The sequence below is a fragment of the Camellia sinensis genome, chromosome 11, assembly GCF_055761805.1.
Source record: "Camellia sinensis isolate YWXY chromosome 11, ASM5576180v1, whole genome shotgun sequence".
In the NCBI taxonomy this organism is placed as follows: domain Eukaryota; kingdom Viridiplantae; phylum Streptophyta; class Magnoliopsida; order Ericales; family Theaceae; genus Camellia; species Camellia sinensis.
The window spans coordinates 1,533,086-1,605,174 of record NC_138971.1 but is presented as its reverse complement, the minus strand read 5'-3'; positions in this window follow the sequence as shown (position 1 = coordinate 1,605,174).

The following is a 72,089-nucleotide window of genomic DNA, read 5'->3' as shown; positions in this document are numbered from 1 at the left end:
TGCAATACGGTTCAAGCACTCGAACACCTGTGCGGATTCTCCTGCACAGTGGCAGATATGTAAATACGGGGTTTCGGTACCATTTCTTGCGCATTACGGTTCGAACACTCGAACACCTATACGGATTCTCCTGCACAGTGGCAGATATGTAAATACGGGGTTTCTGTACCATTTCTTGCGCATTACGGTTCGAACACTCGAACACCTATACGGATTCTCCTGTACAGTGGCAGATATGTAAATACGGGGTTTACGAACCATTTCTTGCGCATTACGGTTCTAACACTCGAACACCTATACGGATTCTCCTGCACAGTGGCAGATATGTAAATACGGGGTTTCGGTACCATTTCTTGCGCATTACGGTTCGAACACTCGAACACCTATACGGATTCTCCTGCACTGTGCCAGATATGTAAATACGGGGTTTACATACCATTTCTTGCGCATTACGGTTCGAACACTCGAACACCTATGCGGATTCTCCCGCACAGTGGCAGATATGTAAATACGGGGTTTCTGTACCATTTCTTGCGCATTACGGTTCGAACACTCGAACACCTATACGGATTCTCCTGTACAGTGGCAGATATGTAAATACGGGGTTTACGAACCATTTCTTGCGCATTACGGTTCGAACACTCGAACACCTATGCGGATTCTCCTGCACAGTGGCAGATATGTAAATACGGGGTTTCGGTACCATTTTCTTCGCATTACGGTTCGAACACTCGAACACCTATACGGATTCTCCTGCACTGTGCCAGATATGTAAATACGGGGTTTACATACCATTTCTTGCGCGTTACGGTTCGAACACTCGAACAACTATGCGGATTCTCCTGCACAGTGGCAGATATGTAAATACGGGGTTTCGGTACCATTTCTTGCGCATTACGGTTCGAACACTCGAACACCTATACGGATTCTCCTGCACAGTGGCAGATATGTCAATACGGGGTTTCCGTACCATTTCTTGCGCATTACGGTTCGAACACTCGAACACCTATACGGATTCTCCTGCACAGTGGCAGATATGTAAATACGGGGTTTCCATACCATTTCTTGCGCATTACGGTTCGAACACTCGAACACCTATACGGATTCTCCTGCACAGTGGCAGATATGTAAATACGGCGTTTACATAGCATTTCTTGCGCAATACGGTTCGAGCACTCGAACACCTGTGCGGATTCTCCTGCACAGTGGCAGATATGTAAATACGGGGTTTCGGTACCATTTCTTGCGCATTACGGTTCGAACACTCGAACACCTATACGGATTCTCCTGCACTGTGCCAGATATGTCAATACGGGGTTTCCGTACCATTTCTTGCGCATTACGGTTCGAACACTCGAACACCTATACGGATTCTCCTGCACAGTGGCAGATATGTAAATACGGGGTTTCGGTACCATTTCTTGCGCATTACGGTTCGAACACTCGAACACCTATACGGATTCTCCTGCACAGCGGCAGATATGTAAATACGTCGTTTACATACCATTTCTTGCGCAATACGGTTCGAACACTCGAACACCTGTGCGGATTCTCCTGCACAGTGGCAGATATGTAAATACGGGGTTTCCATACCATTTCTTGCGCATTACGGTTCGAACACTCGAACACCTATACGGATTCTCCTGCACTGTGCCAGATATGTAAATACGGGGTTTACATACCATTTCTTGCGCGTTACGGTTCGAACACTCGAACAACTATGCGGATTCTCCTCCACAGTGGCAGATATGTAAATACGGGGTTTCGGTACCATTTCTTGCGCATTACGGTTCGAACACTCGAACACCTATACGGATTCTCCTGCACAGTGGCAGATATGTCAATACGGGGTTTCCGTACCATTTCTTGCGCATTACGGTTCGAACACTCGAACACCTATACGGATTCTCCTACACAGTGGCAGATATGTAAATACGGGGTTTCCATACCATTTCTTGCGCATTACGGTTCGAACACTCGAACACCTATACGGATTCTCCTGCACAGTGGCAGATATGTAAATACGGCGTTTACATACCATTTCTTGCGCAATACGGTTCGAGCACTCGAACACCTGTGCGGATTCTCCTGCACAGTGGCAGATATGTAAATACGGGGTTTCGGTACCATTTCTTGCGCATTACGGTTCGAACACTCGAACACCTATACGGATTCTCCTGCACAGTGGCAGATATGTAAATACGGGGTTTCGGTACCATTTCTTGCGCATTACGGTTCGAACACTCGAACACCTATACGGATTCTCCTGCACAGTGGCAGATTTGTAAATACGGGGTTTCGGTACCATTTCTTGCGCATTACGGTTCGAACACTCGAACACCTATACGGATTCTCCCGCCCAGTGGCAGATATGTAAATACGGGGTTTACATACCATTTCTTGCGCAATACGGTTCGAACACTCGAACACCTGTGCGGATTCTCCTGCACAGTGGCAGATTTGTAAATACGAGGTTTCGGTACCATTTCTTGCGCATTACGGTTCGAACACTCGAACACCTATACGGATTCTCCTGCACAGTGGCAGATATGTAAATACGGGGTTTCCATACCATTTCTTGCGCATTACGGTTCGAACACTCGAACACCTATACGGATTCTCCTGCACAGTGACAGATATGTAAATACGGCGTTTACATACCATTTCTTGCGCAATACGGTTCGAGCACTCGAACACCTGTGCGGATTCTCCTGCACAGTGGCAGATATGTAAATACGTGGTTTCGGTACCATTTCTTGCGCATTACGGTTCGAACACTCGAACACCTATACGGATTCTCCTGCACTGTGCCAGATATGTCAATACGGGGTTTCCGTACCATTTCTTGCGCATTACGGTTCGAACACTCGAACACCTATACGGATTCTCCTGCACAGTGGCAGATATGTAAATACGGGGTTTCGGTACCATTTCTTGCGCATTACGGTTCGAACACTCGAACACCTATACGGATTCTCCTGCACAGTGGCAGATATGTAAATACGGCGTTTACATACCATTTCTTGCGCAATACGGTTCGAACACTCGAACACCTGTGCGGATTCTCCTGCACAGTGGCAGATATGTAAATACGGGGTTTCCGTACCATTTCTTGCGCATTACGGTTCGAACACTCGAACACCTATACGGATTCTCCTGCACTGTGCCAGATATGTAAATACGGGGTTTACATACCATTTCTTGCGCGTTACGGTTCGAACACTCGAACAACTATGCGGATTCTCCTCCACAGTGGCAGATATGTAAATACGGGGTTTCGGTACCATTTCTTGCGCATTACGGTTCGAACACTCGAACACCTATACGGATTCTCCTGCACAGTGGCAGATATGTCAATACGGGGTTTCCGTACCATTTCTTGCGCATTACGGTTCGAACACTCGAACACCTATACGGATTCTCCTGCACAGTGGCAGATATGTAAATACGGGGTTTCCATACCATTTCTTGCGCATTACGGTTCGAACACTCGAACACCTATACGGATTCTCCTGCACAGTGGCAGATATGTAAATACGGCGTTTACATACCATTTCTTGCGCAATACGGTTCGAGCACTCGAACACCTGTGCGGATTCTCCTGCACAGTGGCAGATATGTAAATACGGGGTTTCGGTACCATTTCTTGCGCATTACGGTTCGAACACTCGAACACCTATACGGATTCTCCTGCAGAGTGGCAGATATGTAAATACGGGATTTCGGTACCATTTCCTGCGCATTACGGTTCGAACACTCGAACACCTATACGGATTCTCCTGCACAGTGGCAGATTTGTAAATACGGGGTTTCGGTACCATTTCTTGCGCATTACGGTTCGAACACTCGAACACCTATACGGGTTCTCCCGCCCAGTGGCAGATATGTAAATACGGGGTTTACATACCATTTCTTGCGCAATACGGTTCGAACACTCGAACACCTGTGCGGATTCTCCTGCACAGTGGCAGATTTGTAAATACGAGGTTTCGGTACCATTTCTTGCGCATTACGGTTCGAACACTCGAACACCTATACGGATTCTCCTGCACAGTGGCAGATTTGTAAATACGGGGTTTACATACCATTTCTTGCGCAATACGGTTCGAACACTCGAACACCTATGCGGATTCTCCTGCACAGTGGCAGATATGTAAATACGGGGTTTCGGTACCATTTTCTTGCGCATTACGGTTCGAACACTCGAACACCTATACGGATTCTCCTGTACAGTGGCAGATAAGTAAATACGGGGTTTCGGTACCATTTCTTGCGCATTACGGTTCGAACACTCGCACACCTATACGGATTCTCCTGCACAGTGGCAGATATGTAAATACGGGGTTTCGGTACCATTTCTTGCGCATTACGGTTCGAACACTCGAACACCTATACGGATTCTCCTGCACAGTGGCAGATATGTAAATACGGGGTTTACATACCATTTCTTGCGCATTACGGTTCGAACACTCGAACACCTATGCGGATTCTCCTGCACAGTGGCAGATATGTAAATACGGGGTTTCTGTACCATTTCTTGCGCATTACGGTTCGAACACTCGAACACCTATACGGATTCTCCTGTACAGTGGCAGATATGTAAATACGGGGTTTACGAACCATTTCTTGCGCATTACGGTTCGAACACTCGAACACCTATACGGATTCTCCTGCACAGTGGCAGATATGTAAATACGGGGTTTCGGTACCATTTCTTGCGCATTACGGTTCGAACACTCGAACACCTATACGGATTCTCCTGCACAGTGGCAGATATGTAAATACGGGGTTTCGGTACCATTTCTTGCGCATTACGGTTCGAACACTCGAACACCTATACGGATTCTCCTGCACAGTGGCAGATTTGTAAATACGGGGTTTCGGTACCATTTCTTGCGCATTACGGTTCGAACACTCGAACACCTATACGGATTCTGCCGCCCAGTGGCAGATATGTAAATACGGGGTTTACATACCATTTCTTGCGCAATACGGTTCGAACACTCGAACACCTGTGCGGATTCTCCTGCACAGTGGCAGATTTGTAAATACGAGGTTTCGGTACCATTTCTTGCGCATTACGGTTCGAACACTCGAACACCTATACGGATTCTCCTGCACAGTGGCAGATATGTAAATACGGGGTTTCCATACCATTTCTTGCGCATTACGGTTCGAACACTCGAACACCTATACGGATTCTCCTGCACAGTGACAGATATGTAAATACGGCGTTTACATACCATTTCTTGCGCAATACGGTTCGAGCACTCGAACACCTGTGCGGATTCTCCTGCACAGTGGCAGATATGTAAATACGTGGTTTCGGTACCATTTCTTGCGCATTACGGTTCGAACACTCGAACACCTATACGGATTCTCCTGCACTGTGCCAGATATGTCAATACGGGGTTTCCGTACCATTTCTTGCGCATTACGGTTCGAACACTCGAACACCTATACGGATTCTCCTGCACAGTGGCAGATATGTAAATACGGGGTTTCGGTACCATTTCTTGCGCATTACGGTTCGAACACTCGAACACCTATACGGATTCTCCTGCACAGTGGCAGATATGTAAATACGGCGTTTACATACCATTTCTTGCGCAATACGGTTCGAACACTCGAACACCTGTGCGGATTCTCCTGCACAGTGGCAGATATGTAAATACGGGGTTTCCGTACCATTTCTTGCGCATTACGGTTCGAACACTCGAACACCTATACGGATTCTCCTGCACTGTGCCAGATATGTAAATACGGGGTTTACATACCATTTCTTGCGCGTTACGGTTCGAACACTCGAACAACTATGCGGATTCTCCTCCACAGTGGCAGATATGTAAATACGGGGTTTCGGTACCATTTCTTGCGCATTACGGTTCGAACACTCGAACACCTATACGGATTCTCCTGCACAGTGGCAGATATGTCAATACGGGGTTTCCGTACCATTTCTTGCGCATTACGGTTCGAACACTCGAACACCTATACGGATTCTCCTGCACAGTGGCAGATATGTAAATACGGGGTTTCCATACCATTTCTTGCGCATTACGGTTCGAACACTCGAACACCTATACGGATTCTCCTGCACAGTGGCAGATATGTAAATACGGCGTTTACATACCATTTCTTGCGCAATACGGTTCGAGCACTCGAACACCTGTGCGGATTCTCCTGCACAGTGGCAGATATGTAAATACGGGGTTTCGGTACCATTTCTTGCGCATTACGGTTCGAACACTCGAACACCTATACGGATTCTCCTGCAGAGTGGCAGATATGTAAATACGGGATTTCGGTACCATTTCCTGCGCATTACGGTTCGAACACTCGAACACCTATACGGATTCTCCTGCACAGTGGCAGATTTGTAAATACGGGGTTTCGGTACCATTTCTTGCGCATTACGGTTCGAACACTCGAACACCTATACGGGTTCTCCCGCCCAGTGGCAGATATGTAAATACGGGGTTTACATACCATTTCTTGCGCAATACGGTTCGAACACTCGAACACCTGTGCGGATTCTCCTGCACAGTGGCAGATTTGTAAATACGAGGTTTCGGTACCATTTCTTGCGCATTACGGTTCGAACACTCGAACACCTATACGGATTCTCCTGCACAGTGGCAGATTTGTAAATACGGGGTTTACATACCATTTCTTGCGCAATACGGTTCGAACACTCGAACACCTATGCGGATTCTCCTGCACAGTGGCAGATATGTAAATACGGGGTTTCGGTACCATTTTCTTGCGCATTACGGTTCGAACACTCGAACACCTATACGGATTCTCCTGTACAGTGGCAGATAAGTAAATACGGGGTTTCGGTACCATTTCTTGCGCATTACGGTTCGAACACTCGCACACCTATACGGATTCTCCTGCACAGTGGCAGATATGTAAATACGGGGTTTCGGTACCATTTCTTGCGCATTACGGTTCGAACACTCGAACACCTATACGGATTCTCCTGCACAGTGGCAGATATGTAAATACGGGGTTTACATACCATTTCTTGCGCATTACGGTTCGAACACTCGAACACCTATGCGGATTCTCCTGCACAGTGGCAGATATGTAAATACGGGGTTTCTGTACCATTTCTTGCGCATTACGGTTCGAACACTCGAACACCTATACGGATTCTCCTGTACAGTGGCAGATATGTAAATACGGGGTTTACGAACCATTTCTTGCGCATTACGGTTCGAACACTCGAACACCTATACGGATTCTCCTGCACAGTGGCAGATATGTAAATACGGGGTTTCGGTACCATTTCTTGCGCATTACGGTTCGAACACTCGAACACCTATACGGATTCTCCGGCACTGTGCCAGATATGTAAATACGGGGTTTACATACCATTTCTTGCGCATTACGGTTCGAACACTCGAACACCTATGCGGATTCTCCCGCACAATGGCAGATATGTAAATACGGGGTTTCTGTACCATTTCTTGCGCATTACGGTTCGAACACTCGAACACCTATACGGATTCTCCTGTACAGTGGCAGATATGTAAATACGGGGTTTACGAACCATTTCTTGCACATTACGGTTCGAACACTCGAACACCTATACGGATTCTCCTGCACAGTGGCAGATATGTAAATACGGCGTTTACATACCATTTCTTGCGCAATACGGTTCGAACACTCGAACACCTGTGCGGATTCTCCTGCACAGTGGCAGATATGTAAATACGGGGCTTCCATACCATTTCTTGCGCATTACGGTTCGAACACTCGAACACCTATACGGATTCTCCTGCACTGTGCCAGATATGTAAATACGGGGTTTACATACCATTTCTTGCGCGTTACGGTTCGAACACTCGAACAACTATGCGGATTCTCCTCCACAGTGGCAGATATGTAAATACGGGGTTTCGGTACCATTTCTTGCGCATTACGGTTCGAACACTCGAACACCTATACGGATTCTCCTGCACAGTGGCAGATATGTCAATACGGGGTTTCCGTACCATTTCTTGCGCATTACGGTTCGAACACTCGAACACCTATACGGATTCTCCTGCACAGTGGCAGATATGTAAATACGGGGTTTCCATACCATTTCTTGCGCATTACGGTTCGAACACTCGAACACCTATACGGATTCTCCTGCACAGTGGCAGATATGTAAATACGGCGTTTACATACCATTTCTTGCGCAATACGGTTCGAGCACTCGAACACCTGTGCGGATTCTCCTGCACAGTGGCAGATATGTAAATACGGGGTTTCGGTACCATTTCTTGCGCATTACGGTTCGAACACTCGAACACCTATACGGATTCTCCTGCACAGTGGCAGATATGTAAATACGGGGTTTCGGTACCATTTCCTGCGCATTACGGTTCGAACACTCGAACACCTATACGGATTCTCCTGCACAGTGGCAGATTTGTAAATACGGGGTTTCGGTACCATTTCTTGCGCATTACGGTTCGAACACTCGAACACCTATACGTATTCTCCCGCCCAGTGGCAGATATGTAAATACGGGGTTTACATACCATTTCTTGCGCAATACGGTTCGAACACTTGAACACCTGTGCGGATTCTCCTGCACAGTGGCAGATTTGTAAATACGAGGTTTCGGTACCATTTCTTGCGCTTTACGGTTCGAACACTCGAACACCTATACGGATTCTCCTGCACAGTGGCAGATTTGTAAATACGGGGTTTACATACCATTTCTTGCGCAATACGGTTCGAACACTCGAACACCTATGCGGATTCTCCTGCACAGTGGCAGATATGTAAATACGGGGTTTCGGTACCATTTTCTTGCGCATTACGGTTCGAACACTCGAACACCTATACGGATTCTCCTGTACAGTGGCAGATAAGTAAATACGGGGTTTCGGTACCATTTCTTGCGCATTACGGTTCGAACACTCGCACACCTATACGGATTCTCCTGCACAGTGGCAGATATGTAAATACGGGGTTTCGGTACCATTTCTTGCGCATTACGGTTCGAACACTCGAACACCTATACGGATTCTCCTGCACAGTGGCAGATATGTAAATACGGGGTTTACATACCATTTCTTGCGCATTACGGTTCGAACACTCGAACACCTATGCGGATTCTCCTGCACAGTGGCAGATATGTAAATACGGGGTTTCTGTACCATTTCTTGCGCATTACGGTTCGAACACTCGAACACCTATACGGATTCTCCTGTACAGTGGCAGATATGTAAATACGGGGTTTACGAACCATTTCTTGCGCATTACGGTTCGAACACTCGAACACCTATACGGATTCTCCTGCACAGTGGCAGATATGTAAATACGGGGTTTCGGTACCATTTCTTGCGCATTACGGTTCGAACACTCGAACACCTATACGGATTCTCCGGCACTGTGCCAGATATGTAAATACGGGGTTTACATACCATTTCTTGCGCATTACGGTTCGAACACTCGAACACCTATGCGGATTCTCCCGCACAGTGGCAGATATGTAAATACGGGGTTTCTGTACCATTTCTTGCGCATTACGGTTCGAACACTCGAACACCTATACGGATTCTCCTGTACAGTGGCAGATATGTAAATACGGGGTTTACGAACCATTTCTTGCACATTACGGTTCGAACACTCGAACACCTATACGGATTCTCCTGCACAGTGGCAGATATGTAAATACGGCGTTTACATACCATTTCTTGCGCAATACGGTTCGAACACTCGAACACCTGTGCGGATTCTCCTGCACAGTGGCAGATATGTAAATACGGGGCTTCCATACCATTTCTTGCGCATTACGGTTCGAACACTCGAACACCTATACGGATTCTCCTGCACTGTGCCAGATATGTAAATACGGGGTTTACATACCATTTCTTGCGCGTTACGGTTCGAACACTCGAACAACTATGCGGATTCTCCTCCACAGTGGCAGATATGTAAATACGGGGTTTCGGTACCATTTCTTGCGCATTACGGTTCGAACACTCGAACACCTATACGGATTCTCCTGCACAGTGGCAGATATGTCAATACGGGGTTTTCGTACCATTTCTTGCGCATTACGGTTCGAACACTCGAACACCTATACGGATTCTCCTACACAGTGGCAGATATGTAAATACGGGGTTTCCATACCATTTCTTGCGCATTACGGTTCGAACACTCGAACACCTATACGGATTCTCCTGCACAGTGGCAGATATGTAAATACGGCGTTTACATACCATTTCTTGCGCAATACGGTTCGAGCACTCGAACACCTGTGCGGATTCTCCTGCACAGTGGCAGATATGTAAATACGGGGTTTCGGTACCATTTCTTGCGCATTACGGTTCGAACACTCGAACACCTATACGGATTCTCCTGCACAGTGGCAGATATGTAAATACGGGGTTTCGGTACCATTTCTTGCGCATTACGGTTCGAACACTCGAACACCTATACGGATTCTCCTGCACAGTGGCAGATTTGTAAATACGGGGTTTCGGTACCATTTCTTGCGCATTACGGTTCGAACACTCGAACACCTATACGGATTCTCCCGCCCAGTGGCAGATATGTAAATACGGGGTTTACATACCATTTCTTGCGCAATACGGTTCGAACACTCGAACACCTGTGCGGATTCTCCTGCACAGTGGCAGATTTGTAAATACGAGGTTTCGGTACCATTTCTTGCGCATTACGGTTCGAACACTCGAACACCTATACGGATTCTCCTGCACAGTGGCAGATTTGTAAATACGGGGTTTACATACCATTTCTTGCGCAATACGGTTCGAACACTCGAACACCTATGCGGATTCTCCTGCACAGTGGCAGATATGTAAATACGGGGTTTCGGTACCATTTTCTTGCGCATTACGGTTCGAACACTCGAACACCTATACGGATTCTCCTGTACAGTGGCAGATAAGTAAATACGGGGTTTCGGTACCATTTCTTGCGCATTACGGTTCGAACACTCGCACACCTATACGGATTCTCCTGCACAGTGGCAGATATGTAAATACGGGGTTTCGGTACCATTTCTTGCGCATTACGGTTCGAACACTCGAACACCTATACGGATTCTCCTGCACAGTGGCAGATATGTAAATACGGGGTTTACATACCATTTCTTGCGCATTACGGTTCGAACACTCGAACACCTATACGGATTCTCCTGCACTGTGCCAGATATGTAAATACGGGGTTTACATACCATTTCTTGCGCATTACGGTTCGAACACTCGAACACCTATGCGGATTCTCCCGCACAGCGGCAGATATGTAAATACGGGGTTTCTGTACCATTTCTTGCGCATTACGGTTCGAACACTCGAACACCTATACGGATTCTCCTGTACAGTGGCAGATATGTAAATACGGGGTTTACGAACCATTTCTTGCGCATTACGGTTCGAACACTCGAACACCTATGCGGATTCTCCTGCACAGTGGCAGATATGTAAATACGGGGTTTCGGTACCATTTTCTTCGCATTACGGTTCGAACACTCGAACACCTATACGGATTCTCCTGCACTGTGCCAGATATGTAAATACGGGGTTTACATACCATTTCTTGCGCGTTACGGTTCGTACACTCGAACAACTATGCGGATTCTCCTGCACAGTGGCAGATATGTAAATACGGGGTTTCGGTACCATTTCTTGCGCATTACGGTTCGAACACTCGAACACCTATACGGATTCTCCTGTACAGTGGCAGATAAGTAAATACGGGGTTTCGGTACCATTTCTTGCGCATTACGGTTCGAACACTCGCACACCTATACGGATTCTCCTGCACAGTGGCAGATATGTAAATACGGGGTTTCGGTACCATTTCTTGCGCATTACGGTTCGAACGCTCGAACACCTATACGGATTCTCCTGCACAGTGGCAGATATGTAAATACGGGGTTTACATACCATTTCTTGCGCATTACGGTTCGAACACTCGAACACCTATACGGATTCTCCTGCACTGTGCCAGATATGTAAATACGGGGTTTACATACCATTTCTTGCGCATTACGGTTCGAACACTCGAACACCTATGCGGATTCTCCCGCACAGTGGCAGATATGTAAATACGGGGTTTCTGTACCATTTCTTGCGCATTACGGTTCGAACACTCGAACACCTATACGGATTCTCCTGTACAGTGGCAGATATGTAAATACGGGGTTTACGAACCATTTCTTGCGCATTACGGTTCGAACACTCGAACACCTATGCGGATTCTCCTGCACAGTGGCAGATATGTAAATACGGGGTTTCGGTACCATTTTCTTCGCATTACGGTTCGAACACTCGAACACCTATACGGATTCTCCTGCACTGTGCCAGATATGTAAATACGGGGTTTACATACCATTTCTTGCGCGTTACGGTTCGTACACTCGAACAACTATGCGGATTCTCCTGCACAGTGGCAGATATGTAAATACGGGGTTTCGGTACCATTTCTTGCGCATTACGGTTCGAACACTCGAACACCTATACGGATTCTCCTGCACAGTGGCAGATATGTCAATACGGGTTTTCCGTACCATTTCTTGCGCATTACGGTTCGAACACTCGAACACCTATACGGATTCTCCTGCACAGTGGCAGATATGTAAATACGGGGTTTCCATACCATTTCTTGCGCATTACGGTTCGAACACTCGAACACCTATACGGATTCTCCTGCACAGTGGCAGATATGTAAATACGGCGTTTACATACCATTTCTTGCGCAATACGGTTCGAGCACTCGAACACCTGTGCGGATTCTCCTGCACAGTGGCAGATATGTAAATACGGGGTTTCGGTACCATTTCTTGCGCATTACGGTTCGAACACTCGAACACCTATACGGATTCTCCTGCACAGTGGCAGATATGTAAATACGGGGTTTCGGTACCATTTCCTGCGCATTACGGTTCGAACACTCGAACACCTATACGGATTCTCCTGCACAGTGGCAGATTTGTAAATACGGGGTTTCGGTACCATTTCTTGCGCATTACGGTTCGAACACTCGAACACCTATACGGATTCTCCTGCACAGTGGCAGATATGTAAATACGGCGTTTACATACCATTTCTTGCGCAATACGGTTCGAGCACTCGAACACCTGTGCGGATTCTCCTGCACAGTGGCAGATATGTAAATACGGGGTTTCGGTACCATTTCTTGCGCATTACGGTTCGAACACTCGAACACCTATACGGATTCTCCTGCACAGTGGCAGATATGTAAATACGGGGTTTCGGTACCATTTCTTGCGCATTACGGTTCGAACACTCGAACACCTATACGGATTCTCCTGCACAGTGGCAGATTTGTAAATACGGGGTTTCGGTACCATTTCTTGCGCATTACGGTTCGAACACTCGAACACCTATACGGATTCTCCCGCCCAGTGGCAGATATGTAAATACGGGGTTTACATACCATTTCTTGCGCAATACGGTTCGAACACTCGAACACCTGTGCGGATTCTCCTGCACAGTGGCAGATTTGTAAATACGAGGTTTCGGTACCATTTCTTGCGCATTACGGTTCGAACACTCGAACACCTATACGGATTCTCCTGCACAGTGGCAGATTTGTAAATACGGGGTTTACATACCATTTCTTGCGCAATACGGTTCGAACACTCGAACACCTATGCGGATTCTCCTGCACAGTGGCAGATATGTAAATACGGGGTTTCGGTACCATTTTCTTGCGCATTACGGTTCGAACACTCGAACACCTATACGGATTCTCCTGTACAGTGGCAGATAAGTAAATACGGGGTTTCGGTACCATTTCTTGCGCATTACGGTTCGAACACTCGCACACCTATACGGATTCTCCTGCACAGTGGCAGATATGTAAATACGGGGTTTCGGTACCATTTCTTGCGCATTACGGTTCGAACACTCGAACACCTATACGGATTCTCCTGCACAGTGGCAGATATGTAAATACGGGGTTTACATACCATTTCTTGCGCATTACGGTTCGAACACTCGAACACCTATACGGATTCTCCTGCACTGTGCCAGATATGTAAATACGGGGTTTACATACCATTTCTTGCGCATTACGGTTCGAACACTCGAACACCTATGCGGATTCTCCCGCACAGTGGCAGATATGTAAATACGGGGTTTCTGTACCATTTCTTGCGCATTACGGTTCGAACACTCGAACACCTATACGGATTCTCCTGTACAGTGGCAGATATGTAAATACGGGGTTTACGAACCATTTCTTGCGCATTACGGTTCGAACACTCGAACACCTATGCGGATTCTCCTGCACAGTGGCAGATATGTAAATACGGGGTTTCGGTACCATTTTCTTCGCATTACGGTTCGAACACTCGAACACCTATACGGATTCTCCTGCACTGTGCCAGATATGTAAATACGGGGTTTACATACCATTTCTTGCGCGTTACGGTTCGTACACTCGAACAACTATGCGGATTCTCCTGCACAGTGGCAGATATGTAAATACGGGGTTTCGGTACCATTTCTTGCGCATTACGGTTCGAACACTCGAACACCTATACGGATTCTCCTGCACAGTGGCAGATATGTCAATACGGGGTTTCCGTACCATTTCTTGCGCATTACGGTTCGAACACTCGAACACCTATACGGATTCTCCTGCACAGTGGCAGATATGTAAATACGGGGTTTCCATACCATTTCTTGCGCATTACGGTTCGAACACTCGAACACCTATACGGATTCTCCTGCACAGTGGCAGATATGTAAATACGGCGTTTACATACCATTTCTTGCGCAATACGGTTCGAGCACTCGAACACCTGTGCGGATTCTCCTGAACAGTGGCAGATATGTAAATACGGGGTTTCGGTACCATTTCTTGCGCATTACGGTTCGAACACTCGAACACCTATACGGATTCTCCTGCACAGTGGCAGATATGTCAATACGGGGTTTCCGTACCATTTCTTGCGCATTACGGTTCGAACACTCGAACACCTATACGGATTCTCCTACACAGTGGCAGATATGTAAATACGGGGTTTCCATACCATTTCTTGCGCATTACGGTTCGAACACTCGAACACCTATACGGATTCTCCTGCACAGTGGCAGATATGTAAATACGGCGTTTACATATCATTTCTTGCGCAATACGGTTCGAGCACTCGAACACCTGTGCGGATTCTCCTGCACAGTGGCAGATATGCAAATACGGGGTTTCGGTACCATTTCTTGCGCATTACGGTTCGAACACTCGAACACCTATACGGATTCTCCAGCACAGTGGCAGATATGTCAATACGGGGTTTCCGTACCATTTCTTGCGCATTACGGTTCGAACACTCGAACACCTATACGGATTCTCCTGCACAGTGGCAGATATGTAAATACGGGGTTTCCATACCATTTCTTGCGCATTACGGTTCGAACACTCGAACACCTATACGGATTCTCCTGCACAGTGGCAGATATGTAAATACGGCGTTTACATACCATTTCTTGGGCAATACGGTTCGAGCACTCGAACACCTGTGCGGATTCTCCTGCACAGTGGCAGATATGTAAATACGGGGTTTCGGTACCATTTCTTGCGCATTACGGTTCGAACACTCGAACACCTATACGGATTCTCCTGCACAGTGGCAGATATGTAAATACGGGGTTTCGGTACCATTTCTTGCGCATTACGGTTCGAACACTCGAACACCTATACGGATTCTCCTGCACAGTGGCAGATTTGTAAATACGGGGTTTCGGTACCATTTCTTGCGCAATACGGTTCGAACACTCGAACACCTATACGGATTCTCCCGCCCAGTGGCAGATATGTAAATACGGGGTTTACATACCATTTCTTGCGCAATACGGTTCGAACACTCGAACACCTATGCGGATTCTCCTGCACAGTGGCAGATTTGTAAATACGAGGTTTCGGTACCATTTCTTGCGCATTACGGTTCGAACACTCGAACACCTATACGGATTCTCCTGCACAGTGGCAGATTTGTAAATACGGGGTTTACATACCATTTCTTGCGCAATACGGTTCGAACACTCGAACACCTATGCGGATTCTCCTGCACAGTGGCAGATATGTAAATACGGGGTTTCGGTACCATTTCTTGCGCATTACGGTTCGAACACTCGAACACCTATACGGATTCTCCTGTACAGTGGAAGATATGTAAATACGGGGTTTACGAACCATTTCTTGCGCATTACGGTTCGAACACTCGAACACCTATGCGGATTCTCCTGCACAGTGGCAGATATGTAAATACGGGATTTCGGTACCATTTTCTTGCGCATTACGGTTCGAACACTCGAACACCTATACGGATTCTCCTGCACTGTGGCAGATATGTAAATACGGGGTTTACATACCATTTCTTGCGCGTTACGGTTCGAACAATCGAACAACTATGCGGATTCTCTTGCACAGTGGCAGATATGTAAATACGGGGTTTCGGTACCATTTCTTGCGCATTACGGTTCGAACACTCGAACACCTATACGGATTCTCCTGCACAGTGGCAGATATGTAAATACGGGGTTTCCGTACCATTTCTTGCGCATTACGGTTCGAACACTCGAACACCTATACGGATTCTCCTGCACAGTGGCAGATATGTAAATACGGGGTTTCCATACCATTTCTTGCGCATTACGGTACGAACACTCGAAGACCTATACGGATTCTCCTGCCCAGTGGCAGATATGTAAATACGGGGTTTACATACCATTTCTTGCGCAATACGGTTCGAACACTCGAACACCTATGCGGATTCTCCTGCAAAGTGGCAGATTTGTAAATACGAGGTTTCGGTACCATTTCTTGCGCATTACGGTTCGAACACTCGAACACCTATACGGATTCTCCTGCACAGTGGCAGATTTGTAAATACGGGGTTTACATATCATTTCTTGCGCAATACGGTTCGAACACTCGAACACCTATGCGGATTCTCCTGCACAGTGGCAGATATGTAAATACGGGGTTTCGGTACCATTTTCTTGCGCATTACGGTTCGAACACTCGAACACCTATACGGATTCTCCTGCACAGTGGCAGATAAGTAAATACGGGGTTTCGGTACCATTTCTTGCGCATTACGGTTCGAACACTCGAACACCTATACGGAATCTCCTGCACAGTGGCAGATATGTAAATACGGGGTTTCGGTACCATTTCTTGCGTATTACGGTTCGAACACTCGAACACCTATACGGATTCTCCTGCACAGTGGCAGATATTTAAATACGGGGTTTACAAACCATTTCTTGCGCATTACGGTTCGAACACTCGAACACCTATGCGGATTCTCCTGCACAGTGGCAGATATGTAAATACGGGGTTTCTGTACCATTTCTTGCGCATTACGGTTCGAACACTCGAACACCTATACGGATTCTCCTGTACAGTGCCAGATATGTAAATACGGGGTTTACGAACCATTTCTTGCGCATTACGGTTCGAACACTCGAACACCTATGCGGATTCTCCTGCACAGTGGCAGATATGTAAATACGGGGTTTCGGTACCATTTTCTTGCGCATTACGGTTCGAACACTCGAACACCTATACGGATTCTCCTGCACTGTGGCAGATATGTAAATACGGGGCTTACATACCATTTCTTGCGCGTTACGGTTCGAACACTCGAACAACTATGCGGATTCTCCTGCACAGTGGCAGATATGTAAATACGGGGTTTCGGTACCATTTCTTGTGCATTACGGTTTGAACACTCGAACACCTATACGGATTCTCCTGCACAGTGGCAGATATGTAAATACGGGGTTTCCGTACCATTTCTTGCGCATTACGGTTCGAACACTCGAACACCTATACGGATTCTTCTGCACAGTGGCAGATATGTAAATACGGGGTTTCCATACCATTTCTTGCGCATTACGGTTCGAACACTCGAACACCTATACGGATTCTCCTGCACAGTGGCAGATATGTAAATACGGGGTTTACATACCATTTCTTGCGCAATACGGTTCGAGCACTCGAACACCTGTGCGGATTCTCCTGCACAGTGGCAGATATGTAAATACGGGGTTTCGGTACCATTTCTTGCGCATTACGGTTCGAACACTCGAACACCTATACGGATTCTCCTGCACAGTGGCAGATATGTAAATACGGGGTTTACATACCATTTCTTGCGCAATACGGTTCGAACACTCGAACCCCTATGCGGATTCTCCTGCACAGTGGCAGATATGTAAATCCGGGGTTTCGGTACCATTTTCTTGCGCATTACGGTTCGAACACTCGAACACCTATACGGATTCTCCTGCACAGTGGCAGATAAGTAAATACGGGGTTTCGGTACCATTTCTTGCGCATTACGGTTCGAACACTCGAACACCTATACGGATTCTCCTGCACAGTGGCAGATGTGTAAATACGGGGTTTCGGTACCATTTCTTGCGCATTACGGTTCGAACACACGAACACCTATACGGATTCTCCTGCACAGTGGCAGATATGTAAATACGGGGTTTACAAACCATTTCTTGCGCATTACGGTTCGAACACTCGAACACCTATGCGGATTCTACTGCACAGTGGCAGATATGTAAATACGGGGTTTCTGTACCATTTCTTGCGCATAACGGTTCGAACACTCGAACACCTATACGGATTCTCCTGTACAGTGGCAGATATGTAAATACGGGGTTTACGAACCATTTCTTGCGCATTACGGTTCGAACACTCGAACACCTATGCGGATTCTCCTGCACAGTGGCAGATATGTAAATACGGGGTTTCGGTACCATTTCTTGCGTATTACGGTTCGAACACTCGAACACCTATACGGATTCTCCTGTACAGTGGCAGATATGTAAATACGGGGTTTACGAACCATTTCTTGCGCATTACGGTTCGAACACTCGAACACCTATGCGGATTCTCCTGCACAGTGGTAGATATGTAAATACGGGATTTCGGTACCATTTTCTTGCGCATTACGGTTCGAGCACTCGAACACCTATACGGATTCTCCTGCACTGTGGCAGATATGTAAATACGGGGTTTACATACCATTTCTTGCGCGTTACGGTTCGAACACTCGAACAACTATGCGGATTCTCTTGCACAGTGGCAGATATGGAAATACGGGGTTTCGGTACCATTTCTTGCGCATTACGGTTCGAACACTCGAACACCTATACGGATTCTCCTGCACAGTGGCAGATATGTAAATACGGGGTTTCGGTACCATTTCTTGCGCATTACGGTTCGAACACTCGAACACCTATACGGATTCTCCTGCACAGTGGCAGATATGTAAATACGGGGTTTCCATACCATTTCTTGCGCATTACGGTACGAACACTCGAAGACCTATACGGATTCTCCTGCCCAGTGGCAGATATGTAAATACGGGGTTTACATACCATTTCTTGCGCAATACGGTTCGAACACTCGAACACCTATGCGGATTCTCCTGCACAGTGGCAGATTTGTAAATACGAGGTTTCGGTACCATTTCTTGCGCATTACGGTTCGAACACTCGAACACCTATACGGATTCTCCTGCACAGTGGCAGATTTGTAAATACGGGGTTTACATACCATTTCTTGCGCAATACGGTTCGAACACTCGAACACCTATGCGGATTCTCCTGCACAGTGGCAGATATGTAAATACGGGTTTCGGTACCATTTTCTTGCGCATTACGGTTCGAACACTCGAACACCTATACGGATTCTCCTGCACAGTGGCAGATAAGTAAATACGGGGTTTCGGTACCATTTCTTGCGCATTACGGTTCGAACACTCGAACACCTATACGGAATCTCCTGCACAGTGGCAGATATGTAAATACGGGGTTTCGGTACCATTTCTTGCGCATTACGGTTCGAACACTCGAACACCTATACGGATTCTCCTGCACAGTGGCAGATATGTAAATACGGGGTTTACAAACCATTTCTTGCGCATTACGGTTCGAACACTCGAACACCTATGCGGATTCTCCTGCACAGTGGCAGATATGTAAATACGGGGTTTCTGTACCATTTCTTGCGCATTACGGTTCGAACACTCGAACACCTATACGGATTCTCCTGTACAGTGCCAGATATGTAAATACGGGGTTTACGAACCATTTCTTGCGCATTACGGTTCGAACACTCGAACACCTATGCGGATTCTCCTGCACAGTGGCAGATATGTAAATACGGGGTTTCGGTACCATTTTCTTGCGCATTACGGTTCGAACACTCGAACACCTATACGGATTCTCCTGCACTGTGGCAGATATGTAAATACGGGGCTTACATACCATTTCTTGCGCGTTACGGTTCGAACACTCGAACAACTATGCGGATTCTCCTGCACAGTGGCAGATATGTAAATACGGGGTTTCGGTACCATTTCTTGTGCATTACGGTTTGAACACTCGAACACCTATACGGATTCTCCTGCACAGTGGCAGATATGTAAATACGGGGTTTCCGTACCATTTCTTGCGCATTACGGTTCGAACACTCGAACACCTATACGGATTCTCCTGCACAGTGGCAGATATGTAAATACGGGGTTTCCATACCATTTCTTGCGCATTACGGTTCGAACACTCGAACACCTATACGGATTCTCCTGCACAGTGGCAGATATGTAAATACGGGGTTTACATACCATTTCTTGCGCAATACGGTTCGAGCACTCGAACACCTGTGCGGATTCTCCTGCACAGTGGCAGATATGTAAATACGGGGTTTCGGTACCATTTCTTGCGCATTACGGTTCGAACACTCGAACACCTATACGGATTCTCCTGCACAGTGGCAGATATGTAAATACGGGGTTTACATACCATTTCTTGCGCAATACGGTTCGAACACTCGAACCCCTATGCGGATTCTCCTGCACAGTGGCAGATATGTAAATACGGGGTTTCGGTACCATTTTCTTGCGCATTACGGTTCGAACACTCGAACACCTATACGGATTCTCCTGCACAGTGGCAGATAAGTAAATACGGGGTTTCGGTACCATTTCTTGCGCATTACGGTTCGAACACTCGAACACCTATACGGATTCTCCTGCACAGTGGCAGATGTGTAAATACGGGGTTTCGGTACCATTTCTTGCGCATTACGGTTCGAACACACGAACACCTATACGGATTCTCCTGCACAGTGGCAGATATGTAAATACGGGGTTTACAAACCATTTCTTGCGCATTACGGTTCGAACACTCGAACACCTATGCGGATTCTACTGCACAGTGGCAGATATGTAAATACGGGGTTTCTGTACCATTTCTTGCGCATTACGGTTCGAACACTCGAACACCTATACGGATTCTCCTGTACAGTGGCAGATATGTAAATACGGGGTTTACGAACCATTTCTTGCGCATTACGGTTCGAACACTCGAACACCTATGCGGATTCTCCTGCACAGTGGTAGATATGTAAATACGGGGTTTCGGTACCATTTTCTTGCGCATTACGGTTCGAACACTCGAACACCTATACGGATTCTCCTGCACTGTGGCAGATATGTAAATACGGGGTTTACATACCATTTCTTGCGCGTTACGGTTCGAACACTCGAACAACTATGCGGATTCTCCTGCACAGTGGCAGATATGTAAATACGGGGTTTCGGTACCATTTCTTGCGCATTACGGTTCGAACACTCGAACACCTATACGGATTCTCCTGCACAGTGGCAGATATGTAAATACGGGGTTTACAAACCATTTCTTGCGCATTACGGTTCGAACACTCGAACACCTATGCGGATTCTCCTGCACAGTGGCAGATATGTAAATACGGGGTTTCTGTACCATTTCTTGCGCATTACGGTTCGAACACTCGAACACCTATACGGATTCTCCTGTACAGTGCCAGATATGTAAATACGGGGTTTACGAACCATTTCTTGCGCATTACGGTTCGAACACTCGAACACCTATGCGGATTCTCCTGCACAGTGGCAGATATGTAAATACGGGGTTTCGGTACCATTTTCTTGCGCATTACGGTTCGAACACTCGAACACCTATACGGATTCTCCTGCACTGTGGCAGATATGTAAATACGGGGCTTACATACCATTTCTTGCGCGTTACGGTTCGAACACTCGAACAACTATGCGGATTCTCCTGCACAGTGGCAGATATGTAAATACGGGGTTTCGGTACCATTTCTTGTGCATTACGGTTTGAACACTCGAACACCTATACGGATTCTCCTGCACAGTGGCAGATATGTAAATACGGGGTTTCCGTACCATTTCTTGCGCATTACGGTTCGAACACTCGAACACCTATACGGATTCTCCTGCACAGTGGCAGATATGTAAATACGGGGTTTCCATACCATTTCTTGCGCATTACGGTTCGAACACTCGAACACCTATACGGATTCTCCTGCACAGTGGCAGATATGTAAATACGGGGTTTACATACCATTTCTTGCGCAATACGGTTCGAGCACTCGAACACCTGTGCGGATTCTCCTGCACAGTGGCAGATATGTAAATACGGGGTTTCGGTACCATTTCTTGCGCATTACGGTTCGAACACTCGAACACCTATACGGATTCTCCTGCACAGTGGCAGATATGTAAATACGGGGTTTACATACCATTTCTTGCGCAATACGGTTCGAACACTCGAACCCCTATGCGGATTCTCCTGCACAGTGGCAGATATGTAAATACGGGGTTTCGGTACCATTTTCTTGCGCATTACGGTTCGAACACTCGAACACCTATACGGATTCTCCTGCACAGTGGCAGATAAGTAAATACGGGGTTTCGGCACCATTTCTTGCGCATTACGGTTCGAACACTCGAACACCTATACGGATTCTCCTGCACAGTGGCAGATGTGTAAATACGGGGTTTCGGTACCATTTCTTGCGCATTACGGTTCGAACACACGAACACCTATACGGATTCTCCTGCACAGTGGCAGATATGTAAATACGGGGTTTACAAACCATTTCTTGCGCATTACGGTTCGAACACTCGAACACCTATGCGGATTCTACTGCACAGTGGCAGATATGTAAATACGGGGTTTCTGTACCATTTCTTGCGCATTACGGTTCGAACACTCGAACACCTATACGGATTCTCCTGTACAGTGGCAGATATGTAAATACGGGGTTTACGAACCATTTCTTGCGCATTACGGTTCGAACACTCGAACACCTATGCGGATTCTCCTGCACAGTGGCAGATATGTAAATACGGGGTTTCGGTACCATTTTCTTGCGCATTACGGTTCGAACACTCGAACACCTATACGGATTCTCCTGCACTGTGGCAGATATGTAAATACGGGGTTTACATACCATTTCTTGCGCGTTACGGTTCGAACACTCGAACAACTATGCGGATTCTCCTGCACAGTGGCAGATATGTAAATACGGGGTTTCGGTACCATTTCTTGCGCATTACGGTTCGAACACTCGAACACCTATACGGATTCTCCTGCACAGTGGCAGATATGTAAATACGGGGTTTACAAACCATTTCTTGCGCATTACGGTTCGAACACTCGAACACCTATGCGGATTCTCCTGCACAGTGGCAGATATGTAAATACGGGGTTTCTGTACCATTTCTTGCGCATTACGGTTCGAACACTCGAACACCTATACGGATTCTCCTGTACAGTGCCAGATATGTAAATACGGGGTTTACGAACCATTTCTTGCGCATTACAGTTCGAACACTCGAACACCTATGCGGATTCTCCTGCACAGTGGCAGATATGTAAATACGGGGTTTCGGTACCATTTTCTTGCGCATTACGGTTCGAACACTCGAACACCTATACGGATTCTCCTGCACTGTGGCAGATATGTAAATACGGGGCTTACATACCATTTCTTGCGCGTTACGGTTCGAACACTCGAACAACTATGCGGATTCTGCTGCACAGTGGCAGATATGTAAATACGGGGTTTCGGTACCATTTCTTGTGCATTACGGTTTGAACACTCGAACACCTATACGGATTCTCCTGCACAGTGACAGATATGTAAATACGGGGTTTCCGTACCATTTCTTGCGCATTACGGTTCGAACACTCGAACACCTATACGGATTCTCCTGCACAGTGGCAGATATGTAAATACGGGGTTTCCATACCATTTCTTGCGCATTACGGTTCGAACACTCGAACACCTATACGGATTCTCCTGCACAGTGGCAGATATGTAAATACGGGGTTTACATACCATTTCTTGCGCAATACGGTTCGAGCACTCGAACACCTGTGCGGATTCTCCTGCACAGTGGCAGATATGTAAATACGGGGTTTCGGTACCATTTCTTGCGCATTACGGTTCGAACACTCGAACACCTATACGGATTCTCCTGCACAGTGGCAGATATGTAAATACGGGGTTTACATACCATTTCTTGCGCAATACGGTTCGAACACTCGAACCCCTATGCGGATTCTCCTGCACAGTGGCAGATATGTAAATACGGGGTTTCGGTACCATTTTCTTGCGCATTACGGTTCGAACACTCGAACACCTATACGGATTCTCCTGCACAGTGGCAGATAAGTAAATACGGGGTTTCGGTACCATTTCTTGCGCATTACGGTTCGAACACTCGAACACCTATACGGATTCTCCTGCACAGTGGCAGATGTGTAAATACGGGGTTTCGGTACCATTTCTTGCGCATTACGGTTCGAACACACGAACACCTATACGGATTCTCCTGCACAGTGGCAGATATGTAAATACGGGGTTTACAAACCATTTCTTGCGCATTACGGTTCGAACACTCGAACACCTATGCGGATTCTACTGCACAGTGGCAGATATGTAAATACGGGGTTTCTGTACCATTTCTTGCGCATTACGGTTCGAACACTCGAACACCTATACGGATTCTCCTGTACAGTGGCAGATATGTAAATACGGGGTTTACGAACCATTTCTTGCGCATTACGGTTCGAACACTCGAACACCTATGCGGATTCTCCTGCACAGTGGCAGATATGTAAATACGGGGTTTCGGTACCATTTTCTTGCGCATTACGGTTCGAACACTCGAACACCTATACGGATTCTCCTGCACTGTGGCAGATATGTAAATACGGGGTTTACATACCATTTCTTGCGCGTTACGGTTCGAACACTCGAACAACTATGCGGATTCTACTGCACAGTGGCAGATATGTAAATACGGGGTTTCGGTACCATTTCTTGCGCATTACGGTTCGAACACTCGAACACCTATACGGATTCTCCAGCACAGTGGCAGATATATAAATACGGGGTTTCCGTACCATTTCTTGCGCATTACGGTTCGAACACTCGAACACCTATACGGATTCTCCTGCACAGTGGCAGATATGTAAATACGGGGTTTCCATACCATTACTTGCGCATTACGGTTCGAACACTCGAAGACCTATACGGATTCTCCTGCCCAGTGGCAGATATGTAAATACGGGGTTTACATACCATTTCTTGCGCAATACGGTTCGAACACTCGAACACCTATGCGGATTCTCCTGCACAGTGGCAGATTTGTAAATACGATGTTTCGGTACCATTTCTTGCGCATTACGGTTCGAACACTCGAACACCTATACGGATTCTCCTGCACAGTGGCAGATTTGCAAATACGGGGTTTACATACCATTTCTTGCGCAATACGGTTCGAACACTCGAACACCTATGCGGATTCTCCTGCACAGTGGCAGATATGTAAATACGGGGTTTCGGTACCATTTTCTTGCGCATTACGGTTCGAACACTCGAACACCTATACGGATTCTCCTGCACAGTGGCAGATAAGTAAATACGGGGTTTCGGTACCATTTCTTGCGCATTACGGTTCGAACACTCGAACACCTATACGGATTCTCCTGCACAGTGGCAGATATGTAAATACGGGGTTTCGGTACCATTTCTTGCGCATTACGGTTCGAACACTCGAACACCTATACGGATTCTCCTGCACAGTGGCAGATATGTAAATACGGGGTTTACAAACCATTTCTTGCGCATTACGGTTCGAACACTCGAACACCTATGCGGATTCTCCTGCACAGTGGCAGATATGTAAATACGGGGTTTCTGTACCATTTCTTGCGCATTACGGTTCGAACACTCGAACACCTATACGGATTCTCCTGTACAGTGCCAGATATGTAAATACGGGGTTTACGAACCATTTCTTGCGCATTACGGTTCGAACACTCGAACACCTATGCGGATTCTCCTGCACAGTGGCAGATATGTAAATACGGGATTTCGGTACCATTTTCTTGCGCATTACGGTTCGAACACTCGAACACCTATACGGATTCTCCTGCACTGTGGCAGATATGTAAATACGGGGTTTACATACCATTTCTTGCGCGTTACGGTTCGAGCACTCGAACAACTATGCGGATTCTCCTGCACAGTGGCAGATATGTAAATACGGGGTTTCGGTACCATTTCTTGCGCATTACGGTTCGAACACTCGAACACCTATACGGATTCTCCTGCACAGTGGCAGATATGTAAATACGGGGTTTCCGTACCATTTCTTGCGCATTACGGTTCGAACACTCGAACACCTATACGGATTCTCCTGCACAGTGGCAGATATGTAAATACGGGGTTTCCATACCATTTCTTGCGCATTACGGTTCGAACACTCGAAGACCTATACGGATTCTCCTGCCCAGTGGCAGATATGTAAATACGGGGTTTACATACCATTTCTTGCGCAATACGGTTCGAACACTCGAACACCTATGCGGATTATCCTGCACAGTGGCAGATTTGTAAATACGAGGTTTCGGTACCATTTCTTGCGCATTACGGTTCGAACACTCGAACACCTATACGGATTCTCCTGCACAGTGGCAGATTTGTAAATACGGGGTTTACATACCATTTCTTGCGCAATACGGTTCGAACACTCGAACACCTATGCGGATTCTCCTGCACAGTGGCAGATATGTAAATACGGGGTTTCGGTACCATTTTCTTGCGCATTACGGTTCGAACACTCGAACACCTATACGGATTCTCCTGCACAGTGGCAGATAAGTAAATACGGGGTTTCGGTACCATTTCTTGCGCATTACGGTTCGAACACTCGAACACCTATACGGATTCTCCTGCACAGTGGCAGATATGTAAATACGGGGTTTCGGTACCATTTCTTGCGCATTACGGTTCGAACACTCGAACACCTATACGGATTCTCCTGCACAGTGGCAGATATGTAAATACGGGGTTTACAAACCATTTCTTGCGCATTACGGTTCGAACACTCGAACACCTATGCGGATTCTCCTGCACAGTGGCAGATATGTAAATACGGGGTTTCTGTACCATTTCTTGCGCATTACGGTTCGAACACTCGAACACCTATACGGATTCTCCTGTACAGTGCCAGATATGTAAATACGGGGTTTACGAACCATTTCTTGTGCATTACGGTTCGAACACTCGAACACCTATGCGGATTCTCCTGCACAGTGGCAGATATGTAAATACGGGGTTTCGGTACCACTTTCTTGCGCATTACGGTTCGAACACTCGAACACCTATACGGATTCTCCTGTACAGTGGCAGATATGTAAATACGGGGTTTACGAACCATTTCTTGCGCATTACGGTTCGAACACTCGAACACCTATGCGGATTCTCCTGCACAGTGGCAGATATGTAAATACGGGGTTTCGGTACCATTTTCTTGCGCATTACGGTTCAAACACTCGAACACCTATACGGATTCTCCTGCACTGTGGCAGATATGTAAATACGGGGTTTACATACCATTTCTTGCGCGTTACGGTTCGAACACTCGAACAACTATGCGGATTCTCCTGCACAGTGGCAGATATGTAAATACGGGGTTTCGGTACCATTTCTTGCGCATTACGGTTCGAACACTCGAACACCTATACGGATTCTCCTGCACAGTGGCAGATATGTAAATACGGGGTTTCCGTACCATTTCTTGCGCATTACGGTTCGAACACTCGAACACCTATACGGATTCTCCTGCACAGTGGCAGATATGTAAATACGGGGTTTCCATACCATTTCTTGCGCATTACGGTTCGAACACTCGAAGACCTATACGGATTCTCCTGCCCAGTGGCAGATATGTAAATACGGGGTTTACATACCATTTCTTGCGCAATACGGTTCGAACACTCGAACACCTATGGGGATTCTCCTGCACAGTGGCAGATTTGTAAATACGAGGTTTCGGTACCATTTCTTGCGCATTACGGTTCGAACACTCGAACACCTATACGGATTCTCCTGCACAGTGGCAGATTTGTAAATACGGGGTTTACATACCATTTCTTGCGCAATACGGTTCGAACACTCGAACACCTATGCGCATTCTCCTGCACAGTGGCAGATATGTAAATACGGGGTTTCGATACCATTTTCTTGCGCATTACGGTTCGAACACTCGAACACCTATACGGATTCTCCTGCACAGTGGCAGATAAGTAAATACGGGTTTCGGTACCATTTCTTGCGCATTACGGTTCAAACACTCGAACACCTATACGGATTCTCCTGCACAGTGGCAGATATGTAAATACGGGGTTTCGGTACCATTTCTTGCGCATTACGGTTCGAACACTCGAACACCTATACGGATTCTCCTGCACAGTGGCAGATATGTAAATACGGGGTTTACAAACCATTTCTTGCGCATTACGGTTCGAACACTCGAACACCTATGCGGATTCTCCTGCACAGTGGCAGATATGTAAATACGGGGTTTCTGTACCATTTCTTGCGCATTACGGTTCGAACACTCGAACACCTATACGGATTCTCCTGTACAGTGGCAGATATGTAAATACGGGGTTTACGAACCATTTCTTGCGCATTACGGTTCGAACACTCGAACACCTATGCGGATTCTCCTGCACAGTGGCAGATATGTAAATACGGGGTTTCGGTACCATTTTCTTGCGCATTACGGTTCGAACACTCGAACACCTATACGGATTCTCCTGCACTGTGGCAGATATGTAAATACGGGGTTTACATACCATTTCTTGCGCGTTACGGTTCGAACACTCGAACAACTATGCGGATTCTCCTGCAAAGTGGCAGATATGTAAATACGGGGTTTCGGTACCATTTCTTGTGCATTACGGTTCGAACACTCGAACACCTATACGGATTCTCCTGCACAGTGGCAGATATGTAAATACGGGGTTTCCGTACCATTTCTTGCGCATCACGGTTCGAACACTCGAACACCTATACGGATTCTCCTGCACAGTGGCAGATATGTAAATACGGGGTTTCCATACCATTTCTTGCGCATTACGGTTCGAACACTCGAACACCTATACGGATTCTCCTGCACAGTGGCAGATATGTAAATACGGGGTTTACATACCATTTCTTGCGCAATACGGTTCGAGCACTCGAACACCTGTGCGGATTCTCCTGCACAGTGGCAGATATGTAAATACGGGGTTTCGGTACCATTTCTTGCGCATTACGGTTCGAACACTCGAACACCTATACGGATTCTCCTGCACAGTGGCAGATATGTAAATACGGGGTTTCGGTACCATTTCTTGCGCATTACGGTTCGAACACTCGAACACCTATACGGATTCTCCTGCATAGTGGCAGATTTGTAAATACGGGGTTTCGGTACCATTTCTTGCGCATTACGGTTCGAACACTCGAACACCTATACGGATTCTCCTGCCCAGTGGCAGATATGTAAATACGGGGTTTACATACCATTTCTTGCGCAATACGGTTCGAACACTCGAACACCTATGCGGATTCTCCTCCACAGTGGCAGATATGTAAATACGGGGTTTCGGTACCATTTCTTGCGCATTACGATTCGAACACTCGAACACCTATACGGATTATCCTGCACAGTGGCAGATATGTAAATACGGGGTTTCGGTACCATTTCTTGCGCATTACGGTTCGAACACTCGAACACCTATACGGATTCTCCTAAACAGTGGCAGATATGTAAATACGGGGTTTCGATACCATTTCTTGCGCATTACGGTTCGAACACTCGAACACCTATATGGATTCTCCTGCACAGTGGCAGATATGTAAATACGGGGTTTACATACCATTTCTTGCGCATTACGGTTCGAACACTCGAACACCTATGCGGATTCTCCTGCACAGTGGCAGATATGTAAATACGGGATTTACAAACCATTTCTTGCGCATTACGGTTCGAACACTCGAACACCTATGCGGATTCTCCTGCACAGTGGCAGATATGTAAATACGGGGTTTCTGTACCATTTCTTGCGCATTACGGTTCGAACACTCGAACACCTATACGGATTCTCCTGTACAGTGGCAGATATGTAAATACGGGGTTTACGAACCATTTCTTGCGCATTACGGTTCGAACACTCGAACACCTATGCGGATTCTCCTGCACAGTGGCAGATATGTAAATACGGGGTTTCGGTACCATTTTCTTGCACATTACGGTTCAAACACTCGAACACCTATACGGATTCTCCTGCACTGTGGCAGATATGTAAATACGGGGTTTACCTACCATTTCTTGCGCGTTACGGTTCGAACACTCGAACAACTATGCGGATTCTCCTGCACAGTGGCAGATATGTAAATACGGGGTTTCGGTACCATTTCTTGCGCATTACGGTTCGAACACTCGAACACCTATACGGATTCTCCTGCACAGTGGCAGATATGTAAATACGGGGTTTCCGTACCATTTCTTGCGCATTACGGTTCGAACACTCGAACACCTATACGGATTCTCCTGCACAGTGGCAGATATGTAAATACGGGGTTTCCATACCATTTCTTGCGCATTACGGTTCGAACACTCGAAGACCTATACGGATTCTCCTGCCCAGTGGCAGATATGTAAATACGGGGTTTACATACCATTTCTTGCGCAATACGGTTCGAACACTCGAACACCTATGGGGATTCTCCTGCACAGTGGCAGATTTGTAAATACGAGGTTTCGGTACCATTTCTTGCGCATTACGGTTCGAACACTCGAACACCTATACGGATTCTCCTGCACAGTGGCAGATTTGTAAATACGGGGTTTACATACCATTTCTTGCGCAATACGGTTCGAACACTCGAACACCTATGCGCATTCTCCTGCACAGTGGCAGATATGTAAATACGGGGTTTCGATACCATTTTCTTGCGCTTTACGGTTCGAACACTCGAACACCTATACGGATTCTCCTGCACAGTGGCAGATAAGTAAATACGGGTTTCGGTACCATTTCTTGCGCATTACGGTTCAAACACTCGAACACCTATACGGATTCTCCTGCACAGTGGCAGATATGTAAATACGGGGTTTCGGTACCATTTCTTGCGCATTACGGTTCGAACACTCGAACACCTATACGGATTCTCCTGCACAGTGGCAGATATGTAAATACGGGGTTTACAAACCATTTCTTGCGCATTACGGTTCGAACACTCGAACACCTATGCGGATTCTCCTGCACAGTGGCAGATATGTAAATACGGGGTTTCTGTACCATTTCTTGCGCATTACGGTTCGAACACTCGAACACCTATACGGATTCTCCTGTACAGTGGCAGATATGTAAATACGGGGTTTACGAACCATTTCTTGCGCATTACGGTTCGAACACTCGAACACCTATGCGGATTCTCCTGCACAGTGGCAGATATGTAAATACGGGGTTTCGGTACCATTTTCTTGCGCATTACGGTTCGAACACTCGAACACCTATACGGATTCTCCTGCACTGTGGCAGATATGTAAATACGGGGTTTACATACCATTTCTTGCGCGTTACGGTTCGAACACTCGAACAACTATGCGGATTCTCCTGCAAAGTGGCAGATATGTAAATACGGGGTTTCGGTACCATTTCTTGTGCATTACGGTTCGAACACTCGAACACCTATACGGATTCTCCTGCACAGTGGCAGATATGTAAATACGGGGTTTCCGTACCATTTCTTGCGCATCACGGTTCGAACACTCGAACACCTGTACGGATTCTCCTGCACAGTGGCAGATATGTAAATACGGGGTTTCCATACCATTTCTTGCGCATTACGGTTCGAACACTCGAACACCTATACGGATTCTCCTGCACAGTGGCAGATATGTAAATACGGGGTTTACATACCATTTCTTGCGCAATACGGTTCGAGCACTCGAACACCTGTGCGGATTCTCCTGCACAGTGGCAGATATGTAAATACGGGGTTTCGGTACCATTTCTTGCGCATTACGGTTCGAACACTCGAACACCTATACGGATTCTCTTGCACAGTGGCAGATATGTAAATACGGGGTTTCGGTACCATTTCTTGCGCATTACGGTTCGAACACTCGAACACCTATACGGATTCTCCTGCATAGTGGCAGATTTGTAAATACGGGGTTTCGGTACCATTTCTTGCGCATTACGGTTCGAACACTCGAACACCTATACGGATTATCCTGCACAGTGGCAGATATGTAAATACGGGGTTTCGGTACCATTTCTTGCGCATTACGGTTCGAACACTCGAACACCTATACGGATTCTCCTAAACAGTGGCAGATATGTAAATACGGGGTTTCGATACCATTTCTTGCGCATTACGGTTCGAACACTCGAACACCTATATGGATTCTCCTGCACAGTGGCAGATATGTAAATACGGGGTTTACATACCATTTCTTGCGCATTACGGTTCGAACACTCGAACACCTATGCGGATTCTCCAGCACAGTGGCAGATATGTAAATACGGGGTTTACATACCATTTCTTGCGCATTACGGTTCGAACACTCGAACACCTATACGGATTCTCCTGCACAGTGGCAGATATGTAAATACGGGGTTTCGGTACCATTTCTTGCGCATTACGGTTCGAACACTCGAACACCTATACGGATTCTCCTGCACAGTGGCAGATATGTAAATACGGGGTTTACAAACCATTTCTTGCGCATTACGGTTCGAACACTCGAACACCTATGCGGATTCTCCTGCACAGTGGCAGATATGTAAATACGGGGTTTCTGTACCATTTCTTGCGCATTACGGTTCGAACACTCGAACACCTATACGGATTCTCCTGTACAGTGGCAGATATGTAAATACGGGGTTTACGAACCATTTCTTGCGCGTTACGGTTCGAACACTCGAACACCTATGCGGATTCTCCTGCACAGTGGCAGATATGTAAATACGGGGTTTCGGTACCATTTTCTTGCGCATTACGGTTCGAACACTCGAACACCTATACGGATTCTCCTGCACTGTGGCAGATATGTAAATACGGGGTTTACATACCATTTCTTGCGCGTTACGGTTCGAACACTCGAACAACTATGCGGATTCTCCTGCACAGTGGCAGATATGTAAATACGGGGTTTCGGTACCATTTCTTGCGCATTACGGTTCGAACACTCGAACACCTATACGGATTCTCCTGCACAGTGGCAGATATGTAAATACGGGGTTTCCGTACCATTTCTTGCGCATTACGGTTCGAACACTCGAACACCTATACGGATTCTCCTGCACAGTGGCAGATATGTAAATACGGGGTTTCCATACCATTTCTTGCGCATTACGGTTCGAACACTCGAAGACCTATACGGATTCTCCTGCCCAGTGGCAGATATGTAAATACGGGGTTTACATACCATTTCTTGCGCAATACGGTTCGAACACTCGAACACCTATGCGGATTCTCCTGCACAGTGGCAGATTTGTAGATACGAGGTTTCGGTACCATTTCTTGCGCATTACGGTTCGAACACTCGAACACCTATAGGGATTCTCCTGCACAGTGGCAGATTTGTAAATACGGGGTTTACATACCATTTCTTGCGCAATACGGTTCGAACACTCGAACACCTATGCGGATTCTCCTGCACAGTGGCAGATATTTAAATACGGGGTTTCGGTACCATTTTCTTGCGCATTACGGTTCGAACACTCGAACACCTATACGGATTCTCCTGCACAGTGGCAGATAAGTAAATACGGGGTTTCGGTACCATTTCTTGCGCATTACGGTTCGAACACTCGAACACCTATACGGATTCTCCTGCACAGTGGCAGATATGTAAATACGGGGTTTCGGTACCATTTCTTGCGCATTACGGTTCGAACACTCGAACACCTATACGGATTCTCCTGCACAGTGGCAGATATGTAAATACGGGGTTTACAAACCATTTCTTGCGCATTACGGTTCGAACACTCGAACACCTATGCGGATTCTCCTGCACAGTGGCAGATATGTAAATACGGTGTTTCTGTACCATTTCTTGCGCATTACGGTTCGAACACTCGAACACCTATACGGATTCTCCTGTACAGTGGCAGATATGTAAATACGAGGTTCACGAACCATTTCTTGCGCATTACGGTTCGAACACTCGAACACCTATGCGGATTCTCCTGCACAGTGGCAGATATGTAAATACGGGGTTTCGGTACCATTTTCTTGCGCATTACGGTTCGAACACTCGAACACCTATACGGATTCTCCTGCACTGTGGCAGATATGTAAATACGGGGTTTACATACCTTTTCTTGCGCGTTACGGTTCGAACACTCGAACAACTATGCGGATTCTCCTGCACAGTGGCAGATATGTAAATACGGGGTTTCGGTACCATTTCTTGCGCATTACGGTTCGAACACTCGAACACCTATACGGATTCTCCTGCACAGTGGCAGATATGTAAATACGGGGTTTCCGTACCATTTCTTGCGCATTACGGTTCGAACACTCGAACACCTATACGGATTCTCCTGCACAGTGGCAGATATGTAAATACAGGGTTTCCATACCATTTCTTGCGCATTACGGTTCGAACACTCGAACACTTATACGGATTCTCCTGCACAGTGGCAGATATGTAAATACGGGGTTTACATACCATTTCTTGCGCAATACGGTTCGAGCACTCGAACACCTGTGCGGATTCTCCTGCATAGTGGCAGATATGTAAATACGGGGTTTCGGTACCATTTCTTGCGCATTACGGTTCGAACACTCGAACACCTATACGGATTCTCCTGCACAGTGGCAGATATATAAATACGGGGTTTCGGTACCATTTCTTGCGCATGACAGTTCGAACACTCGAACACCTATACGGATTCTCCTGCACAGTGGCAGATATGTAAATACGGGGTTTACATACCATTTCTTGCGCAATACGGTTCGAGCACTCGAACACCTGTGCGGATTCTCCTGCACAGTGGCAGATATGTAAATACGGGGTTTCGGTACCATTTCTTGCGCATTACGATTCGAACACTCGAACACCTATACGGATTATCCTGCACAGTGGCAGATATGTAAATACGGGGTTTCGGTACCATTTCTTGCGCATTACGGTTCGAACACTCGAACACCTATACGGATTCTCCTAAACAGTGGCAGATATGTAAATACGGGGTTTCGGTACCATTTCTTGCGCATTACGGTTTGAACACTCGAACACATATATGGATTCTCCTGCACAGTGGCAGATATGTAAATACGGGGTTTACATACCATTTCTTGCGCATTACGGTTCGAACACTCGAACACCTATGCGGATTCTCCTGCACAGTGGCAGATATGTAAATACGGGGTTTACATACCATTTCTTGCGCATTACGGTTCGAACACTCGAACACCTATGCGGATTCTCCTGCACAGTGGCAGATATGTAAATACGGGGTTTACATACCATTTCTTGCGCATTACGGTTCGAACACTCGAACACCTTTGCCGATTCTCCTGCACAGTGGCAGATATGTAAATACGGGGTTTCGGTACCATTTCTTGCGCATTACGGTTCGAACACTCGAACACCTATACGGATTCTCCTGCACAGTGGCAGATATGTAAATACGGGGTTTACATACCATTTCTTGCGCATTACGGTTCGAACACTCGAACACCTATACGGATTCTCCTGCACAGTGGAAGATATGTAAATACGGGGTTTACATACCATTTCTTGCGCATTACGGTTCGAACACTCGAACACCTTTGCGGATTCTCCTGCACAGTGGCAGATATGTAAATACGGGGTTTCGGTACCATTTCTTGCGCATTACGGTTCGAACACTCGAACACCTATACGGATTCTCCTGCACAGTGGCAGATATGTAAATACGGGGTTTACATACCATTTCTTGCGCATTACGGTTCGAACACTCGAACACCTATGCGAATTCTCCTGCACAGTGGCAGATATGTAAATACGGGGTTTCGGTACCATTTCTTGCGCATTACGGTTCGAACAGTCGAACACCTATACGGATTCTCCTGCACAGTGGCAGATAAGTAAATACGGGGTTTCGGTACCATTTCTTGCGCATTACGATTCGAACACTCGAACACCTATACGGATTCTCCTGCACAGTGGCAGATATGTAAATACGGGGTTTCGGTACCATTTCTTGCGCATTACGGTTCGAACACTCGAACACCTATACGGATTCTCCTGCACAGTGGCAGATATGTAAATACGGGGTTTACAAACCATTTCTTGCGCATTACGGTTCGAACACTCGAACACCTATGTGGATTCTCCTGCACAGTGGCAGATATGTAAATACGGGGTTTCTGTACCATTTCTTGCGCATTACGGTTCGAACACTCGAACACCTATACGGATTCTCCTGTATAGTGGCAGATATGTAAATACGGGGTTTACGAACCATTTCTTGCGCATTACGGTTCGAACACTCGAACACCTATGCGGATTCTCCTGCACAGTGGCAGATATGTAAATACGGGGTTTCGGTACCATTTTCTTGCGCATTACGGTTCGAACACTCGAACACCTATATGGATTCTCCTGCACTGTGGCAGATATGTAAATACGGGGTTTACATACCATTTCTTGCGCGTTACGGTTCGAACACTCGAACACCTTTGCCGATTCTCCTGCACAGTGGCAGATATGTAAATACGGGGTTTCCGTACCATTTCTTGCGCATTACGGTTCGAACACTCGAACACCTATGCGGATTCTCCTGCACAGTGGCAGATATGTAAATACGGGGTTTACATACCATTTCTTGCGCATTACGGTTCGAACATTCGAACACCTATGCGGATTCTCCTGCACAGTGGCAGATATGTAAATACGGGGTTTCCGTACCATTTCTTGCGCATTACGGTTCGAACACTCGAACACCTATGCGGATTCTCCTGCACAGTGGCAGATATGTAAATACGGGGTTTACATACCATTTCTTGCGCATTACGGTTCGAACACTCGAACACCATTGCCGATTCTCCTGCACAGTGGCAGATATGTAAATACGGGGTTTCGGTACCATTTCTTGCGCATTACGGTTCGAACACTCGAACACCTATACGGATTCTCCTGCACAGTGGCAGATATGTAAATACGGGGTTTACATACCATTTCTTGCGCATTACGGTTCGAACACTCGAACACCTATACGGATTCTCCTGCACAGTGGAAGATATGTAAATACGGGGTTTACATACCATTTCTTGCGCATTACGGTTCGAACACTCGAACACCTTTGCGGATTCTCCTGCACAGTGGCAGATATGTAAATACGGGGTTTCGGTACCATTTCTTGCGCATTACGGTTCGAACACTCGAACACCTATACGTATTCTCCTGCACAGTGGCAGATATGTAAATACGGGGTTTCCGTACCATTTCTTGCGCATTACGGTTCGAACACTCGAACACCTATGCGGATTCTCCTGCACAGTGGCAGATATGTAAATACGGGGTTTACATACCATTTCTTGCGCATTACGGTTCGAACACTCGAACACCTATGCGGATTCTCCTGCACAGTGGCAGATATGTAAATACGGGGTTTACATACCTTTTCTTGCGCATTACGGTTCGAACACTCGAACACCTATGCGGATTCTCCTGCACAGTGGCAGATATGTAAATACGGGGTTTCGGTACCATTTCTTGCGCATTACGGTTCGAACACTCGAACACCTATACGGATTCTCCTGCACAGTGGCAGATAAGTAAATACGGGGTTTCGGTACCATTTCTTGCGCATTACGATTCGAACACTCGAACACCTATACGGATTCTCCTGCACAGTGGCAGATATGTAAATACGGGGTTTCGGTACCATTTCTTGCGCATTACGGTTCGAACACTCGAACACCTATACGGATTCTCCTGCACAGTGGCAGATATGTAAATACGGGGTTTACAAACCATTTCTTGCGCATTACGGTTCGAACACTCGAACACCTATGCGGATTCTCCTGCACAGTGGCAGATATGTAAATACGGGGTTTCTGTACCATTTCTTGCGCATTACGGTTCGAACACTCGAACACCTATACGGATTCTCCTGTACAGTGGCAGATATGTAAATACGGGGTTTACGAACCATTTCTTGCGCACTACGGTTTGAACACTCGAACACCTATGCGGATTCTCCTGCACAGTGGCAGATATGTAAATACGGGGTTTCGGTACCATTTTCTTGCGCATTACGGTTCGAACACTCGAACACCTATACGGATTCTCCTGCACTGTGGCAGATATGTAAATACGGGGTTTACATACCATTTCTTGCGCGTTACGGTTCGAACACTCGAACAACTATGCGGATTCTCCTGCACAGTGGCAGATATGTAAATACGGGGTTTCGGTACCATTTCTTGCGCATTACGGTTCGAACACTCGAACACCTATACGTATTCTCCTGCACAGTGGCAGATATGTAAATACGGGGTTTCCGTACCATTTCTTGCGCATTACGGTTCGAACACTCGAACACCTATACGGATTCTCCTGCACAGTGGCAGATATGTAAATACGGGGTTTACATACCATTTCATGCGCATTACGGTTCGAACACTCGAACACCTATGCGGATTCTCCTGCACAGTGGCAGATATGTAAATACGGGGTTTCGGTACCATTTCTTGCGCATTACGGTTCGAACACTCGAACACCTATACGGATTCTCCTGCACAGTGGCAGATAAGTAAATACGGGGTTTCGGTACCATTTCTTGCGCATTACGATTCGAACACTCGAACACCTATACGGATTCTCCTGCACAGTGGCAGATATGTAAATACGGGGTTTCGGTACCATTTCTTGCGCATTACGGTTCGAACACTCGAACACCTATACGGATTCTCCTGCACAGTGGCAGATATGTAAATACGGGGTTTACAAACCATTTCTTGCGCATTACGGTTCGAACACTCGAACACCTATGCGGATTCTCCTGCACAGTGGCAGATATGTAAATACGGGGTTTCTGTACCATTTCTTGCGCATTACGGTTCGAACACTCGAACACCTATACGGATTCTCCTGTACAGTGGCAGATATGTAAATACGGGGTTTACGAACCATTTCTTGCGCATTACGGTTCGAACACTCGAACACCTATGCGGATTCTCCTGCACAGTGGCAGATATGTAAATACGGGGTTTCGGTACCATTTTCTTGCGCATTACGGTTCGAACACTCGAACACCTATACGGATTCTCCTGCACTGTGGCAGATATGTAAATACGGGGTTTACATACCATTTCTTGCGCGTTACGGTTCGAACACTCGAACAACTATGCGGATTCTCCTGCACAGTGGCAGATATGTAAATACGGGGTTTCGGTACCATTTCTTGCGCATTACGGTTCGAACACTCGAACACCTATACGTATTCTCCTGCACAGTGGCAGATATGTAAATACGGGGTTTCCGTACCATTTCTTGCGCATTACGGTTCGAACACTCGAACACCTATGCGGATTCTCCTGCACAGTGGCAGATATGTAAATACGGGGTTTACATACCATTTCTTGCGCATTACGGTTCGAACACTCGAACACCTATGCGGATTCTCCTGCACAGTGGCAGATATGTAAATACGGGGTTTCCGTACCATTTCTTGCGCATTACGGTTCGAACACTCGAACACCTATGCGGATTCTCCTGCACAGTGGCAGATATGTAAATACGGGGTTTACATACCATTTCTTGCGCATTACGGTTCGAACACTCGAACACCTATACGGATTCTCCTGCACAGTGGAAGATATGTAAATACGGGGTTTACATACCATTTCTTGCGCATTACGGTTCGAACACTCGAACACCTTTGCGGATTCTCCTGCATAGTGGCAGATATGTAAATACGGGGTTTCGGTACCATTTCTTGCGCATTACGGTTCGAACACTCGAACACCTATACGGATTCTCCTGCACAGTGGCAGATATGTAAATACGGGGTTTACATACCATTTCTTGCGCATTACGGTTCGAACACTCGAACACCTATGCGGATTCTCCTGCACAGTGGCAGATATGTAAATACGGGGTTTCGGTACCATTTCTTGCGCATTACGGTTCGAACACTCGAACACCTATACGGATTCTCCTGCACAGTGGCAGATAAGTAAATACGGGGTTTCGGTACCATTTCTTGCGCATTACGATTCGAACACTCGAACACCTATACGGATTCTCCTGCACAGTGGCAGATATGTAAATACGGGGTTTCGGTACCATTCCTTGCGCATTACGGTTCGAACACTCGAACACCTATACGGATTCTCCTGCACAGTGGCAGATATGTAAATACGGGGTTTACAAACCATTTCTTGCGCATTACGGTTCGAACACTCGAACACCTATGCGGATTCTCCTGCACAGTGGCAGATATGTAAATACGGGGTTTCTGTACCATTTCTTGCGCATTACGGTTCGAACACTCGAACACCTATACGGATTCTCCTGTACAGTGGCAGATATGTAAATACGGGGTTTACGAACCATTTCTTGCGCATTACGGTTCGAACACTCGAACACCTATGCGGATTCTCCTGCACAGTGGCAGATATGTAAATACGGGGTTTCGGTACCATTTTCTTGCGCATTACGGTTCGAACACTCGAACACCTATACGGATTCTCCTGCACTGTGGCAGATATGTAAATACGGGGTTTACATACCATTTCTTGCGCGTTACGGTTCGAACACTCGAACAACTATGCGGATTCTCCTGCACAGTGGCAGATATGTAAATACGGGGTTTCGGTACCATTTCTTGCGCATTACGGTTCGAACACTCGAACACCTATACGTATTCTCCTGCACAGTGGCAGATATGTAAATACGGGGTTTCCCTACCATTTCTTGCGCATTACGGTTCGAACACTCGAACACCTATGCGGATTCTCCTGCACAGTGGCAGATATGTAAATACGGGGTTTACATACCATTTCTTGCGCATTACGGTTCGAACACTCGAACACCTATGCGGATTCTCCTGCACAGTGGCAGATATGTAAATACGGGGTTTCCGTACCATTTCTTGCGCATTACGGTTCGAACACTCGAACACCTATACGGATTCTCCTGCACAGTGGCAGATATGTAAATACGGGGTTTACATACCATTTCTTGCGCATTACGGTTCGAACACTCGAACACCTTTGCGGATTCTCCTGCACAGTGGCAGATATGTAAATACGGGGTTTCGGTACCATTTCTTGCGCATTACGGTTCGAACACTCGAACACCTATACGGATTCTCCTGCACAGTGGCAGATATGTAAATACGGGGTTTACATACCATTTCTTGCGCATTACGGTTCGAACACTCGAACACCTATGCGGATTCTCCTGCACAGTGGCAGATATTTAAATACGGGGTTTCGGTACCATTTCTTGCGCATTACGGTTCGAACACTCGAACACCTATACGGATTCTCCTGCACAGTGGCAGATAAGTAAATACGGGGTTTCGGTACCATTTCTTGCGCATTACGGTTCGAACACTCGAACACCTATACGGATTCTCCTGCACAGTGGCAGATATGTAAATACGGGGTTTCGGTACCATTTCTTGCGCATTACGGTTCGAACACTCGAACACCTATACGGATTCTCCTGCACAGTGGCAGATATGTAAATACGGGGTTTACAAACCATTTCTTGCGCATTACGGTTCGAACACTCGAACACCTATGCGGATTCTCCTGCACAGTGGCAGATATGTAAATACGGGGTTTCTGTACCATTTCTTGCGCATTACGGTTCGAACACTCGAACACCTATACGGATTCTCCTGCACAGTGGCAGATATGTAAATACGGGGTTTACATACCATTTCTTGCGCATTACCGTTCGAACACTCGAACACCTTTGCGGATTCTCCTGCACAGTGGCAGATATGTAAATACGGGGTTTCGGTACCATTTCTTGCGCATTACGGTTCGAACACTCGAACACCTATACGGATTCTCCTGCACAGTGGCAGATATGTAAATACGGGGTTTACATACCATTTCTTGCGCATTACGGTTCGAACACTCGAACACCTATGCGGATTCTCCTGCACAGTGGCAGATATGTAAATACGGGGTTTCGGTACCATTTCTTGCGCATTACGGTTCGAACACTCGAACACCTATACGGATTCTCCTGCACAGTGGCAGATAAGTAAATACGGGGTTTCGGTACCATTTCTTGCGCATTACGGTTCGAACACTCGAACACCTATACGGATTCTCCTGCACAGTGGCAGATATGTAAATACGGGGTTTCGGTACCATTTCTTGCGCATTACGGTTCGAACACTCGAACACCTATACGGATTCTCCTGCACAGTGGCAGATATGTAAATACGGGGTTTACAAACCATTTCTTGCGCATTACGGTTCGAACACTCGAACACCTATGCGGATTCTCCTGGACAGTGGCAGATATGTAAATACGGGGTTTCTGTACCATTTCTTGCGCATTACGGTTCGAACACTCGAACACCTATACGGATTCTCCTGTACAGGGGCAGATATGTAAATACGGGGTTTACGAACCATTTCTTGCGCATTACGGTTCGAACACTCGAACACCTATGCGGATTCTCCTGCACAGTGGCAGATATGTAAATACGGGGTTTCGGTACCATTTTCTTGCGCATTACGGTTCGAACACTCGAACACCTATACGGATTCTCCTGCACTGTGGCAGATATGTAAATACGGGGTTTACATACCATTTCTTGCGCGTTACGGTTCGAACACTCGAACAGCTATGCGGATTCTCCTGCACAGTGGCAGATATGTAAATACGGGGTTTCGGTACCATTTCTTGCACATTACGGTTCGAACACTCGAACACCTATACGGATTCTCCTGCACAGTGGCAGATATGTAAATACGGGGTTTCCGTACCATTTCTTGTGCATTACGGTTCGAACACTCGAACACCTATACGGATTCTCCTGCACAGTGGCAGATATGTAAATACGGGGTTTCCATACCATTTCTTGCGCATTACGGTTTGAACACTCGAACACCTATACGGATTCTCCTGCACAGTGGCAGATATGTAAATACGGGGTTTACATACCATTTCTTGCGCAATACGGTTCGAACACTCGAACACCTATGCGGATTCTCCTGCACAGTGGCAGATATGTAAATACGGGGTTTCGGTACCATTTCTTGCGCATTACGATTCGAACACTCGAACACCTATACGGATTATCCTGCACAGTGGCAGATATGTAAATACGGGGTTTCGGTACCATTTCTTGCGCATTACGGTTCGAACACTCGAACACCTATACGGATTCTCCTAAACAGTGGCAGATATGTAAATACGGGGTTTCGGTACCATTTCTTGCGCATTACGGTTCGAACACTCGAACACCTATATGGATTCTCCTGCACAGTGGCAGATATGTAAATACGGGGTTTACATACCATTTCTTGCGCATTACGGTTCGAACACTCGAACACCTATGCGGATTCTCCTGCACAGTGGCAGATATGTAAATACGGGGTTTACAAACCATTTCTTGCGCATTACGGTTCGAACACTCGAACACCTATGCGGATTCTCCTGCACAGTGGCAGATATGTAAATACGGGGTTTCGGTACCATTTCTTGCGCATTACGGTTCGAACACTCGAACACCTATACGGATTCTCCTGCACAGTGGCAGATAAGTAAATACGGGGTTTCGGTACCATTTCTTGCGCATTACGGTTCGAACACTCGAACACCTATACGGATTCTCCTGCACAGTGGCAGATATGTAAATACGGGGTTTCGGTACCATTTCTTGCGCATTACGGTTCGAACACTCGAACACCTATACGGATTCTCCTGCACAGTGGCAGATATGTAAATACGGGGTTTACAAACCATTTCTTGCGCATTACGGTTCGAACACTCGAACACCTATGCGGATTCTCCTGGACAGTGGCAGATATGTAAATACGGGGTTTCTGTACCATTTCTTGCGCATTACGGTTCGAACACTCGAACACCTATACGGATTCTCCTGTACAGGGGCAGATATGTAAATACGGGGTTTACGAACCATTTCTTGCGCATTACGGTTCGAACACTCGAACACCTATGCGGATTCTCCTGCACAGTGGCAGATATGTAAATACGGGGTTTCGGTACCATTTTCTTGCGCATTACGGTTCGAACACTCGAACACCTATACGGATTCTCCTGCACTGTGGCAGATATGTAAATACGGGGTTTACATACCATTTCTTGCGCGTTACGGTTCGAACACTCGAACAGCTATGCGGATTCTCCTGCACAGTGGCAGATATGTAAATACGGGGTTTCGGTACCATTTCTTGCACATTACGGTTCGAACACTCGAACACCTATACGGATTCTCCTGCACAGTGGCAGATATGTAAATACGGGGTTTCCGTACCATTTCTTGTGCATTACGGTTCGAACACTCGAACACCTATACGGATTCTCCTGCACAGTGGCAGATATGTAAATACGGGGTTTCCATACCATTTCTTGCGCATTACGGTTTGAACACTCGAACACCTATACGGATTCTCCTGCACAGTGGCAGATATGTAAATACGGGGTTTACATACCATTTCTTGCGCAATACGGTTCGAACACTCGAACACCTATGCGGATTCTCCTGCACAGTGGCAGATATGTAAATACGGGGTTTCGGTACCATTTCTTGCGCATTACGATTCGAACACTCGAACACCTATACGGATTATCCTGCACAGTGGCAGATATGTAAATACGGGGTTTCGGTACCATTTCTTGCGCATTACGGTTCGAACACTCGAACACCTATACGGATTCTCCTAAACAGTGGCAGATATGTAAATACGGGGTTTCGGTACCATTTCTTGCGCATTACGGTTCGAACACTCGAACACCTATATGGATTCTCCTGCACAGTGGCAGATATGTAAATACGGGGTTTACATACCATTTCTTGCGCATTACGGTTCGAACACTCGAACACCTATGCGGATTCTCCTGCACAGTGGCAGATATGTAAATACGGGGTTTCCATACCATTTCTTGCGCATTACGGTTCGAACACTCGAACACCTATGCGGATTCTCCTGCACAGTGGCAGATATGTAAATACGGGGTTTCCGTACCATTTCTTGCGCATTACGGTTCGAACACTCGAACACCTATACGGATTCTCCTGCACAGTGGCAGATATGTAAATACGGGGTTTCGGTACCATTTCTTGCGCATTACGGTTCGAACACTCGAACACCTATACGGATTCTCCTGCACAGTGCCAGATATGTAAATACGGGGTTTCGGTACCATTTCTTGCGCATTACGGTTCGAACACTCGAACACCTATACGGATTCTCCTGCACAGTGGCAGATATGTAAATACGGGGTTTACATACCATTTCTTGCGCATTACGGTTCGAACACTCGAACACCTTTGCGGATTCTCCTGCACAGTGCCAGATATGTAAATACGGGGTTTCGGTACCATTTCTTGCGCATTACGGTTCGAACACTCGAACACCTATACGGATTCTCCTGCACAGTGGCAGATATGTAAATACGGGGTTTACATACCATTTCTTGCGCATTACGGTTCGAACACTCGAACACCTACGCGGATTCTCCTGCACAGTGGCAGATATGTAAATACGGGGTTTCGGTACCATTTCTTGCACATTACGGTTCGAACACTCGAACACCTATACGGATTCTCCTGCACAGTGACAGATAAGTAAATACGGGGTTTCGGTACCATTTCTTGCGCATTACGGTTCGAACACTCGAAGACCTATACGGATTCTCCTGCACAGTGACAGATATGTAAATACGGGGTTTCGGTACCATTTCTTGCGCATTACGGTTCGAACACTCGAACACCTATACGGATTCTCCTGCACAGTGGCAGATATGTAAATACGGGGTTTACAAACCATTTCTTGCGCATTACGGTTCGAACACTCGAACACCTATGCGGATTCTCCTGGACAGTGGCAGATATGTAAATACGGGGTTTCTGTACCATTTCTTGCGCATTACGGTTCGAACACTCGAACACCTATACGGATTCTCCTGTACTGTGGCAGATATGTAAATACGGGGTTTACATACCATTTCTTGCGCGTTACGGTTCGAACACTCGAACAACTATGCGGATTCTCCTGCACAGTGACAGATATGTAAATACGGGGTTTCGGTACCATTTCTTGCGCATTACGGTTCGAACACTCGAACACCTATACGTATTCTCCTGCACAGTGGCAGATATGTAAATACGGGGTTTCCGTACCATTTCTTGCGCATTACGGTTCGAACACTCGAACACCTATGCGGATTCTCCTGCACAGTGGCAGATATGTAAATACGGGGTTTACATACCATTTCTTGCGCATTACGGTTCGAACACTCGAACACCTATACGGATTCTCCTGTACTGTGGCAGATATGTAAATACGGGGTTTACATACCATTTCTTGCGCGTTACGGTTCGAACACTCGAACAACTATGCGGATTCTCCTGCACAGTGACAGATATGTAAATACGGGGTTTCGGTACCATTTCTTGCGCATTACGGTTCGAACACTCGAACACCTATACGGATTCTCCTGCACTGTGGCAGATATGTAAATACGGGGTTTACATACCATTTCTTGCGCGTTACGGTTCGAACACTCGAACAGCTATGCGGATTCTCCTGCACAGTGGCAGATATGTAAATACGGGGTTTCGGTACCATTTCTTGCACATTACGGTTCGAACACTCGAACACCTATACGGATTCTCCTGCACAGTGGCAGATATGTAAATACGGGGTTTCCGTACCATTTCTTGTGCATTACGGTTCGAACACTCGAACACCTATACGGATTCTCCTGCACAGTGGCAGATATGTAAATACGGGGTTTCCATACCATTTCTTGCGCATTACGGTTTGAACACTCGAACACCTATACGGATTCTCCTGCACAGTGGCAGATATGTAAATACGGGGTTTACATACCATTTCTTGCGCAATACGGTTCGAACACTCGAACACCTATGCGGATTCTCCTGCACAGTGGCAGATATGTAAATACGGGGTTTCGGTACCATTTCTTGCGCATTACGATTCGAACACTCGAACACCTATACGGATTATCCTGCACAGTGGCAGATATGTAAATACGGGGTTTCGGTACCATTTCTTGCGCATTACGGTTCGAACACTCGAACACCTATACGGATTCTCCTAAACAGTGGCAGATATGTAAATACGGGGTTTCGGTACCATTTCTTGCACATTACGGTTCGAACACTCGAACACCTATACGGATTCTCCTGCACAGTGGCAGATATGTAAATACGGGGTTTACATACCATTTCTTGTGCATTACGGTTCGAACACTCGAACACCTATGCGGATTCTCCTGCACAGTGGCAGATATGTAAATACGGGGTTTACAAACCATTTCTTGCGCATTACGGTTCGAACACTCGAACACCTATGCGGATTCTCCTGCACAGTGGCAGATATGTAAATACGGGGTTTCCGTACCATTTCTTGCGCATTACGGTTCGAACACTCGAACACCTATACGGATTCTCCTGCACAGTGGCAGATATGTAAATACGGGGTTTACATACCATTTCTTGCGCATTACGGTTCGAACACTCGAACACCTTTGCGGATTCTCCTGCACAGTGCCAGATATGTAAATACGGGGTTTCGGTACCATTTCTTGCGCATTACGGTTCGAACACTCGAACACCTATACGGATTCTCCTAAACAGTGGCAGATATGTAAATACGGGGTTTCGGTACCATTTCTTGCGCATTACGGTTCGAACACTCGAACACCTATATGGATTCTCCTGCACAGTGGCAGATATGTAAATACGGGGTTTACATACCATTTCTTGCGCATTACGGTTCGAACACTCGAACACCTATGCGGATTCTCCTGCACAGTGGCAGATATGTAAATACGGGGTTTACAAACCATTTCTTGCGCATTACGGTTCGAACACTCGAACACCTATGCGGATTCTCCTGCACAGTGGCAGATATGTAAATACGGGGTTTCCGTACCATTTCTTGCGCATTACGGTTCGAACACTCGAACACCTATACGGATTCTCCTGCACAGTGGCAGATATGTAAATACGGGGTTTACATACCATTTCTTGCGCATTACGGTTCGAACACTCGAACACCTTTGCGGATTCTCCTGCACAGTGCCAGATATGTAAATACGGGGTTTCGGTACCATTTCTTGCGCATTACGGTTCGAACACTCGAACACCTATACGGATTCTCCTGCACAGTGGCAGATATGTAAATACGGGGTTTACATACCATTTCTTGCGCATTACGGTTCGAACACTCGAACACCTACGCGGATTCTCCTGCACAGTGGCAGATATGTAAATACGGGGTTTCGGTACCATTTCTTGCACATTACGGTTCGAACACTCGAACACCTATACGGATTCTCCTGCACAGTGACAGATAAGTAAATACGGGGTTTCGGTACCATTTCTTGCGCATTACGGTTCGAACACTCGAAGACCTATACGGATTCTCCTGCACAGTGACAGATATGTAAATACGGGGTTTCGGTACCATTTCTTGCGCATTACGGTTCGAACACTCGAACACCTATACGGATTCTCCTGCACAGTGGCAGATATGTAAATACGGGGTTTACAAACCATTTCTTGCGCATTACGGTTCGAACACTCGAACACCTATGCGGATTCTCCTGGACAGTGGCAGATATGTAAATACGGGGTTTCTGTACCATTTCTTGCGCATTACGGTTCGAACACTCGAACACCTATACGGATTCTCCTGTACTGTGGCAGATATGTAAATACGGGGTTTACATACCATTTCTTGCGCGTTACGGTTCGAACACTCGAACAACTATGCGGATTCTCCTGCACAGTGACAGATATGTAAATACGGGGTTTCGGTACCATTTCTTGCGCATTACGGTTCGAACACTCGAACACCTATACGTATTCTCCTGCACAGTGGCAGATATGTAAATACGGGGTTTCCGTACCATTTCTTGCGCATTACGGTTCGAACACTCGAACACCTATGCGGATTCTCCTGCACAGTGGCAGATATGTAAATACGGGGTTTACATACCATTTCTTGCGCATTACGGTTCGAACACTCGAACACCTATGCGGATTCTCCTGCACAGTGGCAGATATGTAAATACGGGGTTTCCGTACCATTTCTTGCGCATTACGGTTCGAACACTCGAACACCTATGCGGATTCTCCTGCACAGTGGCAGATATGTAAATACGGGGTTTACATACCATTTCTTGCGCATTACAGTTCGAACACTCGAACACCTTTGCCGATTCTCCTGCACAGTGGCAGATATGTAAATACGGGGTTTCGGTACCATTTCTTGCGCATTACGGTTCGAACACTCGAACACCTATACGGATTCTCCTGCACAGTGGCAGATATGTAAATACGGGGTTTACATACCATTTCTTGCGCATTACGGTTCGAACACTCGAACACCTATACGGATTCTCCTGCACAGTGGAAGATATGTAAATACGGGGTTTACATACCATTTCTTGCGCATTACGGTTCGAACACTCGAACACCTTTGCGGATTCTCCTGCATAGTGGCAGATATGTAAATACGGGGTTTCGGTACCATTTCTTGCGCATTACGGTTCGAACACTCGAACACCTATACGGATTCTCCTGCACAGTGGCAGATATGTAAATACGGGGTTTACATACCATTTCTTGCGCATTACGGTTCGAACACTCGAACACCTATGCGGATTCTCCTGCACAGTGGCAGATATGTAAATACGGGGTTTCGGTACCATTTCTTGCGCATTACGGTTCGAACACTCGAACACCTATACGGATTCTCCTGCACAGTGGCAGATAAGTAAATACGGGGTTTCGGTACCATTTCTTGCGCATTACGATTCGAACACTCGAACACCTATACGGATTCTCCTGCACAGTGGCAGATATGTAAATACGGGGTTTCGGTACCATTCCTTGCGCATTACGGTTCGAACACTCGAACACCTATACGGATTCTCCTGCACAGTGGCAGATATGTAAATACGGGGTTTACAAACCATTTCTTGCGCATTACGGTTCGAACACTCGAACACCTATGCGGATTCTCCTGCACAGTGGCAGATATGTAAATACGGGGTTTCTGTACCATTTCTTGCGCATTACGGTTCGAACACTCGAACACCTATACGGATTCTCCTGTACAGTGGCAGATATGTAAATACGGGGTTTACGAACCATTTCTTGCGCATTACGGTTCGAACACTCGAACACCTATGCGGATTCTCCTGCACAGTGGCAGATATGTAAATACGGGGTTTCGGTACCATTTTCTTGCGCATTACGGTTCGAACACTCGAACACCTATACGGATTCTCCTGCACTGTGGCAGATATATAAATACGGGGTTTACATACCATTTCTTGCGCGTTACGGTTCGAACACTCGAACAACTATGCGGATTCTCCTGCACAGTGGCAGATATGTAAATACGGGGTTTCGGTACCATTTCTTGCGCATTACGGTTCGAACACTCGAACACCTATACGTATTCTCCTGCACAGTGGCAGATATGTAAATACGGGGTTTCCGTACCATTTCTTGCGCATTACGGTTCGAACACTCGAACACCTATGCGGATTCTCCTGCACAGTGGCAGATATGTAAATACGGGGTTTACATACCATTTCTTGCGCATTACGGTTCGAACACTCGAACACCTATGCGGATTCTCCTGCACAGTGGCAGATATGTAAATACGGGGTTTCCGTACCATTTCTTGCGCATTACGGTTCGAACACTCGAACACCTATACGGATTCTCCTGCACAGTGGCAGATATGTAAATACGGGGTTTACATACCATTTCTTGCGCATTACGGTTCGAACACTCGAACACCTTTGCGGATTCTCCTGCATAGTGGCAGATATGTAAATACGGGGTTTCGGTACCATTTCTTGCGCATTACGGTTCGAACACTCGAACACCTATACGGATTCTCCTGCACAGTGGCAGATATGTAAATACGGGGTTTACATACCATTTCTTGCGCATTACGGTTCGAACACTCGAACACCTATGCGGATTCTCCTGCACAGTGGCAGATATTTAAATACGGGGTTTCGGTACCATTTCTTGCGCATTACGGTTCGAACACTCGAACACCTATACGGATTCTCCTGCACAGTGGCAGATAAGTAAATACGGGGTTTCGGTACCATTTCTTGCGCATTACGGTTCGAACACTCGAACACCTATACGGATTCTCCTGCACAGTGGCAGATATGTAAATACGGGGTTTCGGTACCATTTCTTGCGCATTACGGTTCGAACACTCGAACACCTATACGGATTCTCCTGCACAGTGGCAGATATGTAAATACGGGGTTTACAAACCATTTCTTGCGCATTACGGTTCGAACACTCGAACACCTATGCGGATTCTCCTGCACAGTGGCAGATATGTAAATACGGGGTTTCTGTACCATTTCTTGCGCATTACGGTTCGAACACTCGAACACCTATACGGATTCTCCTGCACAGTGGCAGATATGTAAATACGGGGTTTACATACCATTTCTTGCGCATTACCGTTCGAACACTCGAACACCTTTGCGGATTCTCCTGCACAGTGGCAGATATGTAAATACGGGGTTTCGGTACCATTTCTTGCGCATTACGGTTCGAACACTCGAACACCTATACGGATTCTCCTGCACAGTGGCAGATATGTAAATACGGGGTTTACATACCATTTCTTGCGCATTACGGTTCGAACACTCGAACACTTATGCGGATTCTCCTGCACAGTGGCAGATATGTAAATACGGGGTTTCGGTACCATTTCTTGCGCATTACGGTTCGAACACTCGAACACCTATACGGATTCTCCTGCACAGTGGCAGATAAGTAAATACGGGGTTTCGGTACCATTTCTTGCGCATTACGGTTCGAACACTCGAACACCTATACGGATTCTCCTGCACAGTGGCAGATATGTAAATACGGGGTTTCGGTACCATTTCTTGCGCATTACGGTTCGAACACTCGAACACCTATACGGATTCTCCTGCACAGTGGCAGATATGTAAATACGGGGTTTACAAACCATTTCTTGCGCATTACGGTTCGAACACTCGAACACCTATGCGGATTCTCCTGGACAGTGGCAGATATGTAAATACGGGGTTTCTGTACCATTTCTTGCGCATTACGGTTCGAACACTCGAACACCTATACGGATTCTCCTGTACAGGGGCAGATATGTAAATACGGGGTTTACGAACCATTTCTTGCGCATTACGGTTCGAACACTCGAACACCTATGCGGATTCTCCTGCACAGTGGCAGATATGTAAATACGGGGTTTCGGTACCATTTTCTTGCGCATTACGGTTCGAACACTCGAACACCTATACGGATTCTCCTGCACTGTGGCAGATATGTAAATACGGGGTTTACATACCATTTCTTGCGCGTTACGGTTCGAACACTCGAACAGCTATGCGGATTCTCCTGCACAGTGGCAGATATGTAAATACGGGGTTTCGGTACCATTTCTTGCACATTACGGTTCGAACACTCGAACACCTATACGGATTCTCCTGCACAGTGGCAGATATGTAAATACGGGGTTTCCGTACCATTTCTTGTGCATTACGGTTCGAACACTCGAACACCTATACGGATTCTCCTGCACAGTGGCAGATATCTAAATACGGGGTTTCCATACCATTTCTTGCGCATTACGGTTTGAACACTCGAACACCTATACGGATTCTCCTGCACAGTGGCAGATATGTAAATACGGGGTTTACATACCATTTCTTGCGCAATACGGTTCGAACACTCGAACACCTATGCGGATTCTCCTGCACAGTGGCAGATATGTAAATACGGGGTTTCGGTACCATTTCTTGCGCATTACGATTCGAACACTCGAACACCTATACGGATTATCCTGCACAGTGGCAGATATGTAAATACGGGGTTTCGGTACCATTTCTTGCGCATTACGGTTCGAACACTCGAACACCTATACGGATTCTCCTAAACAGTGGCAGATATGTAAATACGGGGTTTCGGTACCATTTCTTGCGCATTACGGTTCGAACACTCGAACACCTATATGGATTCTCCTGCACAGTGGCAGATATGTAAATACGGGGTTTACATACCATTTCTTGCGCATTACGGTTCGAACACTCGAACACCTATGCGGATTCTCCTGCACAGTGGCAGATATGTAAATACGGGGTTTACAAACCATTTCTTGCGCATTACGGTTCGAACACTCGAACACCTATGCGGATTCTCCTGCACAGTGGCAGATATGTAAATACGGGGTTTCCGTACCATTTCTTGCGCATTACGGTTCGAACACTCGAACACCTATACGGATTCTCCTGCACAGTGGCAGATATGTAAATACGGGGTTTACATACCATTTCTTGCGCATTACGGTTCGAACACTCGAACACCTTTGCGGATTCTCCTGCACAGTGCCAGATATGTAAATACGGGGTTTCGGTACCATTTCTTGCGCATTACGGTTCGAACACTCGAACACCTATACGGATTCTCCTGCACAGTGGCAGATATGTAAATACGGGGTTTACATACCATTTCTTGCGCATTACGGTTCGAACACTCGAACACCTACGCGGATTCTCCTGCACAGTGGCAGATATGTAAATACGGGGTTTCGGTACCATTTCTTGCACATTACGGTTCGAACACTCGAACACCTATACGGATTCTCCTGCACAGTGACAGATAAGTAAATACGGGGTTTCGGTACCATTTCTTGCGCATTACGGTTCGAACACTCGAAGACCTATACGGATTCTCCTGCACAGTGACAGATATGTAAATACGGGGTTTCGGTACCATTTCTTGCGCATTACGGTTCGAACACTCGAACACCTATACGGATTCTCCTGCACAGTGGCAGATATGTAAATACGGGGTTTACAAACCATTTCTTGCGCATTACGGTTCGAACACTCGAACACCTATGCGGATTCTCCTGGACAGTGGCAGATATGTAAATACGGGGTTTCTGTACCATTTCTTGCGCATTACGGTTCGAACACTCGAACACCTATACGGATTCTCCTGTACAGTGGCAGATATGTAAATACGGGGTTTACGAACCATTTCTTGCGCATTACGGTTCGAACACTCGAACACCTATGCGGATTCTCCTGCACAGTGGCAGATATGTAAATACGGGGTTTCGGTACCATTTTCTTGCGCATTACGGTTCGAACACTCGAACACCTATACGGATTCTCCTGCACTGTGGCAGATATGTAAATACGGGGTTTACATACCATTTCTTGCGCGTTACGGTTCGAACACTCGAACAACTATGCGGATTCTCCTGCACAGTGGCAGATATGTAAATACGGGGTTTCGGTACCATTTCTTGCACATTACGGTTCGAACACTCGAACACCTATACGGATTCTCCTGCACAGTGGCAGATATGTAAATACGGGGTTTCCGTACCATTTCTTGCGCATTACGGTTCGAACACTCGAACACCTATACGGATTCTCCTGCACAGTGGCAGATACGTAAATACGGGGTTTCCATACCATTTCTTGCGCATTACGGTTCGAACACTCGAACACCTATACGGATTCTCCTGCACAGTGGCAGATATGTAAATACGGGGTTTACATACCATTTCTTGCGCAATACGGTTCGAGCACTCGAACACCTGTGCGGATTCTCCTGCACAGTGGCAGATATGTAAATACGGGGTTTCGGTACTATTTCTTGCGCATTACGGTTCGAACACTCGAACACCTATACGGATTCTCCAGCACAGTGGCAGATATGTAAATACGGGGTTTCGGTACCATTTCTTGCGCATTACGGTTCGAACACTCGAACACCTATACGGATTCTCCTGCATAGTGGCAGATTTGTAAATACGGGGTTTCGGTACCATTTCTTGCGCATTACGGTTCGAACACTCGAACACCTATACGGATTCTCCTGCCCAGTGGCAGATATGTAAATACGGGGTTTACATACCATTTCTTGCGCAATACGGTTCGAACACTCGAACACCTATGCGGATTCTCCTGCACAGTGGCAGATATGTAAATACGGGGTTTCGGTACCATTTCTTGCGCATTACGATTCGAACACTCGAACACCTATACGGATTATCCTGCACAGTGGCAGATATGTAAATACGGGGTTTCCGTACCATTTCTTGCGCATTACGGTTCGAACACTCGAACACCTATACGGATTCTCCTGCACAGTGGCAGATATGTAAATACGGGGTTTCGGTACCATTTTCTTGCGCATTACGGTTCGAACACTCGAACACCTATACGGATTCTCCTGTACAGTGGCAGATATGTAAATACGGGGTTTACGAACCATTTCTTGCGCATTACGGTTCGAACACTCGAACACCTATGCGGATTCTCCTGCACAGTGGCAGATATGTAAATACGGGGTTTCGGTACCATTTTCTTGCGCATTACGGTTCGAACACTCGAACACCTATACGGATTCTCCTGCACTGTGGCAGATATGTAAATACGGGGTTTACATACCATTTCTTGCGCGTTACGGTTCGAACACTCGAACAACTATGCGGATTCTCCTGCACAGTGGCAGATATGTAAATACGGGGTTTCGGTACCATTTCTTGCGCATTACGGTTCGAACACTCGAACACCTATACGTATTCTCCTGCACAGTGGCAGATATGTAAATACGGGGTTTCCGTACCATTTCTTGCGCATTACGGTTCGAACACTCGAACACCTATGCGGATTCTCCTGCACAGTGGCAGATATGTAAATACGGGGTTTACATACCATTTCTTGCGCATTACGGTTCGAACACTCGAACACCTATGCGGATTCTCCTGCACAGTGGCAGATATGTAAATACGGGGTTTCCGTACCATTTCTTGCGCATTACGGTTCGAACACTCGAACACCTATACGGATTCTCCTGCACAGTGGCAGATATGTAAATACGGGGTTTACATACCATTTCTTGCGCATTACGGTTCGAACACTCGAACACCTTTGCGGATTCTCCTGCACAGTGGCAGATATGTAAATACGGGGTTTCGGTACCATTTCTTGCGCATTACGGTTCGAACACTCGAACACCTATACGGATTCTCCTGCACAGTGGCAGATATGTAAATACGGGGTTTACATACCATTTCTTGCGTATTACGGTTCGAACACTCGAACACCTATGCGGATTCTCCTGCACAGTGGCAGATATTTAAATACGGGGTTTCGGTACCATTTCTTGCGCATTACGGTTCGAACACTCGAACACCTATACGGATTCTCCTGCACAGTGGCAGATAAGTAAATACGGGGTTTCGGTACCATTTCTTGCGCATTACGGTTCGAACACTCGAACACCTATACGGATTCTCCTGCACAGTGGCAGATATGTAAATACGGGGTTTCGGTACCATTTCTTGCGCATTACGGTTCGAACACTCGAACACCTATACGGATTCTCCTGCACAGTGGCAGATATGTAAATACGGGGTTTACAAACCATTTCTTGCGCATTACGGTTCGAACACTCGAACACCTATGCGGATTCTCCTGCACAGTGGCAGATATGTAAATACGGGGTTTCTGTACCATTTCTTGCGCATTACGGTTCGAACACTCGAACACCTATACGGATTCTCCTGCACAGTGGCAGATATGTAAATACGGGGTTTACATACCATTTCTTGCGCATTACCGTTCGAACACTCGAACACCTTTGCGGATTCTCCTGCACAGTGGCAGATATGTAAATACGGGGTTTCCGTACCATTTCTTGCGCATTACGGTTCGAACACTCGAACACCTATACGGATTCTCCTGCACAGTGGCAGATATGTAAATACGGGGTTTACATACCATTTCTTGCGCATTACGGTTCGAACACTCGAACACCTATGCGGATTCTCCTGCACAGTGGCAGATATGTAAATACGGGGTTTCGGTACCATTTCTTGCGCATTACGGTTCGAACACTCGAACACCTATACGGATTCTCCTGCACAGTGGCAGATAAGTAAATACGGGGTTTCGGTACCATTTCTTGCGCATTACGGTTCGAACACTCGAACACCTATACGGATTCTCCTGCACAGTGGCAGATATGTAAATACGGGGTTTCGGTACCATTTCTTGCGCATTACGGTTCGAACACTCGAACACCTATACGGATTCTCCTGCACAGTGGCAGATATGTAAATACGGGGTTTACAAACCATTTCTTGCGCATTACGGTTCGAACACTCGAACACCTATGCGGATTCTCCTGGACAGTGGCAGATATGTAAATACGGGGTTTCTGTACCATTTCTTGCGCATTACGGTTCGAACACTCGAACACCTATACGGATTCTCCTGTACAGTGGCAGATATGTAAATACGGGGTTTACGAACCATTTCTTGCGCATTACGGTTCGAACACTCGAACACCTATGCGGATTCTCCTGCACAGTGGCAGATATGTAAATACGGGGTTTCGGTACCATTTTCTTGCGCATTACGGTTCGAACACTCGAACACCTATACGGATTCTCCTGCACTGTGGCAGATATGTAAATACGGGGTTTACATACCATTTCTTGCGCGTTACGGTTCGAACACTCGAACAGCTATGCGGATTCTCCTGCACAGTGGCAGATATGTAAATACGGGGTTTCGGTACCATTTCTTGCACATTACGGTTCGAACACTCGAACACCTATACGGATTCTCCTGCACAGTGGCAGATATGTAAATACGGGGTTTCCGTACCATTTCTTGTGCATTACGGTTCGAACACTCGAACACCTATACGGATTCTCCTGCACAGTGGCAGATATGTAAATACGGGGTTTCCATACCATTTCTTGCGCATTACGGTTTGAACACTCGAACACCTATACGGATTCTCCTGCACAGTGGCAGATATGTAAATACGGGGTTTACATACCATTTCTTGCGCAATACGGTTCGAACACTCGAACACCTATGCGGATTCTCCTGCACAGTGGCAGATATGTAAATACGGGGTTTCGGTACCATTTCTTGCGCATTACGATTCGAACACTCGAACACCTATACGGATTATCCTGCACAGTGGCAGATATGTAAATACGGGGTTTCGGTACCATTTCTTGCGCATTACGGTTCGAACACTCGAACACCTATACGGATTCTCCTAAACAGTGGCAGATATGTAAATACGGGGTTTCGGTACCATTTCTTGCGCATTACGGTTCGAACACTCGAACACCTATATGGATTCTCCTGCACAGTGGCAGATATGTAAATACGGGGTTTACATACCATTTCTTGCGCATTACGGTTCGAACACTCGAACACCTATGCGGATTCTCCTGCACAGTGGCAGATATGTAAATACGGGGTTTACAAACCATTTCTTGCGCATTACGGTTCGAACACTCGAACACCTATGCGGATTCTCCTGCACAGTGGCAGATATGTAAATACGGGGTTTCCGTACCATTTCTTGCGCATTACGGTTCGAACACTCGAACACCTATACGGATTCTCCTGCACAGTGGCAGATATGTAAATACGGGGTTTACATACCATTTCTTGCGCATTACGGTTCGAACACTCGAACACCTTTGCGGATTCTCCTGCACAGTGCCAGATATGTAAATACGGGGTTTCGGTACCATTTCTTGCGCATTACGGTTCGAACACTCGAACACCTATACAGATTCTCCTGCACAGTGGCAGATATGTAAATACGGGGTTTACATACCATTTCTTGCGCATTACGGTTCGAACACTCGAACACCTACGCGGATTCTCCTGCACAGTGGCAGATATGTAAATACGGGGTTTCGGTACCATTTCTTGCACATTACGGTTCGAACACTCGAACACCTATACGGATTCTCCTGCACAGTGACAGATAAGTAAATACGGGGTTTCGGTACCATTTCTTGCGCATTACGGTTCGAACACTCGAAGACCTATACGGATTCTCCTGCACAGTGACAGATATGTAAATACGGGGTTTCGGTACCATTTCTTGCGCATTACGGTTCGAACACTCGAACACCTATACGGATTCTCCTGCACAGTGGCAGATATGTAAATACGGGGTTTACAAACCATTTCTTGCGCATTACGGTTCGAACACTCGAACACCTATGCGGATTCTCCTGGACAGTGGCAGATATGTAAATACGGGGTTTCTGTACCATTTCTTGCGCATTACGGTTCGAACCCTCGAACACCTATACGGATTCTCCTGTACAGTGGCAGATATGTAAATACGGGGTTTACGAACCATTTCTTGCGCATTACGGTTCGAACACTCGAACACCTATGCGGATTCTCCTGCACAGTGGCAGATATGTAAATACGGGGTTTCGGTACCATTTTCTTGCGCATTACGGTTCGAACACTCGAACACCTATACGGATTCTCCTGCACTGTGGCAGATATGTAAATACGGGGTTTACATACCATTTCTTGCGCGTTACGGTTCGAACACTCGAACAACTATGCGGATTCTCCTGCACAGTGGCAGATATGTAAATACGGGGTTTCGGTACCATTTCTTGCACATTACGGTTCGAACACTCGAACACCTATACGGATTCTCCTGCACAGTGGCAGATATGTAAATACGGGGTTTCCGTACCATTTCTTGCGCATTACGGTTCGAACACTCGAACACCTATACGGATTCTCCTGCACAGTGGCAGATACGTAAATACGGGGTTTCCATACCATTTCTTGCGCATTACGGTTCGAACACTCGAACACCTATACGGATTCTCCTGCACAGTGGCAGATATGTAAATACGGGGTTTCGGTACCATTTCTTGCGCATTACGGTTCGAGCACTCGAACACCTGTGCGGATTCTCCTGCACAGTGGCAGATATGTAAATACGGGGTTTCGGTACTATTTCTTGCGCATTACGGTTCGAACACTCGAACACCTATACGGATTCTCCAGCACAGTGGCAGATATGTAAATACGGGGTTTCGGTACCATTTCTTGCGCATTACGGTTCGAACACTCGAACACCTATACGGATTCTCCTGCATAGTGGCAGATTTGTAAATACGGGGTTTCGGTACCATTTCTTGCGCATTACGGTTCGAACACTCGAACACCTATACGGATTCTCCTGCACAGTGGCAGATAAGTAAATACGGGGTTTCGGTACCATTTCTTGCGCATTACGGTTCGAACACTCGAACACCTATACGGATTCTCCTGCACAGTGGCAGATATGTAAATACGGGGTTTCGGTACCATTTCTTGCGCATTACGGTTCGAACACTCGAACACCTATACGGATTCTCCTGCACAGTGGCAGATATGTAAATACGGGGTTTACAAACCATTTCTTGCGCATTACGGTTCGAGCACTCGAACACCTATGCGGATTCTCCTGCACAGTGGCAGATATGTAAATACGGGGTTTCTGTACCATTTCTTGCGCATTACGGTTCGAACACTCGAACACCTATACGGATTCTCCTGCACAGTGGCAGATATGTAAATACGGGGTTTACATACCATTTCTTGCGCATTACCGTTCGAACACTCGAACACCTTTGCGGATTCTCCTGCACAGTGGCAGATATGTAAATACGGGGTTTCGGTACCATTTCTTGCGCATTACGGTTCGAACACTCGAACACCTATACGGATTCTCCTGCACAGTGGCAGATATGTAAATACGGGGTTTACATACCATTTCTTGCGCATTACGGTTCGAACACTCGAACACCTATGCGGATTCTCCTGCACAGTGGCAGATATGTAAATACGGGGTTTCGGTACCATTTCTTGCGCATTACGGTTCGAACACTCGAACACCTATACGGATTCTCCTGCACAGTGGCAGATAAGTAAATACGGGGTTTCGGTACCATTTCTTGCGCATTACGGTTCGAACACTCGAACACCTATACGGATTCTCCTGCACAGTGGCAGATATGTAAATACGGGGTTTCGGTACCATTTCTTGCGCATTACGGTTCGAACACTCGAACACCTATACGGATTCTCCTGCACAGTGGCAGATATGTAAATACGGGGTTTACAAACCATTTCTTGCGCATTACGGTTCGAACACTCGAACACCTATGCGGATTCTCCTGGACAGTGGCAGATATGTAAATACGGGGTTTCTGTACCATTTCTTGCGCATTACGGTTCGAACACTCGAACACCTATACGGATTCTCCTGTACAGTGGCAGATATGTAAATACGGGGTTTACGAACCATTTCTTGCGCATTACGGTTCGAACACTCGAACACCTATGCGGATTCTCCTGCACAGTGGCAGATATGTAAATACGGGGTTTCGGTACCATTTTCTTGCGCATTACGGTTCGAACACTCGAACACCTATACGGATTCTCCTGCACTGTGGCAGATATGTAAATACGGGGTTTACATACCATTTCTTGCGCGTTACGGTTCGAACACTCGAACAGCTATGCGGATTCTCCTGCACAGTGGCAGATATGTAAATACGGGGTTTCGGTACCATTTCTTGCACATTACGGTTCGAACACTCGAACACCTATACGGATTCTCCTGCACAGTGGCAGATATGTAAATACGGGGTTTCCGTACCATTTCTTGTGCATTACGGTTCGAACACTCGAACACCTATACGGATTCTCCTGCACAGTGGCAGATATGTAAATACGGGGTTTCCATACCATTTCTTGCGCATTACGGTTTGAACACTCGAACACCTATACGGATTCTCCTGCACAGTGGCAGATATGTAAATACGGGGTTTACATACCATTTCTTGCGCAATACGGTTCGAACACTCGAACACCTATGCGGATTCTCCTGCACAGTGGCAGATATGTAAATACGGGGTTTCGGTACCATTTCTTGCGCATTACGATTCGAACACTCGAACACCTATACGGATTATCCTGCACAGTGGCAGATATGTAAATACGGGGTTTCGGTACCATTTCTTGCGCATTACGGTTCGAACACTCGAACACCTATACGGATTCTCCTAAACAGTGGCAGATATGTAAATACGGGGTTTCGGTACCATTTCTTGCGCAATACGGTTCGAACACTCGAACACCTATATGGATTCTCCTGCACAGTGGCAGATATGTAAATACGGGGTTTACATACCATTTCTTGCGCATTACGGTTCGAACACTCGAACACCTATGCGGATTCTCCTGCACAGTGGCAGATATGTAAATACGGGGTTTACAAACCATTTCTTGCGCATTACGGTTCGAACACTATAACACCTATGCGGATTCTCCTGCACAGTGGCAGATATGTAAATACGGGGTTTCCGTACCATTTCTTGCGCATTACGGTTCGAACACTCGAACACCTATACGGATTCTCCTGCACAGTGGCAGATATGTAAATACGGGGTTTACATACCATTTCTTGCGCATTACGGTTCGAACACTCGAACACCTTTGCGGATTCTCCTGCACAGTGCCAGATATGTAAATACGGGGTTTCGGTACCATTTCTTGCGCATTACGGTTCGAACACTCGAACACCTATACGGATTCTCCTGCACAGTGGCAGATATGTAAATACGGGGTTTACATACCATTTCTTGCGCATTACGGTTCGATCACTCGAACACCTACGCGGATTCTCCTGCACAGTGGCAGATATGTAAATACGGGGTTTCGGTACCATTTCTTGCACATTACGGTTCGAACACTCGAACACCTATACGGATTCTCCTACACAGTGACAGATAAGTAAATACGGGGTTTCGGTACCATTTCTTGCGCATTACGGTTCGAACACTCGAAGACCTATACGGATTCTCCTGCACAGTGACAGATATGTAAATACGGGGTTTCGGTACCATTTCTTGCGCATTACGGTTCGAACACTCGAACACCTATACGGATTCTCCTGCACAGTGGCAGATATGTAAATACGGGGTTTACAAACCATTTCTTGCGCATTACGGTTCGAACACTCGAACACCTATGCGGATTCTCCTGGACAGTGGCAGATATGTAAATACGGGGTTTCTGTACCATTTCTTGCGCATTACGGTTCGAACACTCGAACACCTATACGGATTCTCCTGTACAGTGGCAGATATGTAAATACGGGGTTTACGAACCATTTCTTGCGCATTACGGTTCGAACACTCGAACACCTATGCGGATTCTCCTGCACAGTGGCAGATATGTAAATACGGGGTTTCGGTACCATTTTCTTGCGCATTACGGTTCGAACACTCGAACACCTATACGGATTCTCCTGCACTGTGGCAGATATGTAAATACGGGGTTTACATACCATTTCTTGCGCGTTACGGTTCGAACACTCGAACAACTATGCGGATTCTCCTGCACGGTGGCAGATATGTAAATACGGGGTTTCGGTACCATTTCTTGCACATTACGGTTCGAACACTCGAACACCTATACGGATTCTCCTGCACAGTGGCAGATATGTAAATACGGGGTTTCCGTACCATTTCTTGCGCATTACGGTTCGAACACTCGAACACCTATACGGATTCTCCTGCACAGTGGCAGATACGTAAATACGGGGTTTCCATACCATTTCTTGCGCATTACGGTTCGAACACTCGAACACCTACACGGATTCTCCTGCACAGTGGCAGATATGTAAATACGGGGTTTCGGTACCATTTCTTGCGCATTACGGTTCGAGCACTCGAACACCTGTGCGGATTCTCCTGCACAGTGGCAGATATGTAAATACGGGGTTTCGGTACTATTTCTTGCGCATTACGGTTCGAACACTCGAACACCTATACGGATTCTCCAGCACAGTGGCAGATATGTAAATACGGGGTTTCGGTACCATTTCTTGCGCATTACGGTTCGAACACTCGAACACCTATACGGATTCTCCTGCATAGTGGCAGATTTGTAAATACGGGGTTTCGGTACCATTTCTTGCGCATTACGGTTCGAACACTCGAACACCTATACGGATTCTCCTGCCCAGTGGCAGATATGTAAATACGGGGTTTACATACCATTTCTTGCGCAATACGGTTCGAACACTCGAACACCTATGCGGATTCTCCTGCACAGTGGCAGATATGTAAATACGGGGTTTCGGTACCATTTCTTGCGCATTACGATTCGAACACTCGAACACCTATACGGATTATCCTGCACAGTGGCAGATATGTAAATACGGGGTTTCCGTACCATTTCTTGCGCATTACGGTTCGAACACTCGAACACCTATACGGATTCTCCTGCACAGTGGCAGATATGTAAATACGGGGTTTACATACCATTTCTTGCGCATTACGGTTCGAACACTCGAACACCTTTGCGGATTCTCCTGCACAGTGGCAGATATGTAAATACGGGGTTTCGGTACCATTTCTTGCGCATTACGGTTCGAACACTCGAACACCTATACGGATTCTCCTGCACAGTGGCAGATATGTAAATACGGGGTTTACATACCATTTCTTGCGCATTACGGTTCGAACACTCGAACACCTATGCGGATTCTCCTGCACAGTGGAAGATATGTAAATACGGGGTTTCGGTACCATTTCTTGCGCATTACGGTTCGAACACTCTAACACCTATACGGATTCTCCTGCACAGTGGCAGATAAGTAAATACGGGGTTTCGGTACCATTTCTTGCGCATTACGGTTCGAACACTCGAACACCTATACGGATTCTCCTGCACAGTGGCAGATATGAAAATACGGGGTTTCGGTACCATTTCTTGCGCATTACGGTTCGAACACTCGAACACCTATACGGATTCTCCTGCACAGTGGCAGATATGTAAATACGGGGTTTACAAACCATTTCTTGCGCATTACGGTTCGAACACTCGAACACCTATGCGGATTCTCCTGCATAGTGGCAGATATGTAAATACGGGGTTTCTGTACCATTTCTTGCGCATTACGGTTCGAACACTCGAACACCTATACGGATTCTCCTGTACAGTGGCAGATATGTAAATACGGGGTTTACGAACCATTTCTTGCGCATTACGGTTCGAACACTCGAACACCTATGCGGATTCTCCTGCACAGTGGCAGATATGTAAATACGGGGTTTCCGTACCATTTCTTGTGCATTACGGTTCGAACACTCGAACACCTATACGGATTCTCCTGCACAGTGGCAGATAAGTAAATACGGGGTTTCGGTACCATTTCTTGCGCATTACGGTTCGAACACTCGAACACCTATACGGATTCTCCTGCACAGTGGCAGATATGAAAATACGGGGTTTCGGTACCATTTCTTGCGCATTACGGTTCGAACACTCGAACACCTATACGGAATCTCCTGCACAGTGGCAGATATGTAAATACGGGGTTTACAAACCATTTCTTGCGCATTACGGTTCGAACACTCGAACACCTATGCGGATTCTCCTGCATAGTGGCAGATATGTAAATACGGGGTTTCTGTACCATTTCTTGCGCATTACGGTTCGAACACTCGAACACCTATACGGATTCTCCTGTACAGTGGCAGATATGTAAATACGGGGTTTACGAACCATTTCTTGCGCATTACGGTTCGAACACTCGAACACCTATGCGGATTCTCCTGCACAGTGGCAGATATGTAAATACGGGGTTTCCGTACCATTTCTTGTGCATTACGGTTCGAACACTCGAACACCTATACGGATTCTCCTGCACAGTGGCAGATATGTAAATACGGGGTTTCCATACCATTTCTTGCGCATTACGGTTTGAACACTCGAACACCTATACGGATTCTCCTGCACAGTGGCAGATATGTAAATACGGGGTTTACATACCATTTCTTGCGCAATACGGTTCGAACACTCGAACACCTATGCGGATTCTCCTGCACAGTGGCAGATATGTAAATACGGGGTTTCGGTACCATTTCTTGCGCATTACGATTCGAACACTCGAACACCTATACGGATTATCCAGCACAGTGGCAGATATGTAAATACGGGGTTTCGGTACCATTTCTTGCGCATTACGGTTCGAACACTCGAACACCTATACGGATTCTCCTAAACAGTGGCAGATATGTAAATACGGGATTTCGGTACCATTTCTTGCGCATTACGGTTCGAACACTCGAACACCTATATGGATTCTCCTGCACAGTGGCAGATATGTAAATACGGGGTTTACATACCATTTCTTGCGCATTACGGTTCGAACACTCGAACACCTATGCGGATTCTCCTGCACAGTGGCAGATATGTAAATACGGGGTTTACATACCATTTCTTGCGCATTACGGTTCGAACACTCGAACACCTATGCGGATTCTCCTGCACAGTGGCAGATATGTAAATACGGGGTTTCCGTACCATTTCTTGCGCATTACGGTTCGAACACTCGAACACCTATACGGATTCTCCTGCACAGTGGCAGATATGTAAATACGGGGTTTACATACCATTTCTTGCGCATTACGGTTCGAACACTCGAACACCTTTGCGGATTCTCCTGCACAGTGCCAGATATGTAAATACGGGGTTTCGGTACCATTTCTTGCGCATTACGGTTCGAACACTCGAACACCTATACGGATTCTCCTGTACAGTGGCAGATATGTAAATACGGGGTTTACGAACCATTTCTTGCGCATTACGGTTCGAACACTCGAACACCTATGCGGATTCTCCTGCACAGTGGCAGATATGTAAATACGGGGTTTCCGTACCATTTCTTGCGCATTACGGTTCGAACACTCGAACACCTATACGGATTCTCCTGCACAGTGGCAGATACGTAAATACGGGGTTTCCATACCATTTCTTGCGCATTACGGTTCGAACACTCGAACACCTATACGGATTCTCCTGCACAGTGGCAGATATGTAAATACGGGGTTTACATACCATTTCTTGCGCAATACGGTTCGAACACTCGAACACCTATACGGATTCTCCTGCACAGTGGCAGATATGTAAATACGGGGTTTACATACCATTTCTTGCGCATTACGGTTCGAACACTCGAACACCTTTGCGGATTCTCCTGCACAGTGCCAGATATGTAAATACGGGGTTTCGGTACCATTTCTTGCGCATTACGGTTCGAACACTCGAACACCTATACGGATTCTCCTGTACAGTGGCAGATATGTAAATACGGGGTTTACGAACCATTTCTTGCGCATTACGGTTCGAACACTCGAACACCTATGCGGATTCTCCTGCACAGTGGCAGATATGTAAATACGGGGTTTCCGTACCATTTCTTGCGCATTACGGTTCGAACACTCGAACACCTATACGGATTCTCCTGCACAGTGGCAGATACGTAAATACGGGGTTTCCATACCATTTCTTGCGCATTACGGTTCGAACACTCGAACACCTATACGGATTCTCCTAAACAGTGGCAGATATGTAAATACGGGATTTCGGTACCATTTCTTGCGCATTACGGTTCGAACACTCGAACACCTATATGGATTCTCCTGCACAGTGGCAGATATGTAAATACGGGGTTTACATACCATTTCTTGCGCATTACGGTTCGAACACTCGAACACCTATGCGGATTCTCCTGCACAGTGGCAGATATGTAAATACGGGGTTTACATACCATTTCTTGCGCATTACGGTTCGAACACTCGAACACCTATGCGGATTCTCCTGCACAGTGGCAGATATGTAAATACGGGGTTTCCGTACCATTTCTTGCGCATTACGGTTCGAACACTCGAACACCTATACGGATTCTCCTGCACAGTGGCAGATATGTAAATACGGGGTTTACATACCATTTCTTGCGCATTACGGTTCGAACACTCGAACACCTATGCGGATTCTCCTGCACAGTGGAAGATATGTAAATACGGGGTTTCGGTACCATTTCTTGCGCATTACGGTTCGAACACTCTAACACCTATACGGATTCTCCTGCACAGTGGCAGATAAGTAAATACGGGGTTTCGGTACCATTTCTTGCGCATTACGGTTCGAACACTCGAACACCTATACGGATTCTCCTGCACAGTGGCAGATATGAAAATACGGGGTTTCGGTACCATTTCTTGCGCATTACGGTTCGAACACTCGAACACCTATACGGATTCTCCTGCACAGTGGCAGATATGTAAATACGGGGTTTACAAACCATTTCTTGCGCATTACGGTTCGAACACTCGAACACCTATGCGGATTCTCCTGCATAGTGGCAGATATGTAAATACGGGGTTTCTGTACCATTTCTTGCGCATTACGGTTCGAACACTCGAACACCTATACGGATTCTCCTGTACAGTGGCAGATATGTAAATACGGGGTTTACGAACCATTTCTTGCGCATTACGGTTCGAACACTCGAACACCTATGCGGATTCTCCTGCACAGTGGCAGATATGTAAATACGGGGTTTCCGTACCATTTCTTGTGCATTACGGTTCGAACACTCGAACACCTATACGGATTCTCCTGCACAGTGGCAGATAAGTAAATACGGGGTTTCGGTACCATTTCTTGCGCATTACGGTTCGAACACTCGAACACCTATACGGATTCTCCTGCACAGTGGCAGATATGAAAATACGGGGTTTCGGTACCATTTCTTGCGCATTACGGTTCGAACACTCGAACACCTATACGGAATCTCCTGCACAGTGGCAGATATGTAAATACGGGGTTTACAAACCATTTCTTGCGCATTACGGTTCGAACACTCGAACACCTATGCGGATTCTCCTGCATAGTGGCAGATATGTAAATACGGGGTTTCTGTACCATTTCTTGCGCATTACGGTTCGAACACTCGAACACCTATACGGATTCTCCTGTACAGTGGCAGATATGTAAATACGGGGTTTACGAACCATTTCTTGCGCATTACGGTTCGAACACTCGAACACCTATGCGGATTCTCCTGCACAGTGGCAGATATGTAAATACGGGGTTTCCGTACCATTTCTTGTGCATTACGGTTCGAACACTCGAACACCTATACGGATTCTCCTGCACAGTGGCAGATATGTAAATATGGGGTTTCCATACCATTTCTTGCGCATTACGGTTTGAACACTCGAACACCTATACGGATTCTCCTGCACAGTGGCAGATATGTAAATACGGGGTTTACATACCATTTCTTGCGCAATACGGTTCGAACACTCGAACACCTATGCGGATTCTCCTGCACAGTGGCAGATATGTAAATACGGGGTTTCGGTACCATTTCTTGCGCATTACGATTCGAACACTCAAACACCTATACGGATTATCCAGCACAGTGGCAGATATGTAAATACGGGGTTTCGGTACCATTTCTTGCGCATTACGGTTCGAACACTCGAACACCTATACGGATTCTCCTAAACAGTGGCAGATATGTAAATACGGGATTTCGGTACCATTTCTTGCGCATTACGGTTCGAACACTCGAACACCTATATGGATTCTCCTGCACAGTGGCAGATATGTAAATACGGGGTTTACATACCATTTCTTGCGCATTACGGTTCGAACACTCGAACACCTATGCGGATTCTCCTGCACAGTGGCAGATATGTAAATACGGGGTTTACATACCATTTCTTGCGCATTACGGTTCGAACACTCGAACACCTATGCGGATTCTCCTGCACAGTGGCAGATATGTAAATACGGGGTTTCCGTACCATTTCTTGCGCATTACGGTTCGAACACTCGAACACCTATACGGATTCTCCTGCACAGTGGCAGATATGTAAATACGGGGTTTACATACCATTTCTTGCGCATTACGGTTCGAACACTCGAACACCTTTGCGGATTCTCCTGCACAGTGCCAGATATGTAAATACGGGGTTTCGGTACCATTTCTTGCGCATTACGGTTCGAACACTCGAACACCTATACGGATTCTCCTGTACAGTGGCAGATATGTAAATACGGGGTTTACGAACCATTTCTTGCCCATTACGGTTCGAACACTCGAACACCTATGCGGATTCTCCTGCACAGTGGCAGATATGTAAATACGGGGTTTCCGTACCATTTCTTGCGCATTACGGTTCGAACACTCGAACACCTATACGGATTCTCCTGCACAGTGGCAGATACGTAAATACGGGGTTTCCATACCATTTCTTGCGCATTACGGTTCGAACACTCGAACACCTATACGGATTCTCCTGCACAGTGGCAGATATGTAAATACGGGGTTTACATACCATTTCTTGCGCAATACGGTTCGAACACTCGAACACCTATACGGATTCTCCGGCACAGTGGCAGATATGTAAATACGGGGTTTACATACCATTTCTTGCGCATTACGGTTCGAACACTCGAACACCTTTGCGGATTCTCCTGCACAGTGCCAGATATGTAAATACGGGGTTTCGGTACCATTTCTTGCGCATTACGGTTCGAACACTCGAACACCTATACGGATTCTCCTGTACAGTGGCAGATATGTAAATACGGGGTTTACGAACCATTTCTTGCGCATTACGGTTCGAACACTCGAACACCTATGCGGATTCTCCTGCACAGTGGCAGATATGTAAATACGGGGTTTCCGTACCATTTCTTGCGCATTACGGTTCGAACACTCGAACACCTATACGGATTCTCCTGCACAGTGGCAGATACGTAAATACGGGGTTTCCATACCATTTCTTGCGCATTACGGTTCGAACACTCGAACACCTATACGGATTCTCCTAAACAGTGGCAGATATGTAAATACGGGATTTCGGTACCATTTCTTGCGCATTACGGTTCGAACACTCGAACACCTATATGGATTCTCCTGCACAGTGGCAGATATGTAAATACGGGGTTTACATACCATTTCTTGCGCATTACGGTTCGAACACTCGAACACCTATGCGGATTCTCCTGCACAGTGGCAGATATGTAAATACGGGGTTTACATACCATTTCTTGCGCATTACGGTTCGAACACTCGAACACCTATGCGGATTCTCCTGCACAGTGGCAGATATGTAAATACGGGGTTTCCGTACCATTTCTTGCGCATTACGGTTCGAACACTCGAACACCTATACGGATTCTCCTGCACAGTGGCAGATATGTAAATACGGGGTTTACATACCATTTCTTGCGCATTACGGTTCGAACACTCGAACACCTTTGCGGATTCTCCTGCACAGTGCCAGATATGTAAATACGGGGTTTCGGTACCATTTCTTGCGCATTACGGTTCGAACACTCGAACACCTATACGGATTCTCCTGTACAGTGGCAGATATGTAAATACGGGGTTTACGAACCATTTCTTGCGCATTACGGTTCGAACACTCGAACACCTATGCGGATTCTCCTGCACAGTGGCAGATATGTAAATACGGGGTTTCCGTACCATTTCTTGCGCATTACGGTTCGAACACTCGAACACCTATACGGATTCTCCTGCACAGTGGCAGATACGTAAATACGGGGTTTCCATACCATTTCTTGCGCATTACGGTTCGAACACTCGAACACCTATACGGATTCTCCTGCACAGTGGCAGATATGTAAATACGGGGTTTACATACCATTTCTTGCGCAATACGGTTCGAGCACTCGAACACCTGTGCGGATTCTCCTGCACAGTGGCAGATATGTAAATACGGGGTTTCGGTACTATTTCTTGCGCATTACGGTTCGAACACTCGAACACCTATACGGATTCTCCTGCACAGTGGCAGATATGTAAATACGGGGTTTCGGTACCATTTCTTGCGCATTACGGTTCGAACACTCGAACACCTATACGGATTCTCCT